General features: G+C 50.4%; 2 protein-coding genes across 2 annotated transcripts; both read right to left on the reverse strand.

Moving 5' to 3' along the window:
• Window positions 1-3,394: 3,394 nt before the first annotated feature.
• On the reverse strand, window positions 3,395-18,776 carry DHX36 (DEAH-box helicase 36). Its single transcript, XM_066325644.1, has 25 exons — window positions 18,552-18,776; window positions 18,272-18,393; window positions 17,028-17,229; window positions 16,339-16,377; window positions 15,035-15,205; window positions 14,116-14,195; window positions 13,179-13,253; window positions 12,887-13,053; window positions 12,248-12,329; window positions 11,649-11,789; window positions 11,048-11,150; window positions 10,682-10,769; window positions 9,789-9,844; window positions 9,617-9,681; window positions 8,971-9,114; window positions 8,370-8,487; window positions 7,630-7,728; window positions 6,910-7,083; window positions 6,531-6,617; window positions 5,827-5,910; window positions 5,627-5,726; window positions 5,448-5,538; window positions 4,959-5,079; window positions 4,263-4,415; window positions 3,395-3,626 (listed from the first exon to the last, which is right to left on the reverse strand). Exons 1-25 carry the CDS (start codon window positions 18,762-18,764, stop codon window positions 3,441-3,443), a joined length of 2,961 nt encoding a protein of 986 aa, XP_066181741.1. The 5' UTR covers window positions 18,765-18,776; the 3' UTR covers window positions 3,395-3,440.
• A 1,794-nt stretch (window positions 18,777-20,570) lies between these two features.
• GPR149 (G protein-coupled receptor 149) lies at window positions 20,571-30,048 on the reverse strand. Its single transcript, XM_066326463.1, has 4 exons — window positions 29,155-30,048; window positions 28,134-28,326; window positions 27,141-27,517; window positions 20,571-21,131 (listed from the first exon to the last, which is right to left on the reverse strand). Exons 1-4 carry the CDS (start codon window positions 30,046-30,048, stop codon window positions 20,571-20,573), a joined length of 2,025 nt encoding a protein of 674 aa, XP_066182560.1.
• Between the last annotated feature and the right edge of the window lie 25,131 nt (window positions 30,049-55,179).

Consider the following 55,179-nt stretch of genomic DNA (forward strand, 5'->3'; position numbering starts at 1 on the left):
TGTTGCCTTCCCCAGCCTCTGCAGAGGGGAGGAATGCTGGGTTTTATCCTGCAAGATGCTGATTTGAGTGGTGAATGAATTGGGTGTTTGTAAAGATGTGTCACTTTAATAATTCAAACTACAAAAATACTTACCTGGACAGTGTGACAGTGGTTACACAGCCTTGCCAATTAATTTATAAGTGGACTGATAAAATAGCAATGAGAGAAACTGTAAATTGAACAAAGACTTATTTAACATAGTAAAAATATTGCTACTGTTTTTAACAAATTTTACTGTATACATGTGGATGTTTAACACATAACTGAATGTATAAATCCAGGCATTAATTTTATTCAGATTTTTTTAATACACTGTATATATTTTTCATACCTAGTTTTTCCAAAAATGCTGTAATGTTTTGTAAAGACATTTTTCCTATTGTTGGACACAGTTCTTCAGGAATTAAAAGACTTCTACGATTTTATAGAACAACAATCAATAAAATGCTTTTAAATCTTTACTATAACAAGTTTTGAATTTTTAAAATGCCATAAAGCTGCCTGTTCATCATGTCATTTTTATCAGAGAAATTGACTCTTCAGTAAACACTGGCATTTTAGATTTTCCTGTTCTGTAAAGATGATGGCACCATCCTGTCTCCTACCTCATCTGTCATAAATCCCTTTTACCTGTTGGACGTGGAGCAATGGCCTGGGACAGCATCTCATTAGTGAGATGATTACTCATTACCATCAGGAGGGAGGTGGGAAAAGGCCTCAGTGTCCTCTGTGTCTTGTGGCTTGGCAGAGTTCAGCTGGACCCCTCAGGGCTGCCCCAGTGTTAAACCCCGCTCCTGAGTGTTCCTCAACACCCTCAGACACCAGCAGAAGTTCCTGGCACCTTTCTGCCTAAAAGAATACATTAGGCTGTGTGTGGAAAAAGCACAGCAATATCACTGTTTACACTTCAGTCACTTCTAACATCTGTGCCCCCTCTGAGCGTTTCCTCTGGCGCTGGCCCCTGTGCCACTGCTGCCCCTGAGCCTCCGCAGTGTGGGGTTTGAGGGCACTCCTTGTTAACCAGAACTGCCATTCCTCCCCAGCCTCTAGCCTTACCATTGCCTTTTGCCCTCCTTTCGTGTTACTCTATTAAAAAATCAGCCAGCAGTCCTTCTAGGTAAGTACCACAAAGATCATGAAAAAGGAGGCTGATGCAGGTACCACGTGCCAGGCTGTATTTTCTTCATTAAATTTCATTCAGCCCGCCCTGTCCTGCCCCTCAGGCCTGCCACCATTTTGTTCCCTCCTGCCCTAGCAACACCCTTTGTTTACAGCACAGAAATTCCCCACTGCTAATTATTTCATTCCCATTTCCACAGTTATCACTCATTTAGTCTCTTTTTCTCTCCCCCTGGAGTCCGGGGCTTACCTCCAGCGACGCTGTGGCTGCAGCCTCCTCGGAGTGGTCACGGCCTGGGCTGAGGGGGACCCCGGCAGGTCCTCAGAGCCGCCTTCTCCCGGGGCCTCGGGGCCCTCACAGCCTGCTTCTCTTGGGTCCTCAGAGCCGCCTTCTCCCGGGGCCTCGGGGCCCTCACAGCCCGGTCCTCTCATGGCCTCGGGGCCCTCACAGCCTGCTTCTCTCGGGTCCTCAGAGCCGCCTTCTCCTGGGGCCTCGGGGCCCTCACAGCCTGCTTCTCTTGGGTCCTCACAGCCGCCTTCTCCCGGGGCCTCGGGGCTCTCAGAGCTCAGTTCTCTCGGTCCCTCGGGGCCCTCACGGCCCGGTTCTCCCGGCCCGGTTCTCTCAGTCCCTCGGGGCCCTCACGGCCCGGTTCTCCCGGCCCGGTTCTCTCAGTCCCTCGGGGCCCTCACGGCCCAGTTCTCTCAGCCCCCTCACGGCCCGGTTCTCTCAGCCCCCTCCCGGCCCGGTTCTCTCAGCCCTCACGGCCCGGTTCTCTCAGCCCCCTCACAGCCCGGTTCTCTCAGCCCCCTCACGGCCCAGTTCTCCCAGCCCTCCCGGCCCAGTTCTCTCAGCCCCCTCACGGCCCGGTTCTCCCAGCCCTCACGGCCCGGTTTTCTCAGCCCTCACGGCCCGGTTCTCTCAGCCCTCACAGCCCAGCTGCCCCCAGGGACGGCTCCGGGCCTGGCTCCTCACTCCCCGCAGCCGCCGGTGTCTCTTTTCCCCTCCCTCACTCAGCCTCCCTCCGGCATTCCCCAGCCCCGGGGATTCTCCTCCTCCTCCTTTCCAACCGCTGAGGGTAAAGCCGTCAGTTGGCGGTGGGGAGGAGGTTAAAGGACCGTTTTGAGCAGCTGGCCCCGGCCATGAGGAGCCTGCCACCCCCAGCCCTCCTTAACCCCATGGGAAGCGCTGTCCGGCCAGTAACTTCAACTTACAAGATTCACCTGAGCTCCTCTGCCTTCTTCAGGATAAAGCACCTAAATCCTTCTGAATGTGATGGTTAAGGTCATTTTTGCAAAGATAAGAATACCAACAAAACACCAAACAAGGGAGAAAAGTTGTATTTCCAGGCTTTTTTCCTCAAGGATAAACCTCAAAATCCTTAACAAACTTGGTTATTCAAATACTCTTCCATAGCTGGATATCATTCAAAACAGAACAACATTCAAAACATTAAGGACAGTTGAAATAAGACTTGCAAAAAAAAAAACAAAAACAAAAACAAACAAACAAAAAAACCCCTCTTAATGGAATAATATAACCCATACATGAACTTCTTTTACAAACCCCTAAAAAACAACTTGAATGCAATGAAACCTTAACCATGACTTTTATTTAACCATGCTTTCTGTAACCTGCAGTTTCAGTTAGTAGTGATGATGGATGAGGACAGAAAGCAAAGGAAGATTAATTGAATGGAATAAAATGCAAAAAAGGAGAAGAATTTCTGAAGATTGTTTCCTCCCACCGTAGAAATTGAACATGTGTTTTCAGGTTGAGTTTAATTAAGCTCTAATTACCTCCTGTGGAAGTACTGGTGAGCACACTGCTGCACAGCTGCAATAACACAGCAAGTATAATTACTCACCACACCCCATTAAAAAAAAAAAAAAGTTTCGGTATTACTAAGCAGTATTTTAGCAGGTGTCTTAAATATCTGTCACCCGATGGGTAAAAATCCCAAATTAAACGACTACAGCAGGACGAGAACCTTACACCATCCAACAAATGCCTTTCTCTCCGTCACAAAGGTACCGCGAGCACAGAACACATGCACGTAGACACGCTGCTGAGAGCTGTGAGTGACTGCCCCTCGGGAGGAGGGAGCAGCAGCTTACCCTCCAGAGCGGTGCCTCCAGCCAAGGAAACGCTGTCCCAGGAGGTGGCTGTCCCAGGAGGGGGCTGTCCCCAGGAGGGGGCTGTCCCCAGGAGGCGGCTGTCCCCAGGAGGCGGCTGTCCCCAGGAGGCGGCTGTCCCCAGGAGGCGGCTGTCCCCAGGGGCCGTCAGCTGTAGCGCTCGCCCTGGAAGCGCGGCGCGAAGTTGCGGACGGCCTCGTTCTCCTGCGTGGTGATCAAGTCTATAATGGCAGTCAGCACGGCCGTGTCCCTGCACTTAGTGTCCTTCCAGTCCACGGGATGAGGGCTCTCGATTTTCTCTTGGAGGAGGTCATCCAGTTCTTGTCGCAGTTTCTGGGAGTTGTAATAAAGGGAAAAAAGGCAAAAGGAAAGAGGTGAGCAGTTAGAGGTACACAGAGCATCAACGGAGACGTTCCAGTGCCCAGGCCCCTCTGTTCTCCTGACCTTCACACCTGCTCTTCTCCCATCAGTTCATTTCCACATTGCTATTTTCAGGATCAAACACTGTCTCTCAGAACCCAGTCTCCTTCATGGGAGATGACCATCTCTGGATGTGATGCTTCTAACAGCCCACCCAGCACTTGCATGACTATTTCAGACTTTAAAAGACTGATTAAAAACAAATTAAAAAAAAAAAAAAAAAAAAAAAAAAAAAAAAAAGAGTGAGGTATGATTTCTGGGATCTGATATTAAACAGCTCTTATGGAACCCATTGCTGTTAACTGAGGAGCCCCACTCTCATGTTTCCATATCCATTGCCTGGACTGACCAAGTCATCCTACAACTCTGTGCAAAATTACATTTCCTTTGTTTATTTGTGTGCTTGACCTGCTGGCTGGGAGTGCATTTCAAACACCATCTCCCTGAGTGATGAATCAGCAGGCACACAGGAATATCAAATCCAGAAGTTCCTAAGCAGAACCAGTGCTACACTGAGCCCTTCCAGGTACATTATTTTGAAACAGTCACCTTGACCAAGTTGGCTATTTTTTCTGGAGACTGGAAAACAATCCACTCATCCACAGCGATGGTGTCCTGGTCGTTGTCCTTCTGAATGGATATATCCCCTCCAAAGAACAGCAGGCAGTATGGAGACACCTCTGTACAGTCATACAGGTAAATCTGCACAACAACAGAATTGTCTGATCACTCTCAAAGCATCTCAAGTGCCAGCAGTAATCCTTAATGAGACTGCTACAGAATTCCACAAGATCCTTGCTCAGTTACTCACAAATTCTGAACCTGCATGAAGCAACAGTTCAAAAAAAGTTACATGAAGTCAGATTGAACAAGGGCAAAAACGGTTCCAAGTCTTTCAGTCTTTCACACATCAAACCAGATACTCCATAACAGTGAAAGGAAAAAAAAATGTCAGCATATTGAGAATGAAAAAAAATTAAACTAAAATAAAAGAATTTACACCTCTATTTCCAGACCTTAAAAAACCCCAAATCCTCCAAAAAACTCCCCAAGAACTAAACCACACAGGTTTATATTGTAATACAATACCCCCAGAATCACAAAGGACATAATCTGATGGTGATACAAGGACAGGAAGACCCCAGAACAAAGGCTGTTCCCATCCCCTCTGAACCCTGGTCCAGCCTCATTCAAAATGGGATAATAAACCAAATAAACCCCTCAAGGACAAATAAACCAACTCACGCTGCTGGTCCTCATCTTCAAATGGTACACGAGCCAGTTATAATGGAACTCTGTTTCCTCCACATTCACTGATTTGGGATGGATATTCACTGATCCATCTGTCTTGGTGCAAACCTTCACCCTTCAAAGGAAAAACAAGAAGAGTCTGACAATCCAAGAAGTGATAAATCAACAGAGCAGGATCCCTGGAGTGTCTCCTCCCAAATAACCAGAAGTGACAGTGTTTGAATAGCTGAACCCTTTTAGAGCAGCGCTACTGAGATGCTGTAACATTATCCATTAAGGTCACAGAAATTATTTCAGGTGTTAGCAGGAATCCAGATGTTAAAAAAATCAACAATCCCACCCTTCTCAGAGGAAGCCATGCACAACCGTGACTCAAACTCCAAAGTGAGATTCATTCATACACTCAAGCCACTGCTTCATCATGCCAAATTCTGCCACGTAGGAAACACCTTGAATACAAACCCCATTAAACCAAACCCTCACATTTTTCTCTTTTTGCTGAAGCTGGGCCGGATCTTTGCCACTTTGGGGTAGAGGCCAGCACAGATGACTGCTTTGAGCAGCTTCTCATTACCTGCAGGAGACAGCACAGTAAGTAAGTGAGGCAGTTCTGCAAGCTGAGACTTCACTGGGAGAAATTCTGCCTTTCCCTCCACGGTTACCTGAGTTGGTGTTAGATTTGGGATCCTTGGGGTTTCTGCTATTCACAAATCCAGCTGCAAGGAGGTGCTCAGCAAACTGCCCTTTCATGTTATGCAGCATCTAGGAAACAATGAAGATTGCCCCGGAATGATGGTGCACCAAAGGCTCCTCCTTTTCCCCACACACAGGCTCCTGCTGGAACCTGGCAGGATGCTGTTACCTGCATGGTGTTTGAGGACAGGAAATATTCCCAGCAATAGTCCTTCTCATTCCTGAAACCAGAGCTCCGAGCATCTTCCCAGCCCTAGAAATGAAACCCAGAGTTCCAAGGTGTTTGTAAGTGAACACACACTACAAACTTCAGGACAGTGAAAACTGGAGGTCAACAAGCAACAGTCACATATTCCCTCCCAGGGAGAAGGTAAATCCTTTGATCTCTGTGTATGTGCACACAACTTCAGAATGTGCTGACTCATAACCTTCCCTTTTCCCTGGCAGGCAGTGACACCTGGCTGTGTTTGCCAGAGCACCCTTCATTGCAAGTTACAGTTCTGGGCAGTAACTGCATTTTCCAAGCCGTTTATTTCCCCCTCTCCTCACTCCAACACAATGTCCAACACTTCTGAAGTTGGCTTCAGCCTCCTGTAGAGGCCAGAAGGACAAGAATGAACAACTTCAGCAAGGTAACTACACTACTATGGTTCCTTTGTCTTTTTCAGACCTGTCCACCAGAAACCAGGTTACTGAGCCTGGAGACAAGACTGTGCAACACCAGAAGGGTGAAAAGCAGTTTGGTTTTATGTTTCTGTAGAAGCCAAACAAGAAAGCCTACAGAGCCTAAACTGATCCCCATTTTCCTTAGGATCACCTGTATTACTGGAAGTAAAATTCTAGAAGAAAAAGGCCACATGAAAACATGCTTACAGTGAAAGCATTCACCACAGTCAGATGGTCACTTTTCGAGTTCTTTGAGAGCTCCTTTCTTCTTGCATCTGCGATTTTCTCTTTGCCCTAAAAATGAGAACCTATTTAACACCCAGACTGACGTGACAGTTCTCTTTTCCAAATTCAGGTACATCTGTACAGCAGTGCTTTGTATGTAACACATGAAAATTATAGTTATTTCCAGCATTCCGCAGGAAAAACGATAATTCATAGTATGCAAAGGCAATCTCACTAATCAAAATGTAACTGCCGTGACATTAATGGAAGTGCTCTTAGACTATGTAACACCTCACTAAGTCCCAGCATCCTCCTGAGATTCCCAAACTGCCACGTGTAATTGCCATCTGTGAGCCTTTACCAGAGGGATGACAAAAGGGTCCTTGAAGCTGAGGCTGGCTGCAATGGTGAGCACGGGGTCCAGGCAGCAGAACAAGGCCCCAAAGAGGATCATCTTGCCGATGTGTGGCTCCACGGGCAGCCGTGCCAGGTGGACACCCAGGGGAGTCAGCTCCTCCTGCCTGTCCAGAGCGTTCTGCCACCACGAGGGCAGACAGGAAAGAACAAACACGTCGTGTCAGATGGGGAGGATTTCCTTGGAAAGCCACTGGTGTTCAGATATCACCCACTAATACCCAAAGCAGATGTTTGTTCATGGCTACAACCCATTTGTACAAATACCACCAGAGCAAGGAGTCAGAACAAAGGTGCCACGAACCTCTCCTTGCCCAGCACCCAAGGGAGCAATGACACACAGGGAGCTTCTCCCACACCTCATTTGTCTCTAACTCCTCTGACCCACCTGCAACAGCAAGGCTGGGAGGCAGCAGGGGGTACAGAGGGAGTGAAATCATCTGCAGGGAACTTAAATGCAGGCCACGTGTCTGTCTGGAGTCCTGTTAGTCCCCCAGAATCCCTGTGCAGGGGCCAGAAGCACCAGGCACTGTGTGAAGTGTCCCTCTGAGCAGTGAGGGTCCCTCTGCACAAAGGGTCAGGGGCTGCAGTGCCCTGAGCTGGGCAGTCACACACACACTGCCACAGCTCTGCACACATCAGTCCTGCACGTGAAGCAACACCTTACCAGCTCCATGAGGTGATTTATGGCCAACATCACAGCGTCACGAGACGGGGGGTCCATCAGTTTGCTCAGAAAATAGGCAATTCCACCCAGCTTCAGGATCTGAAAGAAATACCACAACAAAAGCCTGCAGACACTGGAGAAAGACATTGCCTTCAACTGGGTAGCAGTAATCACACTGTTTGAAATAGTGGGAGTAATTCACAGCTTGAGTTACAATTTCTTTAGTTAAGAACTAAGGACAAAAAAAAAAAAATGTATTAGTGGTGAAATGTGTAGCAGAAGGATCCATTCTTCATTCAGCTCACATACACAAAAGTGGCATTCCTTCTGCTTGCATAAGGAATTCAACGCAAACTGCCAAAAAGGGAAATTCACACCAGTTCTAAAACTACTTTGTAGTAAAATTCTCTTAAGAATCATATAAATTGACTCACTGGCATTCTCACTGAAGCTTCTCTGATGATACGTGGTATTTGGGGGACAGCACAGCCCAAATTTTTGTTAGTGGACTTCACCTTTTACTGATACCAGATAATTCTGTTTCCCCTGGGTTTGATGCACCCAGATACAAGTGTGCATTTACAAAAGCTGCTGCAATTATTGGCTAAATACACTGCATTTCTGTGTAACAGAATTTTGGTTTAACAACCCTAGGCTCAACAGTTGCATTAATTTATTTTCTCAACCACTTATCCCAACGGAGAAGTGTAATAAATACACTTGAGGATTCCTCCATTTACCTTGATTTGTAAGCAGAGCTCTTCCAAGGGTGTCCTGAGGATCTCTGGTAACTGATAATCATCCAGGAGACTGGCACGCAGTCCATTGTACAGATGGTAACAGTGGCCTGGCTGAACTCTGCAGTGATTTAAAGAAACAATTCTTTTGGCTTTGGTCCTTTGTTGTGGGTTTTTTTCCCCCTATGAAACTGTGACATTATGGTTCTGTTTGCTTACAAAGAGCTTCCCAAAACTCCTCAAGGAACTGGAACTGAAGTGTACTCCACTGTAAAAGCCACTTCAGTCTTCTGAAACACAGACCCATCAGCAGGAAAGAGGCATAGGGAACACAGAAATTAATTTTTACGCCACTTCCACTTTACTGTGTCAGCCTCATAAATTAGGTCTGAGAGCAGTGACAAAAATAAAATTAAAATAAATACAGGGCATTCTTCTATAGGAAGGAAACTCGAAGTAAACACAGCACAAGTCAACTCAGTTTCCTAGGAAGACAAGGAAATCATTCCCTGCCCAGGAACAGCAGCCAGCAGTGCCAGCACATGCAAATCATCAAGACCCTTCAGCACATCCCCCAAGTTCCCTGAGCAGGAACTGTTCCTACCTCCCTGCTCGACCCTTCCTCTGCTTGGCATTGGCCTTGCTGACCCACTCTGCTGCCATGGTGCTGATGTTGTTCTGGGTGTCAAAGTGAGTCTCCTTTATCTTCCCCCCATCTATAACAAACACCACGTCATCGATTGTGATGCTGTGGGGGAAAAAAAACAGGGGAAAAAAGCAACTTTTCATCTTTGCAAGTGTGACCTAGGATTGGGTTTGGCCTCTCTTTATTCCCTCCCAAACAGAGCCAATAATTAAAAACAATCTGTCTTTGGAATTTCATTAAGAACTATGTTACTGAACAGTTCAAGAAACAGCTGATTTATTCTCCGTGGTCTGGCAGAAGTCCTCACTTGGTTCTGAAGAGAGGACAAGAAGCTCAAATTATCCTCTACAAGTCATTCTAGCAATTGTTTAGTATTCCTGCAGTTTAATTGTTCAAAACAATGTAGTTGGGTGAATTGTTTAAAACAATGATAGGAAAACTCTGTTTAGTCTATAAATATTTCTAAAGACCAAGTGTTTTAAATGAATGGCACAAACACAGGAACGTATTTTCGGGACCATCAAACAGGTTTATACTTGACATTATCACTTCCAGTTCTTTTGTTAAACTCAGTTTTCCTGGCCTTGGGCAGGCAGGCACTTACCTGGTCTCTGCAATGTTGGTTGCAATCACGATTTTCCTCACTCCTGGCGGGGTCTTCTTGAACACCTGTAATTATCCAGGGCCCATTTATGTCTTTGTCAAAACCAAACATGTGCTTCATGATTTTTTTTTTCTTTGTAGTTGTGAAATATTGCAATAAAAGAGAAGCATACCTGAGTCTGGTTAACAGTAGGCATCAGTGAATGCAAAGGTATGATAATAAACCTATCTGAAAGTTAAAAATCAGTAAAAGATACAGTGTAAGCACAGAAACTTCCAATTTTAATCTATTAAATCTATTAAAATCTATTAAATCAACTATGCAGAACAGAGAAAATAGGCTGCAAGTCAGGCTACTCCTTCTTGCTCTGAGATCACAGATATTTGTATCGTAACAGCAAATTCTAAATTAAAAAGGTATAAAAGCCTTTTTTATGATGCTATAACATGATGAGTTTAAGAAAATATATGAAGTTATGTAAAGCAATTTAGACTTCCTTTTTAAATTCTGAAGTTATTTAATAATTGGTCAAGTTTAATACACAAACTGACACTCAGCCTTTCAATAAAGTGGAATTCTGCATCTATGGAATGTACACAACCACACTGCAAGTCACCATCTGAACAGACAAGAGCCCAGCCAAGACAGGTGAGATGGAAACATGAGAGATGCAAAAGGACAAGTTAAGGTGTGTCAGACAGGCACGGAGTACTAGAGAGTCTGTAAGGAAGCTCCTCAAAGCCACAGGATTTAAGGGAGGAATCAGCAAAGCAGGGGAAGCTGCTCAGGATGAAGGGCACACAGAATGGAGTTTAGCTCTGGGTGGGAGCTCTCCCAGCTACAGGAAAGGACAAGAGGAACAAGATGCAGGTCAGGTCGTTTTCAGATTGTCACTCTCACACAGAACAATGAGTTGTTTGCAGAGGAAAGATACCACAGACACACCAGAAGTGCTGAACACTGCAGAGGAGATGAGGGATAAAATGAACCCAGTGCAATCACAGCAAGCCCGTGCAAAAGGAGCCTGCCCCCAGTGCCACATCTCCCACAGAGTTTGGGTTTTACCTGACTTAAACATGACTTGAGACGTCAAGATCTCATGCAAAGTGCTGATGTTATCCCAGCCCGGCAGAAACACCAGAATTGCACCATCCTACAGGAAAAGGGGTCAGAACACATCACACCCTGCACAGAGAGCCAGCTGCTTGCACACTGACACACGTGAGATCTGAAACCTCACTGACCCACTCTGGAACAGTCTACCAAGGGGGATTTTTCTGTTAAAGAGCCACCTGCATGTATTTATCTGAATGCAGTAATTCAAAGCTGTTCAATTACTTAGAAGAGCAAACAAAAATGTCTCTTCTTTCTGTGTGACCAGCCAAAATCATTTCCAGCTCTGGCACTGCCCCCAGCTCAGCCCCACTGTACCTCCTCCTCCAGCACGATGTGTCTGATCAGTGCTGCCACAAGGTCCAGGTCCACCTTGTCATCATCCATCATCTCCAGGGCATTGATTGTGCTGGCTGAGTACCTGCAGCAGGGAAAGCACAGGCACTGCTCCCTTGGGACATGCACAGCCAGGGCTCTGCTGCTGCTGCCTGGTTCTGAGTGAGCCACCCAGCCAGTTCTTTGAGCAATCCTGCACCTCCAAAGTACTCTCTGCATTTAGTTCAGTGTGATTACTGTCCGTTCAGAACAATTTAAGAATTGTCATGTCATGACTGAACTGTCTTTGAAGCACCTATATGACATCCCTCCTTCTCATCAATGAGCCAGGGACTGACAAATCGTATTCAGGTAATGAACTGAAATTTAACTTGAACAACTCAGAGGCAAAGGGAGCCAATCCTGCTGTCTCTAAAGCACTTCACTGGTTGCCAGCCAACTGTACAGGCAATTCCATCATCATTTTCCACAGCAGCCACCACCCCACTGTTACTGAAGCCCAGCAACGCAACACAGCACTAATTTATAGTTCCACTTCAGAGCTGCCCGAAAACAGAAAGCCAAAGAGAATCTTGTGCCCAACCTGCCCTGCAGCTGCCTTAGGTAGGCTGGCCACTGCTGCCTGTAGATCTCCTCCTTCTTCTCCTTCTCTGGCCTGCTCACGTGGCCCTGCATGAAGCCCTTCCTCCAGTGCACCCGACGGTCCGTCTTTTCTGGGGTGTACCTTTACACAGGAGGAACAAACACAGTTCAGTCTGAAACTGAGGGCAATCAGAGCAGCTGCACAGTTTTCCAAACCATGGACAGTGTGATGTGCTTTAGCTAGACCATGTGTAAGAATCTGCAGTTTCTCTGCTGACAGAAATCTTACAAAGCAGAGACCAACCCCAGTAAGCATGTGAACATATAGGGGGGAAAAAAGGTGAACAGCAAGAAAGACTAGCTTGATTTAGAGGCCTGAAAATTCACCACAGCATCAGAGAAACAGTTCTCCCCCTCAAGCCAACATTCCCAGGTAGCTGTGTGTCATCTGTAATTATTGTACAAGGCCCCTTTAAGAAAGTTTTCTGTGGAAAAATACAGACAATTCTTCTTTATGCCGAGTTAATCTCTGAGCACACATACACTAAGGTAAAGCCCCACAAGTACTCTCCGAAATGATGTTCAGAAAAAAACACTTGCCTCAACTTCTCAATGACATCTTCCAGCAGATATTCCACCACTGGGAAAGTGAAGCCAGGGATGTGAATCATTGGGCAATGGTCTGTGGAGAGAGGCAGAACTCAGTTTTAGAACTACTCAGGAAATACTGCACTGAAAGAATAGAAGCAATGAACATTCCTCAGTATTTCTGCAATCTAGCTGCCATGCCTACAGGACATTTCCAACTGTCAGGGAAGATGTCAAATTCCCCCCAAATAAGGCTGCTGAATAACAAAAGCACAGGCAGGAGCAGGCAGAATTCTGCACCCCAGGATGTTCAACTGGTTCCAGCTACTGGAAAAAGCTGGGAGACTGAACAACTCCAAGTTCAATCTGCTTGCCCACTCACAGCAAGAATGCTAAAACAGGGTAAATATTTACTAGGAAAACGCTCTGTGGATTCTGTTTCAATAACATGTCTGAAAAGCAAAACCAGAAGCAATGTCAGGCTATAATGAGATAAAATTGAGAGAAACTGCATCTCCAGCAGCTGGCAGATATTTGTAAAACTGAAGTAATTTCTTCTTTTGATACAAGTCAATTCTATAATTGGAGGACTGTACTATACTATAGAAGCCGAAATTACTCAAGAGGAACATTTCTAAGCATTTCACCTACCAAAGTACTCAGAAAACTTCTCTGCATTTAAAGTAGCACTCATCAGTATGACTTTCAGATCCAGTCGAACATTCAGAAGATCTTTAATAATGCTCATTAAAACATCTGACTGAAGATTTCTTTCGTGGATTTCATCAAGAACTACATGACTGATGCTGGACAAGTGCCTAAAATAGAAGGGGAAGAAGTCAAACTTTTGTTTTTAGAAAAGATAAAAGCAGAGCCATGACTGTTTGGAACAGCACAGACTCATTCCATAATTGCATTCAGTGTCACACTGAACAGCTCTTACTTATCTGACTGAAGCCACTGCAGGACAATTCCCGTGGTACAGTACAAAATTGAACCTTGTTTCCTTGGCAACCGACTGAAAGACACACAAAAGAACTCCTCAGTTCTCTTCTGTATTTAACAAAAGACTTCAAAACCTTGAACCCCAAGTGCAGGTGCCATTGCAGTCATGATGCAGATGTGCCTCACTCCAGCACAAGGGCAGGAATAGGGAATGAGGCCACTGCAGCAGCAGTTTTGTGGGTGGGGAATGGACCAGGGAGAGGCCCTGACTCCCCAGCACACTGAGGTGCTGATCCCCACCTCCTGCAGCTCTGCAGGCTCAGCACACAGGGCACCCACATGCACAGCACTGGGAGAAGAGAAACAGCACAGAGATTCTGTGAACTCCAGTTAAAATGCTGAAAGGACTGAGCTCTCCTCTCTAACCTTTGCTTCAGCAATAGGGTTCCACTATGTGCTGGTCCCACTTCAGATTTTTAAATTACAGCTGACTACAAACGCAAAAGCTTTTGCTCTGCAAGCTCCTGTCACTGCACCTATTACATGGTCCCAGGGAATTAGTCCATAAATACGTGTAGCAAATACACAGCTTTCCACAGAAATATGGTTTGGAGCATTCTCCCCTTTCCTATCTTCACTTTTCCTTGAAATTCATTGATTAGGGACATCAGTTTTATTTCTGCCCACAGCAGAACCTTTCACAAGGTGAAAACAGGCCTTACTAGACAAAGCCTAACTTGGGCTAGTCATGTCACGTGGGGCACAAAACACAGTAACTGCACTCAAACCTCCTCCTAAAATTCAAAGTCCTCATTCCTTCCTCGCAGGAATTCCTTCAGGGGAAAATATCAGCAGGAAAGCAGTTTTTTCTTTCAGAACTAGTTTCCAACCTGTCTCCCAGGGCCAAGAAGGGGCCCTTGCAGGGAGGTGCTCACCTCTGCAGGCGGATCTGGTAGCCCGTGCTCCTGCCATTGCCACAGCCCTCGGCCCTCTCAGCAGCCACTCTCTCAGCCACCTGCAGGAGAAAGAAAACCAGGCTCATCTGTGACTGAGCTGCCCAGCAGCAGGAACACCTGGAACTGAGACGGTTTGGAAAGGACAAACAAATGCCCTGAAATGCACCTTTTCTCCTCCCCTGAGAGCAGCAACCCAGGGACAAGACTTTAGATGAGCACACCCACTGGGGCATCAGCAGCACATTCCCCTTCCAGCAGGGTGAGCTTTGCCCATTTGACCCTGAACTGTCAAGGACAGAAACTACTGAGCACCAGATTCTTTCCTGCTCATTATTGTCAACACACCTCTAGAGGGGCTGACACAACATTAGTTTTTATCTTAACTGGCGTTTGCACTTGCCCAAATCCATTAAAATCACAGCTATAACCCATGACCAAAGTCAGGGAAGAAGGAGGCTGCAGTGCCAGTACTCCATCGACGGCCAGGCCCTGTGAGTGTCCAGTTAGTGAGGGGAAGGGGAGGGAAGGGGAAAAGGGGGGAAAGAAAAAGGGGGGAAAAGGGGGGGAAAGAAAAAGGGGGGAAAAGGGGGGGAAAAGAAAGGGGGAAAAGGGGGGGACAGAAATAGGGAAAAGGGGGGGAAAGTAAAAGGGGGGAAAAGGGGGGAAAGAAAAAGGGGGGAAAAGGGGGGAAAGAAAAAGGGGGGAAAAGGGGGGAAAGAAAAAGGGGGGAAAAGGGGGGAAAGAAAAAGGGGGGAAAAGGGGGGAAAGAAAAAGGGGGGAAAAGGGGGGAAAGAAAAAGGGGGGAAAAGGGGGGAAAGAAAAGGGGGGAAAGGGGGGAAAGAAAAAGGGGGGAAAAGGGGGGAAAGAAAAAGGGGGGAAAAGGGGGGGAAAGACCCACGGAGATGGCGCTGATCCGGCGCGGCTGGGTGCACACGATGCGGCAGGCCGAGCCCCGGCCGCGCTCGATGTGGTCGTCCAGGATGAACTGTGTCACCTGCGTGGTCTTCCCGCAGCCCGTCTCCCCGCTGATCACCGTCACACGGTTGCTGTTGATCAGCCGCACGAGCTCCTGGCCCAGACAAACACAGAACAATTCGCCGTGCTGTCGCTGCAAACAGACTGTAGAGGGTTTGGAGCTTTCTCTGCTCCTGGGGGATGAACTCTGAGCAGAGGATCAGCAGCTGAACAAATGCTCAGCTGCTCCTTGTAATGCTACAAAAGAAGTTTAGTTTTAAACCTCACAGAAGTCATTTCTGCACATTTGCACTTCCCATGTGTAGGGTTTAAAGCATACCCAACCTCAACAATAGCTTTAAATACTTTAGATCCTGTATGGAAACAACATAAAAGAACTAAAATGAAAGCCTGAAATACATTTTTAACCCTTCTCCTTCCTGCTTGTCTCCTGTTCATCTTTGGAGACTGAACACAAGAGTTTGCCCTGCTGGACTACAAGCCTGCACAAACTAAAGATTTTCAGCACAATATTTTAACATTCCTTGCACCAACAGTTTCCCAGCCTCCTCCTCCCTGCCCCAAGGACTGTTAAGGGGAGTGTGGCTATTTTAAGAAACAAATGCTAACAGAAAGGACACGATGGCAAATAGAGGAACTGTAGGATGGAGCTCACTAATCACCCACTGAGCCTGCAAAGGCAAACACAGGAGAATTCTCCACTTCTGCTGCACACAGGGGATATCAGCCTGAGACCTAACATCCATTAATAACAGCCCCTACTGTCACTGACCTTACCCTGTGACTGGGAAACTAATGGAACTGAGCACCAGCACTGCAGCCATTAAGTCTGTGGTTAAAGCTAAAAAGGCTTAATTGCCATTATATTCAATTCTAACCTGCCTAACTGTTCAACAAAGGGTACAGTCTTATACACAGAAGAAAACATAACAATCTGAGTAACCGGGAGCTTTCTAGAAGTTTAACTGGCATAAAAAGAAGCCCTATTATTAGATGTATGCAGCAGCCAGGTAGTCCCATGATATTCCCAGTTGTATTCCCATGAGAACACCGCACTGAGCCCTGTATAACAATGAGGGAGCCCCAGGCAGTGTCTGGAAAGAAATCACCCCCCAGGGTCAAATTTGGGAGGCTTGTCCCCCTCCTGAGGGCCAGTCACAGGGCACAACTGCTCTCCCCTGTTTTGGAGCTCAGCAGCACCGAGTCTCTCTCTGTAAATTCACTCACCTCTCTCATCCCGTATGAGGGCAGCTTCTCTCGGAATCTCTGGGGAAAAACAAAAAAGGTTTCTCTTTAAACACCTTTTCAGCACTGAAGCAACAGAACAGATTTCACCTCTAATCTGGGCTAAACTGCAAAATAATGCCAAACTGCTCAGCAACACTTGTATAAACACAGGCCCTTGTGAAATAACTTTAATTCCATGTGCGGTTTCAGTTTCGCTCAATTAGAAAAATGCTGTCAGCCCAACAATTGGGTACATGGCAAGGCAGGTGTTTACAGTGCAAGAGCAGGGCCTGGTATGGAAGAGAGAACTCGTGTTCAATTTTCTCTATGTGGCTGTTCAAAACAAAACCTGCTTTCAAGAGGCCATCCCTTCAGAGCCCAGTGCTGTGCTTTCAGCTTCAGACATTACCGCAGGGACACAGCCCATAAAAAAGAAACAGTAACACACCCAATGAAATAACGTGTCAGCTTCAAATTTCAGATTCCAACTGGTTCTGAAATTTGTAATTTCCCAATTTTAATCACTGTTCTATCAATAGGTATGAATTTTATGAATTCTAAAGGTAATTTTTAGCAAAAGCAAAATCATGACAACTTTCTAGTAAGTTGCAAGATATTACATTTTCAGGTTAGCTTAATTTAAAAAAAAATCCAGTGAAAGGTTTTCAACTCAACACAGGGAAAAGTACCTGCATTTCAATATATCTGGGATCAGATTTCTTCTTCATTAACTCTTCTTTAAGCTGCTCATCTAAATTAGCATCCTGCTCAGGTTTTTCACAGAGATATTCCACATCCAAATCCAGGGATGTTTTTTCCCAGGTTGGTCTCTTCCTCACAGGAGCTTTTTCAGCATCTGGTTTCACTTTGGCAGGCTGTTCTGGAGCAGGGCTGGAAGCACACAACGAGAATTTCAGATTCCCCCAGCTGTGCCTGGCCACATGCAGAGCGCAGGTAATTACACACAGCAGTTAATGAACCAACAGCCCATGGGAATAGAGACTATGGAATGGTCTGGGCTGGAAGAGACCCTAAAGTGCCCAGCAGTGTGCAGGGACAGCTCCCAGTGCCCCAGGGTGGCCCAAGTGTCCAGCCCGGGCACTGCCAGGGATCCAGGGGCAGCCACAGCTGCTCTGGCTCTGTTTTTTTTGGAACTCCTCACACATTTCCAAGCGATTTTGGGGTGAATTTTTGGGCAGTTTTGGGGCAATTTGGAGAGATTCAAACCAGAATTTTTTAGTCAAACTCCTCACATATTTCCAAGCGATTTTGGGGTGATCTTTTGGGCAGTTTTGGGGCAATTTGGGGAGAGGCACTAAACCACACAAAGCCTCAAACTACCCACCACCAAAACCCCGACATCAGGATCTGAATAGTAACACGGTCTTTTGTGCCAAACGAAGCTACAAAGCAACAAAACATCAACAGAGAATTACCGATCCACTGCCCTGTAAGTGGATCCCTCAGCAAAATGGAGCCCCAACGCCCCCATTTCAGCACACTACTCTATTCCAGTTATTCCCGAACATCCTTAACGAGTCCGGAGCAGACCTTGCTTCAGACACCGAGCAAATGTTCCAAGACTGCACAATCACTGAACACAGAGGCCACAAGCCACCTCTGGAAGAGTAATTCCAGAGGCCAAGGGAGCTGAAAAATCCCATCTATCTACCGTAGTAGATCTCGAGATAAGTTATAAGTGTTATGAGTTTAAGCAGAAATTTAACATGCCAAACTCAGCAATAATGAAAGAGTTTTACAGCAATGGCTACAACCATTTCAGTGTGACAATCCGTGTGGGGAAACCGGAGGATAATTGTTGAGCCGACACATTCAACAAAGGTAAATAACTTCTGACACACCTTCCTGCCAGCTCATGGAAAGTCTGCGCAATTGAAAACAAATAAAAAACCTGGTAATTATATCTCTTTACCCTTCTTCATCCCCGGACCACCAGGACATGGCTTCTTGCTCTTTGTCGTTTTTAGTCTGGACAGAATTGAGCAGCCGCACGATTTGCTCTTCCCTGCGCTCGTCCATGCGCACAACAGCTCTCTAGGGCAGAAAGCAGAGCCCGTCAGCGCGGAGCCCGACCCACACACAGCCACCTCGGCAAGCCCCACACGGCGCCCCGCGCCCGGGGCCCCTCGGCACGGCCACAGCCGGGCACGGCCCCGGGCCCCGGCCCCGGAACACGGCCCCGCGCCGCTCACCTGCTGCCGGTCGGCGTCCCGGTTCTTCTGGCCCTGCCTGCGGGCGTACCACAGCCCGATCTCGCGGCCCTTCAGGTGGCTGGGGTGCCGTCCCCGCCCGCCGGGCCCGCCCGCCGACGAGCAGGCGCCGGAGGCCGAGCCGCCATCGCCGCCATCGCCGCCGCGGTCCCGGCCGCGCCCGCGGCCCCGGTCTCGGGGCTGCTCGTAGCTCATGGCGGCGGGCGGCGGCGCCGGTACAGCCCGGCCCGGCGCGGCTCAATCGGCCCGGCGCGGCCGCGCCTCATCCGCCGGCAGCGCCCGCCTCATCCGCCGGCAGCGCCCGCCTCATCCGCCTCATCCGCCCGCAGCGCCCGCCTCATCCGCCCGCAGCGCCCGCCTCATCCGCCCGCAGCGCCCGCCTCATCCGCCCGCCTCATCCGCCCGCAGCGCCCGCCTCATCCGCCTCATCCGCCCGCCTCATCCGCCCGCAGCGCCCGCCTCATCCGCCCGCCTCATCCGCCCGCCTCATCCGCCTCATCCGCCCGCCTCATCCGCCGCCTCATCCGCCTCATCCGCCCGCCTCATCCGCCCGCCTCATCCGCCTCATCCGCCCGCCTCATCCGCCTCATCCGCCCGCCTCATCCGCCGGCAGCGCCCGCCCTTCCGCCCGCCTCATCCGCCCGCAGCGCCCGCCTCATCCGCCCGCCTCATCCGCCCGCCTCATCCGCCCGCAGCGCCCGCCTCATCCGCCGCCTCATCCGCCTCATCCGCCCGCAGCGCCCGCCTCATCCGCCCGCAGCGCCCGCCTCATCCGCCCGCCTTTCCGTCCGCCTCATCCGCCCGCCTCATCCGCCCGCCCGCGGCGTGCCGGCACAGCCGGGCTGGGCCCAGCGCCGGCAAGGACCGCTGGGGCCCGGGTTCGAGTCCCCACACCGACCGGGGCCCGGGTTCGAGTCCCCACACTGCCCAGGGCCGCGGGTTCGAGTCCCCACACCGACCGGGGCCCGGGTTCGAGTCCCCACACTGCCCAGGGCCGCGGGTTCGAGTTCCCACACCGCCGGGGCCCGGGTTCGAGTCCCCACACTGCCCAGGGCCGCGGGTTCGAGTTCCCACACCGCCGGGGCCCGGGTTCGAGTCCTCACCCTGACTCGGCCTCCGGGCCCCGGGTTCGAGTCCTCACACCGACCGGCCTCAGGGCCTGGGGTTCGAGTCCCCACACCGACCGGACTGTGGGCCCAGGTTCGAGTCCTCACACCGCCCGGGGCCCGGGTTCGAGTCCTCACACCGACCGGCCTCTGGGCCCAGGTTCGAGTCCCCACACTGACCGGTCTCTAGCTCCGGGTTCGAGTCCCCACACCGACCTGTCCGGAGAGTTCGAGTCCTCACACCGACCGGCCTCAGGGGCCCGGGTTCGAGTCCCCACACCGACCGGGGCCGCGGGTTCGAGTCTTCACACCGACCGAACTGTGGGCCCGGGTTCGAGTCCCCGAGCGGTCGGTGTTTTGCAGAACTTGGACATTCTATCGTTTTCGTAATGCTTGATCTGCGTATGCTTTCAGGCCTAATCAACAACAAAATATTTAATCCGTAAAAAAAAAAAAAAAAGAGCAGCCAGTGAGCTTGAAGTGATGTCCAGGTGTTACGGAAGTGTTTCTAGTATTATGTGGATTTAGAGGTTGCCAGGACTGGCAGTGAACCAAACGTGCAGTGCCCTCCCGCCTGCGGAGCTGCTCCCTCTCCTCAGTTCTGCAGGCACATCACCCCGTGCCAACCAGCACCGGAGCTGCCCTGGGACACTTCATTTGATTCCCTTTAGACACGCGCGTTCCTCGAATAGATAGGTGTATAAATAAATAACTTAAAATCCACTATGGAAAGCCGTAAAGCACTTGAGTGTTTGTTATCCCCTTGATACAGCATTAACAGTTTGGTTGAACAGGGCACCCAAAGGAAACTGGTGTGACAGGAGAAAAGCAGCTGGTACTCGCTCGGGTAAGGCGGGCCGAGGGCAGCACGGTCTGTCCTGGACACTGAGCGCCTCTAGCCGCTGCTGCCCTGCTCCTCCCGCTCTCTGTAGGCTTGGTTCAGCAGCTGGATCTCCTCCTGGTGCCCAGCCCTGGCCGGGCGCTGCTGTTGGCTGTTCCGCCGGTGAGCCTCCACCGTGTCGGGGATGGAGATGCTCACGTCTCCGCCGTGCGAGGGGATGAGCAGCGAGTAGGAGGCGCTTTCCCCCAGCTCGCAGCACACGAACCTGTTCTCCTTGCGGGAGAAGCGCAGGGACGGGGAGCGTGCCTGCGCCGAGGACTGGCTGATGCTGCTGATGATGGACACGGTGTCCAGCGCCTCCTCGGCGGCGCAGATCTCCAGCACCTCCAAGTGAATCTTCACGCTGGTGTCACCAAACGCGTCCCGAGGCTGGCCCGGGCCAGGCTCGTGCCCCACGCTTTTGGAGCGGTACACCTCGATTTTCTTGGCGGCGGGGGTTATTTTGTGGCCCTCGGAGCTCACCTCGTAGGTGGACAAGGAGAGCGTTTTTCCGGAGGGCGCCTGCAGGGACACGGTGCCCTGGAAGGCGCACAGGGGCACGGCCAGGGCCGCTCGCTGCAGGGAACAACACAGCGTGTTAGTGCTGGGCACTGCCAAAAAACCCTCCCCAACCCGCCGGGAGTGCTCTGACAGCTCCTCTGGCTGCTCCTCGCACAACTTCAGACACTCGGTGGTCACGGCTTGAAAGGGCGGCAAGAAGGGTTTGTGTGTGTGAAGTGTATGAAGTCCCAAGTGACTGCAACTCACTGTGAGATCTATAGAATATGAAAAATGGAGTTTAAATAAAAGCTGGTTCCTTCAGAGCAAGATTATGTCCTGTTTAATCAAACTCGTTGATTTGTCAGGCTGAACGTGAGGCACCTGGAGGGAGAATAAGCCATCTCCACCTGCTGGAATGAACGCTGCAGGTCTGGAGAATGAGACATTTCCCAGTCACTTAGTGCCTCTTCCTGAAAGTCTTCTCAAGTTTTCCCTTGAGAAATCACTATTTACTGTTAAAGTGAAAAAGATCCATCAAGTCTCCTATGTCACTGCCCAGTCACTAACCGGGGAGACACTGAATGCTGTCATTTCCCACTGGAGCAGTTCCAGTGGAAATGTTCAATTCCAGACACTTCTACCTGTTTCTAAAGTACAGAATCCATTTGTCCCTGCAAATGACAATGCAGTGCTCTGGGGAGCACTGTGGATACAAATGCTGGGACTAAACTCATGGTTGTGAGGCCCAAGGGAGGGATAAATGCATTTACCCTGGGTTTAGGTACAGCCAGGTCACACTGATTATTACTGGAATTACTTTCAGTATAAATTATTATTAATGAGAACAGAAAATTACCTTTATCTTGTCCTTGATACCATTACTAAATACCCATTTTTGCTTCTCATGACACAGCCATGGCAATAAATAGGAATCCACCAGCAAACCAGACACTACTGGTACATCCTGTGAAGTATTTTGCCTCCCATTCCCACAAAAAAAAGGGGTTCCCTGCATTTCAGCTCTTTGCCTTCAGCTCCTGGCCTTTCCCTCTCTAAGTTCCACTGTTTGTGGAGAGCATTCCCCACCTCAGGGCATCCCACAGTGCCTGGAGGATGTTCTGCCTCTTGGAATCTGGGACAGGGATTTCACCACAGAGCTCCATGTACCAGCAAAGATAAAAAATCCCAGTGAAATAAATCACAAATTCCTTACCCTGTGCTGATGCATTCTGAGCAGAGAAACCTCTGCAGAATGGATCAGGCAAACCCCCTCATTATTTAATTCGACATCCACCTTCCAGGGCTCACAGAAGACAGGAAGCAGCTGTGGTTGCCACGAGGCAGAACCTTCCCCACCATCCCTGTGGGTCAGGACCGGGTTCCCTGTCCTGTTCCCTCTGCCCGAGCAGGGTCTGGGCAGCATCCACCAGGGAGGATGTTGTCCATAGGGATGTAGGGGTCCCACAGCAGCTGGAACAGGCTCTGACAGACAGATTTCTGCTTGGAATTGGTCAGAGCAGTGGCTGGGGGCTGAGTGGGACACTGGGACACATCCCAGCTGGTTCTGCAGTGTCTGGTGACAGTCTCAAACACAAGGCACTCTGTAGACTGTTCCTCACAACTGCTGGTTCCACTGAGACAGTCCAGCAGTGTGCCAGCAGTGTCCCAGTGAATCCCAGAGGGATGGAGTCTGCTTCTCCTCCTGCTGGGACAGGGCACAGTGTGCCAGCAGTGTCCCAGTGAATCCCAGAGGGACAGACTCTGCTCCTCCTGCTGGGACAGGGCACAGTGTGCCAGCAGTGTCCCAGTGAATCCCAGAGGGATGGACTCTGCTCCTGCTGCTGGGACAGGGCACAGTGTGCCAGCAGTGTCCCAGTGAATCCCAGAGGGACAGACTCTGCTCCTCCTGCTGGGACAGGGCACAGTGTGCCAGCAGTGTCCCAGTGAATCCCAGAGGGATGGACTCTGCTCCTGCTGCTGGGACAGGGCACAGTGTGCCAGCAGTGTCCCAGTGAATCCCAGAGGGACAGACTCTGCTCCTCCTGCTGGGACAGGGCACAGTGTGCCAGCAGTGTCCCAGTGAATCCCAGAGGGACAGACTCTGCTCCTCCTGCTGGGACAGGGCACAGTGTGCCAGCAGTGTCCCAGTGAATCCCAGAGGGATGGACTCTGCTCCTGCTGCTGGGACAGGGCACAGTGTGCCAGCAGTGTCCCAGTGAATCCCAGAGGGACAGACTCTGCTCCTCCTGCTGGGACAGGGCACAGTGTGCCAGCAGTGTCCCAGTGAATCCCAGAGGGACAGACTCTGCTCCTCCTGCTGGGACAGGGCACAGTGTGCCAGCAGTGTCCCAGTGAATCCCAGAGGGACAGACTCTGCTCCTGCTGCTGGGACAGGGCACAGTGTGCCAGCAGTGTCCCAGTGAATCCCAGAGGGACAGACTCTGCTCCTCCTGCTGGGACAGGGCACAGTGTGCCAGCAGTGTCCCAGTGAATCCCAGAGGGATGGACTCTGCTCCTCCTGCTGGGACAGGGCACAGTGTGCCAGCAGTGTCCCAGTGAATCCCAGAGGGATGGACTCTGCTCCTCCTGCTGGGACAGGGCACAGTGTGCCAGCAGTGTCCCAGTGAATCCCAGAGGGATGGACTCTGCTCCTGCTGCTGGGACAGGGCACAGTGTGCCAGCAGTGTCCCAGTGAATCCCAGAGGGATGGACTCTGCTCCTCCTGCTGGGACAGGGCACAGTGTGCCAGCAGTGTCCCAGTGAATCCCAGAGGGATGGACTCTGCTCCTCCTGCTGGGACAGGCCACAGTGTGCCAGGAGTGTCCCAGTGAATCCCAGAGGGATGGAGTCTGCTTCTCCTCCTGCTGGGACAGTCCAGCAGTGTGCCAGCAGTGTCCCAGTGAATCCCAGAGGGATGGACTCTGCTCTCCTCCTGCTGGGACAGGTCAGCAGTGTGCCAGCAGTGTGCCAGCAGTGTCCCAGTGGATCCCAGAGGGATGGACTCTGCTCCTCCTCCTGCTGGGACAGTCTCTGCACAGGGGCAGCACCGAGAGCACACACAGCTTGTGCCATGTCTGTGTTGCCCCCACTGGGCCCTTCCCAAACAGAAAACCAGCAATCTAAAACAGCTCTGAGGAGTTTGCATTCTTAATTACTTTGGTCAAACACAGCTTGAGATGAAAAGTGCTATTTTTAGAATATTTCCAGTAAGGATCCCAGCTTTTTTCTTTCCAGAGACAGTGAGTTTTCTGTTTGTTTTAAAATAGAGGCTTAGTCTTCTACTTCCCTAGATATGCAAATTATCTGCAGTGAAATTAATTACTGCGATGATCTGCCTTTTCTGAGGCTGACTGCAGTACATGCAGAGCCAAGGGGATGGCAGGAAGAGACAAGCTCAGCTCAGATGGCCTGAGCCCAGCCCTTGCCAGTGCAGACAGACCTGGATTTGTATCAGTCGGTACCAGGAGGTGCAACAGAGCATCCAAGGGGAGGACACCCTGGAGGGAAGGGCTGTAGGAGCTGGATACAGCTCCTGGGCAAATGTTTCTACCCTCAGTGTTGCTCTGCAGTTCCAGAGAGAGCCAAGGGCAGCAGAGCTGCAGCAGGGAGCCAGCAAGCATCACACAGATGCACATGCCTGTGGGAGCAAAGCGAGGAGAGGAAGATGAAACGTTACATCGATTTTCCAGCCACTCTTTGGAAATCGGGAAGCAGCTCCATCCACCTGGGCAGAGAGAGCCCCGGTGGGAAGAGCTCAGCACATCAGCAGGGGAGCAGTGGTGCAGGTTCCCACAGCCAGTGGGAGCAGTGAGAACCTCCAAGGCCATCCCTAACTCAGCTTCTGTGCTGGGCTGGTGCTTCAGGGAATGTTCACAGCTTCCCTGCAGCCAGTGAGATGCTGAGTGTTTCTCCCGTTAAAATAGTGCTGCCTCAGTGAGGTCACTTGCACAGCCTCCCCCTCTCTCTCCTTGCAGGGCACACAAATAGGTCCTGTGCAGAGTCTCTTCAAAGAGCTTCCTTGAGGCAACCCACAGATGGGGCAGAAAAAAATAATCAGCAAGCCTGGAACAAACTGCCAGCCTCGGAGATTTCTGTTGCCTGAGGGCACTGAAGCATAGACAAAATAAGACAGGATATATTTACACTCAGTCTCTTTAGGAAGGGAGATATACGGGTATTTTGTGAGATGTTAAAGGTATTTTTCAAAAATGCAGCCGAGCAGGAGTTGGCAGTGACAAGTACAATTTTCTCTCTCCCTCTCCATTACAGCCATCCTGTCATGTGTTCAATAAACCCTGGCGCCTCATTCTCTCACGCCACTTTTATTCCAGAGAAAACACTTTGATGGAGCAACTCTACTCACAGAGCAGGCAGTGAAGAGACCAGCAGCTCCACAGTCCTTACTGCCACCCCAAGGAAGTGCCACTCTGCAAGCCCACAGCTTCCAGAGGAAACCAAAGGCGTCCTGAGCCCTGTCTGGCACCCTGCTCTTCACACAGCTCAGTCAAACCCACTGATCCCACAGTGATCAGGGCTGCTCTCCCTCCTACTGCCAGTTCCTACAGCTTCTCCTCCTGAAGAGAAATCAGCAGCACTCCAGTAAGGGCCCCTGTACCTGTGGGCTCTCAGAGGAACCCCAGTATTTCCTGCAGAAGGATGTGGCCAATCAATGCCAGGGGGAGTCTTCTCTTTAACACACGTGGGAGATGCAGAGGGATGAGAACAGAGTGACTTCTCTTGGACTTTGGGACTTCAGACAGGATGAATACAGGAGATGGTTTTCAGCTTATTAATGTGTGGCCCCAAACTGATCTTTCATCCAACATAAACCTGAGCAATGCACTGATGTTACTTTAGCAAAGCTTGCCGAGGTTTCACACTCTGCCCTTTCCCAGCTGCAAAGCAAATGTCAGCAAATGTCTGCTGAATGTCAGAACAGGCAGAGCTGGGACTCCAAAGCCTGGACCTTGTACCCCACAGGAGCTTTGGTGCCTGGCTCTGGGTTATACCTGGGAAGGTGTCACAAGTGGATGAGTTCTGATCCTTTGCAATGCAAGAAGGGCAGAATATGTCCAAAAGTGTCATCCCAGGCCCCAGGGCACATAAAACACCCCAGGCAGTCCCTGCCAGCTCTCACAAAGAGCTGCTCATACCTGCAGTCCTGGGGCTGCAGCCGAACTGGCACCAGGGGACATGGGGGAAGGATTTTTTGTTTTTAAACATCATCTGGAAACTCCTGCAAGGAGAGCCACAGTTATGAACCTGATACAGTGGTTTTATTAACCCAGCTGTATGTGGCACACGAGGCCTTGGCAAGAACTGGCAGATGAAAACCAGGCTGACTCATCACTTCCTCTTGCCCCTAAATGCAGGAATTCATCTCTGCACACTGCAACAGAGTGAGCATTGGTTTTTTATGAAAGGGATGATCAGTCATATTTGAAATATCAGCCAAATTGCTACTGTGACTCAGATGATAAACTTGTGTTTATCAGCTGGAGAGAGATTCCCGTATTTTAATACAAAATGCATGTTTTCCATCTCCTGTGTGTGTGCAAAGGCTGAGCACAAGCTGATCTGGCTCTGAAGTCACCCTGCTTGGAGCAGAGGGTTGGATTAGGTGACTTCCAGAGATCCCTTCCAACCTGAAGCCTTGCTGAGCTCCTGTCTCACAGACTTCATGGAGACTCTTACCCCACTCCCAGCCACTGGAATGCCCAAGGGCCACTGAATTCCACAGTGGCATTCCCTGGAAAATGTCATCTTTTGGAGAGAAACTTCCTAGTCATTAAAATAAAGTAACTTAATTCATACTTACTTCTTACCATATACAAATCATGCAGGTGTGCACATAAGGACACCCAGTGATTAGGAAGACAAGTGAGAAATCATTGCAGGGTCAGCCCCTGCAAACAGTAACCAGTCTGTGGTTACTGAACTTTATACAATGCTGTGTGTGAGTTTTACTGAAAAACAGGACTGATAGAAGTCTCAATGTCACTAAAAACCATTCCTATTTCATAAACCATTCCTATTCCATAAGAAAACTGTTCTTATCATGAGAAGAATCAACTCCTCCTTTACCTGCCGAGGGTTCCTCTCGGATTTGCTCCGGCACCACTCCCAGTCTGACAGCTCTGGCGTGCGGCTCTCCTGGTGGAACAGCCTCCACTCTGGTCCCCCAGAGAAGGCCTGTGTGTCACACCCTGTGCCCTGTGGCCCAGCGGCAGGGGGCCCTGTGGCAGTGTCCCCAGGGGTGTCCCAGCAGCCGTGTCCCGGTGCCGCGGGCAGCGCCCCGGTGGCAGTGCCCCTGGCAGGCTCCTGGCAGTCAGGGCTCAGCAGGCTGTGGTGGGAAGTGGACTGACCATCGCTGCTGGGCTGGGGAGGGTTCTCCCTGGGTATCCTGAACATTCCGCAGCCTCGCTGGAAGGACAGGCTGAACTCCAAACCGCCACGCTTGGCTGAGCAGGAAGGAAAGAAACTGTGTTAGGAGCTGAGACCAAAAACAAAAATGAGACTACAAACGCAATGCAAATGATGTGCTAAAACGTGGAATAAGTTATCCAGCTCCTGTTGGAAATAGGCAAAAAAATTATTTTTTTATCATAAAAAAAAATGAATTGTTGAGAAGAAAGACTTCTGAGAAGGAACTGCCTTCTAGATGAACTGCAGTGGTTCTCTCTGGGAAAGTGGCTGAAAGGGCAGCACAGGCCATTCTGCACCTGGATAATGTGTTTAAAGCAACTGAAAGCCATGCACTGAGGATGGCTTTTCTCTAAGATTCAGCAGTTCTTTCTCCCAGAACAAGCAGGGAATGGCAGGATTCATCCACTGATGGTAGAGGATTTTCACTCCAGAGAATGGGAAATAACTCCCACATCTCAGAAATATTTAGCCTTTAACATTTGCAGTTGAGACCAGATGATCCCTGTGAGTCCCTTCCACCTGACCCACTCTGTTCCTCCAGCTATTTTTGCATAAAGCCCAAGATAAAACAGAGCTCTAGAAGATGCCAAGAAGGTGACCAGGGAAGGTCTGGCAACTTCTGCTGCACCAAGGCAACCCTTCCACCCTTACCTTTGGCATCTTGTGAAGACACTGCATAGGAGCTCCTCCTGCAATTGATGATGCAGCCGCAGGGCAGGTGGAGCCAGTGCTGGGACAGGACAAACAGCGGGGTGACAGTGGCAGCCAGCAGGGTCAGCAGGAAGCTCAGGGTCTCAAACGAAGGGCTCTGCAGCCCAGTGATGTACTGGACAGCCAGCTGTGTCTGAAAGGCAGAGCATTTTGAAATTGAAATCACTCTGGGCACATGAGATGCTTCCAGGAACAAAGAGAACATGTCACTATAAATATGCCACCACTGCAAGACACGGATTGTCATTAGTGTTTGCTGAGGACAACAGTTGTGCCTCTGACAGACAGCAGAGGAAACATGCTGACTGCTCTCCTCTCATGCTACATTTCTCAGAAAAGCCCTCACTGAGGCTAAATATAGACACTGAGCAGCACTGAACAGCTCCCAGTGCCAGCCAGTCCCGTGTGGAACCAGCCTCACACACCCGAGGGCAGGGGTAAGTGCTCCAGTTCCCACAGATCCCTTTCCCAGGTTCCTGGTCCCAAACACACACACACACACACACACAGAGCACTCCCTCCTTTCCCAGCTCTACAGTGTTTACAAAGGTACAACCAAACTGCATTTTTCTGCCAAACTCCTGTTTTTTAACCCAAAAGATGTGTCTCAGAGGACAGGACAGAGGGGCCCTTAGCTCAGTTCCCAGCCCCAGAATGCTGAGCACACCCTGTCCCACAGCTGGCAGTCCCAAAGGGGGACCTCACTGCCCCAGGTATCCACGTGGCATGAATGATGTGATGAGAGTGTCAGAGAGATGAACCAGGCTCTGCCACAGCCACTGGGCGCCAGTTAAACTCCTGCAGTGCCACAGACCCGCTGGAGAGGCCTTCTGCTGGCACACCTACACACCGAGGAACAACTGCAGTGGCCACTGTCCATCTGCCTCAATCCACGGCCCACGGGTGACACCCCACTGAAATGTGAGCGAGCATGGGAAAGCGAAGCCAGCGGAGAATTTACCATCATTGGGAGCCAGAGGAGGCCTTTGCTCAGCGCCAGGATCAGCGAGAAGCGTTTCTGGGCCAAGCCCACCGTGCAGCTCCTGCTCCTCTCGGCCGGGCCCCTGCCCAATCCCCCATGGGTGTCCTGATCAGGCTCCGGGGCGGCGGGCAGCAGCAGCAGCGGTGGCCGAGGGACAGCGAGCTGCCGGCTGCGGGCTGCGGGGCCCCGCAGGTGCTCGGGGCGCGGCTCACCTGAGCACAGCAGCCGCGGCGACAGGCGCACGGCCAGCGCCGCCAGCAGGGAGAAGCACAGCCAGTACACAGCCGACAGCAGCACGATGTAGGAGCCGCCGGCGAAGCAGCCCCAGGGCGTGGGCGCGTACCTGCCCCAGCCGCAGAGGGGCAAAAGGCACAGCAGCAGGCTGACGGTCCACACGGCCGGGACTGCCCACAGCCAGCTCGCACGGCGCCGGGAGGAGCTGCGCCTCGGAGCCCCGGCCGTGCCGAGGGCGTAGAAGTTGTAAGAAACTATAAGAGACCCTTTCAGGTTGCTAGAAACGCCCTGGAATAAATAGATAAACGCTGAGGTGGTGCACAGAGGTTGGGGGAGGACTTCGCCGGACCACTGCGTGAACATGAAAATAATCACTGGCACGATGCTGATCAGATCGTCTGCTGCCAAAGAGGTCACGATCGTGGAAAGCGTGGTTTTGTTCTGCAGTTTCAGCAGGGAAACTAGTGAATAAATGCTGCCCAGAAGGGCTGGGAGTGCAATGGCAAAAGTCAAGCAGAACAGAAAGGCGTTCCAAGTTCTCTGCTCACTGGGTTTGTCCATGAGGCTGTGATTCTCAGTGAAGAAGCTCGTCCCATTGAGTGACAAATTACCAGGAGTTACCGACATTGTCCTGGGCATTTTTTTTTCCTTTGCCTTCTCACTGATTCTGCAAGTTTTCACCAGCTGAAACCAGAACTGTCAGCTCCACATCCCAAGTTTCTTTGTTTTCCTAGACTCTCTTTTGTGGCATCTGATGAAGAAATATTCAGGTGGCAGCACCCCTAATGACCAGAACTCACGCTCTCAAAAAGCCAGGCAACAATGAAGTAGCCAAAGTGCTGGAAAAAAAAAAATGGAATTCTTCAGACCGGTTCCCGTGCAGGCAGACGGTGACCCGGGGGTGCCGAGGTGTCCCCAGGCCGTTCCCCTGAGGCGGGCAGTGCCCCGCTCGGGGGCTGCGCTCGGCTCGCAGGAGGCTGCAGCAGGGAGGAGCCGGGGCAGACGGACACGGAGGGAGGATGCTGCCAGCCCCGGCTCGCTCCCCGCTGCACGGGCAGCCCGCGGCAGGGTCCCCGCCAAGCCACACCTCCGAGCCGGCCCCGGAATCCAATGCAAACACCGCGAGCTGATGTCAGCCGAGGATGTCATTCCCCGAGCCCCGAGCTGCTCCTGGGCTCGCACACGGGCTGCGGGGCTCGCATTGCCTGGGCTCGGGGGCTGCAGGACGGGCTGTGTCCCCAGACTGCCAGTGCCACGGGCTCAGTGTCCCCAGACTGCCAGTGCCACGGGCTCAGTGTCCCCAGACTGTCAGTCCCACGGGCTGTGTCCCCAGCACTGCCACGGGCACACGGGCTCTGTGTCCCCAGCACCGCCAGTCCCCTGGGCTCAGTGTCCCCAGACTGCCAGTCCCCTGGGCTCAGTGTCCCCAGCACCGCCAGTGCCACGGCCTCAGTGTCCCCAGCACCGCCAGTCCCCTAGGCTCAGTGTCCCCAGCACCGCCAGTGCCACGGGCTCAGTGTCCCCAGCACTGCCAGTCCCCTGGGCTCAGTGTCCCCAGCACTGCCAGTCCCCTGGGCTCAGTGTCCCCAGACTGTCAGTCCCCTGGGCTCAGTGTCCCCAGCACCGCCAGTGCCACAGGCTCAGTGTCCCCAGCACTGCCAGTCCCCTGGGCTGTGTGTCCCCAGCACTGCCAGTCCCACAGGCTCAGTGTCCCCAGCACCGCCAGTCCCCTGGGCTGTGTGTCCCCAGCACCGCCAGTCCCCTGGGCTCTGTGTCCCCAGCACCGCCAGTCCCCTGGGCTCTCTTTGCCTCCTGTTTGTGTTTGGAAGGAAATGTCCATCAGTGTTCTTGGGAAAAAAGTCACTTTTTATTGCCTTGCCCATTCAAGGCAGGTGACTTACCCTGCCCAAGATAAAACAGAGACACACAGTGTCTCCTCACACAGTGTATTTATGATCTGCACTGCACCTTGCCACTCTTTGTGGCAGCTTTTATCATAACTACAATACGGTGGTGATTTCCTCCAGTTATCACTGCCCCCAGTCCCGAATTTTCTAAGGAAACAGGGCTGGAACGAGTAACACAGATGTGCCCAAAAGGCCCAGGTAATGACGGTGCAGAGGCCTGGGGACAGGAGGAGGGGGACACCCACTGGAGTGGGTGTCCTTGGCAGGCAGGGAGCTGGAGATGGCTCAGTGCCTGTTCCTCCCTCCCCTGCCATCAGCCCTGCATGCTGGGACGTCCCAGCACCACAACTGTCCTTCACTGCACACGGATTTATTCCTTATCCCGCTGGGAATTCTCCTCGCTCAGGAATGGCCCCAAGGAGAAGATCCATTGAGATGAGACCTCCCCTCTGGCCTCACTTCACACAGAGCCCAGCAGGCTGCGAGTGGAACTCTTGGAGCAGCAGCAGTGAGTGATTCTGGGTTTGCTGTGTGGCTGTAGGACAGTAGGACACCTGTAACCCCGTGTGTCAGTGAGGTGACACCCACACCGAGCAAACCCAGCCACGCCACACTGCTCAGGAACCACTCCTGCTTTGGAATGTCTGTGGCATGTTGGAGAAAAAGCCAAAGTTGTGCTGTCTGGAACACCACAGCACTGTGGGAAACTGCACAGGGGGGTAAAACGTAGAATCCAAACTGCTGAAGAAACTGTTAGCCCTTTCTGAAGGGAGGGAATAGAAAAAGAAGATGGCAGATGCTTGGAGTGACCCAGCTGTGACCTCATCTGGAAGTAGCAGAAAATCAGCTGTGTAGATGGAACTTTCTCCAATAAGGATAAAATTAATGGCTGCAAGAATCCTGTGTAAAACTGCACGTTTCCCTGCCTGCAGTGTATTCCCAAGAGCTCAGCTGTGGGTGGTCTCAGCCCTTCACTGCTCCATCTCTACTTCCCCATCACCTTCTCTCCCACTCGGCTCCAGGGAAGGCAGAGGGAGCAGACTGGGAAATTCAGCCCCAGGAGCTGGGATCAAATCGAGTTTTAATGACAGGTTGGAAGCTCTGGAACCAAATTCTGCCTCTAGAGGACCAGGAACTTGTGTAAGACCAGGGCTGGTTAGCACTGCTGTTACCTACACCCTGCACTGCTGGAGAGGCTCCAGGGCTGCCTGCAGCTGTAATTCCTGGGAATCTGTGCCTTGGAAGAGCCCTGGCAGGGTCAGTCTCCATCTGCAGGGTGCAGAGCCCACGCCCCTGAGGAAGGGATGCTCAGGGGATGAGGCAAAGCTCTGCCCTGGGGCTGTACCCTGGTTAGGAGGTTTCAGACTGGGAACGTGGAATATTGAAAGATCCATCCAGAAAGGAAGTGCAGAGCTACGCCACGGACATCAAGCGCTTATTAATGATTCCAGTCAAGAGAAAGAACTCATGAATATTTTAATGAGACTGTGAGGGAAAACCTCCCAAACACCATAAAATCACACTTAGCAAACAGCCTTTCAAGTGCAGGGACAGTTGCAGCCTCTGCTCTGCGGTTCCTGGGAGTCAGACTGTGACAGAGGCTGCAGAAGCCAGGCTCAGTGCCACCACAGGCTGGCCACAGTGTGTCAGCAGGGTACCAGGGACTATGGAAAGCCTTGCCACAAACATCTTTCTTCTTCTGCCTGCGTGGAAACCATGGCTCACTGCCTCAGAGATGAAGGTTTCAGAGAAAGATAAAAGAAGTAATTAACGCTTGAGAAGAAGCCCAAGTGTTTTCAGACACTGAATCTTTTCAATTCATGTGTTTATCTCGTTCCCCGGGGCTGATGACAAACTGGACTTTGTGTTCACAGGACAGTGGAGGCTCCATCAGTGTCACTGCTGGTAAAACAGCCATCAGTGGGGACCTCTGGGCACACCCAGCTCCTCCAAGGGACCCCAGGCCCCTCATGGGAGCATTATTTGGGCACAAAGAGGGGCCCAAGGGCTTCTGCCCTGCAGATTGCAGAGGCAGGGAGCAGCAGCTGTCCTGGGAGCAGACTGGGCTGTGCTCCTCACCACACCATGTGTGGGTTTTTTTATCCAACATTTATTTTATCCAACATTTTCATTTTATTTTATCCAGCATTTCCCACCTACATTAACAGGCATGGTTCCCATGATCCTGGTTCCTGCAGACAGAAACTGGATTGTGCTGGGAGAGCTGAGGATCAGCAGCCCCTCACACAGCCTTTGCTCTGCAGAACAGGTTCTTATGAAAGATGTATCTGCTGAGAGGTGATTAGGATGCAATTCCTCATTTTGATGAAAATGCTGCTTCCTTTATGTTTACTGAGCTCCACAAAACAGCCTGATTTGTATGCTTACATAGAATTTTTTGTGGGCTTTTTTTACAAACTAAATTTAACTTCACTGCTATGTGTGCAAAAGTGAATGCAAATATGCAACCTTCTTTAGTTTACCGTTGTTAACCTCAGAGATAAACTGTTAAACCCAAGCCCAAAATGATGGCTTTATTTTTGGGCTGGGGTGCTGGCATTATTTTTAATCACCTGGAACTCTTTTTGCCCAGGATTACATGCCCAGATGCTGCCAGATGCATTGGAAAAGTAGGTTACTGCTGGACCCTGAGCCTAAGTTAGATAACCCCATTTTCAGCATCCCATCAAAAGCCTTTACTACTGGAACTCCTGAAGTTGTTAGGATCTGCAAAAAATTTCATAGTCTAGAGAAAATTGAAAGTCATTTGGAGTAAGTTGCATTAGATGGCAAAATGGGCCTTTTTTTCCTCACAAATGGCAGGAAACAAGCCTTAGGGGACAGAAAAGAGATTTATTTCATAGGAAAAGGTGCAGTAATTTTGTTTTCCTGGCCATTTTACCAGTGCTTTTATTGCAGATTTTGTATTATTCACTCCTGTGCCGGCCCATTCCACCAGGGCCTGACAACATCCAGTAGCACAGTGTTCTGAAATTGAGCCGGCTCCTGAATCAGATTCTGTTATTATTTTAATGTCTCATATATCACTGTCTCTGAAAGACCTGCCAGAAACCTTTTCACAGTGAAGATATCCCTGGTCTTTGAGCCCCTCAGAGTGTCCCAGCTGCTGTCCTGTTTTGAGGCAGTGAAGTTCCCATTTCTTTGACAATGGCCAGCCTCCCTTCAGTCCTCAATTTCACCTAAAACGGAACAAAGATCTTAAGGCAATGTTCTGGTATCACTCACTGGCTATCTCTAACCTTCAGCAACAGGCACTGGGAGAACTGGGAGCTGCTCAAGTTTGGCACAGCTCCTTGTTCAATGAGAACACGTCTCTTAAACCCCCCAAATCTCTTCCAACAGAAGGTGTTGCTGAATTCTTCCTACCAGAAAACGTCTGCCGGTGCCAGGATCTCTCCACTCCATTTTGCCTGCTGATAAGAGAATCCATGGGAGTAACTGTGATTTCGTTCACCACTCTTCAGTGAAATACTAATGAGCTTTTTTTATTCTCCTCTGCTTCTCAGAACTGTTCCACCCTTTATCTCCTGCCAGATTTGAATGAGGATGACAGCAAAGGTCACCATGACAATGGTAACTGTGAACTGCTTAAGCACAGGATGGATTGAGCACTGAGCATTGCCAAGGCCACTTACAGATGTAGTAGGAATCCTAAATGCCTACTTATGTTCCATTGAAAAGATTTCAATCACACAGCAAATCATGATCAGAGCGGCACCTCCCTGTGGGGTACCTCGGGCACTTAATGCAAGCGCAGCACTGCAGCCGCTGCAGACAATATTGGTCTCCATAAATGTTAGCGAGACGTTTAAGAGAAAAGACACTGAAGTGGAAAAAGGAAACAAAATGACTAAGCCAAATTCCAGCGGAAATTATATCACAATCCAGAAAAAACTGGAGTCAGCCGCTTCCCAAAGGCACAGCAAATGGCACACGTTGTCCCAACACAACTGCGAGCTGCAGAACAAGTCGCAGGTGGAAGAACAGAGGGAACACGTGCAGGGCAAAGGAGCAGCCCCTTGTGTGGCTGCCCAGGGCTGACAGAACCCTGGGCTGCAGGCAGAGCACGGCTCCCTCCCGTGGGGTCAGCGGCCGCAGATGTGTCAGTGTGACACGCAGATGTGTCCGTGTGACATCCCCGGGCTGGGCAATGCCCCGTGCCCCGAGGGCTGCACTCCGGGACCTGCACACACCGAGGGAGTGCTGCACTGCCCTGTCCCCACCACCCTGCTCCCTGCACCTCCCTGCCCGGCTGAACCCACGCCAGGAAAATTCCATTCTCCGAAATGAGCTACGAAAAACGGCAAGAAAGATCCTTCACTCATGTACTGTGTTCTCCGGAGAAAACCCACCGTGCCTATATAAACTGCGCTCTCCAAGCTCAAGAATAAAATGACTGTCCTTCCATCACGGATAGGAAACAGTGAAGTCATTCCCGTGGACATTTCCTTCTTTCCTCGCTGCTCACATGCTGGACGGGAGCAGGCAAGGGAGAGTCTCCGTGCATCACCACAACGCCCCGAGGAGGGCTTGGATTAGGGTAGGGACAATAGAGGGGGAGATTTTTACTTCTTCTTGCCTTCCTGCTGTCATTTTCCCCCCGAGGATGGTTTTTCCTGCTCTGTTCCCAGCTGAGATGCTCAGGGTGAGGCCAGCCAGCGGCACACGGGCACAGGGCACTGCCACCAGGGGACAGACACTGGAATCCCCCGCAACGGGAGACTGCCATCAGAAATCAGCATTTCCACCGCAGGCCGCTGGAGGAGAGGTTTTAAAGACCTTCTGTCACCTCTGGCAGTCACACCCTCCTGCTGAATGCAGAGAGACCTCAGGGCACCTTCCCGAGCAGAACCTTTCCCTGGCAGTCCCTAACAGCAGAAAGAAACACCCGTGCTTGTCTCCTGTACCAAAACCCGTTCAGAAAGCCCCAGGGCCCACTGCGGCTCAAAGTGGTGCTCAGAACAAGCTGACTGCTCTAAATGGGACATTGTAGAACATAATGAACTTTCATTATTCATTCTCGCTCTGAAGTCTGCCTGAACATCTGCGCTTGTTGGGATTTCAAGTGGGATTGTTCAGACAAAATTACAGAAGAATTTGCAGTGTGTGAGAGGAGGTTCTGGTATGATCAAAGGAAGAAAATCAAAGCTTTACAGCGTCTCACGTGGCAACACTGAAGAATCTGAACTTTCATTCTGCTCATACGCACCTCGTTTGTTGCTTTTGTGACTGTTCAGGAATGCCCAGTTCACGGCTCCTCGTTTTCACCCGTGTAAAACTTCCCTGAGTTCAGACAGCGAGGCTGACTCCTGTGTTCAGGACAGCCCCGCACTCCTCAGCGAAGGTTAAAACAGAACACTTAAAGAAAACATGAATCCCCATCACATCCAGTGACCTCTGCCAGAAGCTGGGATCAGTGAGGGCCGGGGAGACAGGACTGTGCTGCACTTCTGCCTTGTTCGCTCCTGATGGATCGACTTGAGCAGCCTTTGTTCTATTTTTACCTCCTCAAACATAGGATAATGTCCCTAAAAGCAGACTGAGAACATCAAAACAACTCCTGCAGCCAAAGTTCAGCCCCTGGAATCAAGGAACCCAATCTCTGACAAAGCTCCCAAGACATGCAGCAATGCCAGAAATCCCAGACCTGTGTCTTGCTCTGCTACAGCCAGGAGCAGTCACTCCAAAACCTGCATCCTGTCAGGAGATATCACGCTGCTAAAAGATTCCAGGAAAGTGGAGCAAACATTCCTGCAGCCAAGGAAAGGTTTCCTCTCAGGAAAACAGTTGGAGATAGTCTTGAACTAATTATAACAGAATTTCGAAGAGGCCATGAGATTTTCTAAAATAGGGAAATCCTTACTACTTAACTGAATTTATTTAGGAAATAATAAATAAACCACCCAAAATTAAGGACAAAGCAAGTTGTAATTGGGGATAGAGAAGGATTTTCCCTTATGAAATTGCAGCCTGAACCCCTGTGGAGCTCCTTAGTGCATGAGGAGCACAGTTCCCAGGCTCCGGCACTGTGGAGTTAGTTCTCTCTTCCAGCAGAGGGAGAAGGCACACAGGAGAATGGACTTTCAGGAAAGTGGAGCAGATGTGACAAAACCCACCACAAACCGTTTTCCCTTTTGTTTGGATTCCTGTCCCGGTTTCGTGGCTCATGAGCATCAGGTAATTGCAACATCTGTCCTTGTCTTTATGCACTGCCAGGACTCCTGGCACAGAATAGGGACCCCTTTTCCAATTTGCATTTCTGGTTTGTTTTTTTTTTTTTTCATCTCCCTTAATGACCTCTAAACTTCTACTGGTGCTACAACTCATCCACTCTGTGTGTCTCTGTTCTTGCTCAGCTGCTTTGAGCAGAAAGCCTGGCACCAGGAATGTGCAAGATAACTGCATGCACAAAGAAAAATAAATATATATGAGTCACAAAACCCACAGCTCCTGCTCACGTGCCTGCACCAATAAGCCAAGTTCTGCCTTAAATCACCCCTTCAAAGGGGTGGAGAAATGACAGCTAAGGTTGGGACACACCACCACTGGAGACGATGGAGTTCACAACCACTTTCATGATGAAGTGGTAAAACACGGATGTTCCCTGAAGGAGCTTCACTGTGAAGGCCTGCAGGTTCGGGATGGCTGGAAAAGGACAAGGAGGAGTTGAGCTGAAAGAGCTGCTCCGATCAGCTCTTCCCACACACACAGATTCAGGGCCATGGCTAACATGACTGTCACCTGGAAGGGTGGGAGCTGTTTGGGAAAGCACACACCCGCGTTCAGCAGTGAGAGGAGGCGCAGGGGGTGGCCGGACAGGGACAAAGGCAGGCAGTGGTGGCAGCAGAGCCCCAGGCTGCACTCCCCGGCTCAGGCAGTAACTCAGTCACGACCACACACTGACGGGCACCGGGATGTCTCCTCCTGGTGCTGCACGGATCTCATCGCAGGAACAACTCAGGCGCGCTCCTGTGCAGACTGAGCTGCAATCACTGCTGATTACCGGCCTATTAAACTCCGTGGAATTACTTAAGTGCTTCCTCTGGAATTAGTGCAGTTATCAGCATGGCTAATGGCAAGTGGTTTCAGTCGTTTTACCACACACTTCTCATGTTCAGCTTTATATAATGAAATAAGAATGACATTTTGACACAGTGTGAAGTGGAATACCTTCTTCCTCGGTGTTTGCTCAGTTCAAGTATTTCCTCTGTGGATTTTCTGGAGCGGGTGTTTGATCATGATTTCCCTGCACATTTCCCTGCTCTTTAGCAGTGAATCAGCAGCTGGAATGCCACGGAAGGGGAGCAGCAATCACAGCAAAGACTAATGGTGCTTTAAAGGACTGTTAATAAATACACACAGTGGGAAAAACCTGCTTTGAGCTAAACAAACTGCACTAAGGACAGACCAGCTCCTGCGGGTTTTAGGCACCCATTTTTTTCCAGATATGCCACCAGTGTCCAAAACAGGACCCAGAGAAAGGGCCTAGAAGAAGCACACGGGGGTTTCTCATAAAATCATTTTTATCCGTACATGTAAATTTAACATTCCATGTAGTTAATATTCTTTCTATAACAATTAAGTTCATACAACGACTGAGAGCAAGAATCCACAAGCAAATAGGAAAAAGAAGGTTTGATAACACCAAAGCAGAAGCCTACATATTCCTTACAAGTGCATTGATGTGAGCTTGAAATATAAAGGGAGAAATTTACTGTGCAAATTATTTTTGATACCTCAGGGAGGTGAAATTAATGCCCCTAAATAAGCATTAAAGGGAATTTTAAGAAGAACTAGGTTCAACTAGGTTCTTTCCCTTTGCATAAGGGGAAAATAACTTTAGAAGTAAGAACTTTGTTCTGTCCATTATTATTATTAATATTAATATTAATATTAATATTAATATTAATAATCACATCTCGATTCTTTATAGACTTTTAAATCAGAATCACAACATGATTTGTGTTGGAAGGGATCTTAAAGCTCACCCAGTGCCACCCCTGCCACACCGGGCACACGGGGCACACCGGGCACACCGGGCACACGGGGCACACAGAGCACACTGGGCACACCGGGCACACCGGGCACACGGGGCACACAGAGCACACAGAGCACACCGGGCACACGGGCACACCGGGCACACGGGGCACACAGAGCACACTGGGCACACCGGGCACACCGGGCACACCGGGCACGCAGAGCACACAGAGCACACCGGGCACACGGGCACACAGAGCACACAGAGCACACAGAGCACACAGAGCACACAGAGCACACAGAGCACACCGGGCACACAGAGCACACAGAGCACACAGAGCACACCGGGCACACGGGGCACACCGGGCACACCGGGCACACAGAGCACACGGGGCACACAGAGCACACAGAGCACACAGAGCACACAGGGCACACCGGGCACACAGAGCACACAGAGCACACCGGGCACACGGGGCACACGGGCACACCGGGCACACAGAGCACACAGAGCACACCGGGCACACGGGGCACACGGGGCCCTGTCCCTGGCACACCGGGCACACGGGGCACATAGAGCACACCGGGCACACCGAGCCCTGTCCCTGGCACACGGGGCACACCGGGCACACCGGGCACACGGGCACACAGAGCACACAGAGCACACCGGGCACACGGGCACACCGGGCACACGGGCACACAGAGCACACAGAGCACACAGAGCACACCGGGCACACGGGGCACACAGAGCACACCGGGCACACAGAGCACACCGGGCACACCGGGCACACCGGGCACACGGGGCACACCGGGCACACGGGCACACAGAGCACACCGGGCACACAGAGCACACCGGGCACACGGGCACACGGGGCACACCGGGCCCTGTCCCTGGCACACCGGGCACACGGGCACACGGCCATCCGGCGCCGGCAGCACTACCGCCCGCGCTGTTTCCCGCAGCAGAGGGAGCTGCGGTCCCGCCGTTCCAGCGCGGCTCCGGCGCAGTCCCAGCCCGCAGCCGGGGGACATCCCGCACAGCCGCACGGTGACCGGGCCCAGCACAGCCCTGGGAGCGCAGAGAGGCTCCGCGCTGCTCAGAGCCGAGGTTTGATCTCCGTCCCGTGGCCCCTGGCCAGGTGAGGCCGGCAGCGAGCCGGGGCACCCTCGGGGCAGGGCTGTGCCCGGGGACACCGCTCTGGAGAAACCTCCTCAGCCCTGACTGCCGAGCACCTACAGTGACACCTTCCGAACTCTTCTGGCTTTCTGCGGCTGACCCTTTGGGCACGGATTTCTGCCTCCCCTCTCCCCCAGAGGGCTGCTGCAGCTCAGCCCGCAGGGGACAGTGACGGGACAGTGCCACCGGCCACCAGCACACACGGACACACACAGAGCTGGAATTCAGCAGGGCTGCGGCTGCTTTACTGAAGTTGCTTCAAAGCGTGTGCCTCCTTTACCCCGTGAGTTACTGCTGTGATCTCCACACACGCGGCTGAGTGGCAAAGGAAAGAATTGGTACTCCTCTTTGTGAACCTGGCTCCAGCTGCTGTCCTCTGGGTCACTTTGGGGCTTTGCCACCATCACAATTTGCACAATCCTGCACACTTGGTGTCTTCCCTGATGACGCTCAGGCAGCGCCTGAACTTTACCCCAAATCTTCTGTAACTGAATATTCGAAGTAACAAAAATCAAACTTATTCAAGATTGGTAGAGGGTGAACAAACGATCTAATTCCTCAGAGCCTCATTATACAAAGTTATGTAAAGGGAAAATCCCTAAGAATGGAATGGGAAGATTAAGGACTACACACAGATGCTGAAGAGCCTAATCAAAGTCTTTTTTTTTTTATGTTCTTATAGGAAGGATGAGTAACTGGAAGATACAGTGCCTATACCTTCCCTTTCGGTTCCTTTATCAGTAAAAATGTGACACTCAGCTTGTTTTGTGCATCCACGGATAAGGAGATCACGGGCTGAGGTTCCAGCTCACCCCTGGGAACTGAGGAAGGGTTGAGTTCCTTCCCATCCCCTGTGCATCAGGGGTGACTCTGGGACACACCCGCTGTGCCCCATTTACCTGGGCTGCAGGTTCTGTTGGTGATGGGTCTCGTGATGTTTTCCCTGCCTTGTTTCTGCAGCAGAGCCAGTGGGATGGGCTGTGGGAGGGGGTGACACTGCTGGGAACCTGCTCACTCAGTGGTACTTTGAGCTGCAGCACCTGAGATGGAGCACGGACCTCTGCTTTCACCAGTGACCCACCTTCTGTCTCCCCAGCCCTCCACACAGACCAATGCTTCAGGGATCTCTGGAGTTAAAACATTTTATCTCAGTTCTGCTGCTGCCTGTGAATTGGCCCGAGTGGGTTTGCAGGGCTGGGAGAGCAAAGTTTGGCTGGAGGAGTGCTTCCTTTTGTTCCACTGTGGCATTCCTACTGATCCCCCACAGCAAGAGCAAAACAAAACCATTTTGTGAAGTCGATTCTTTAAAACTCCTCTCAGCCAAGTCCGAGATGCCTGCATTGTGCAGGGTCTGGAGGCACTTGGGGGAGTTTCGCCATACAAACCAGTGTTTGTTTTAAATGCTCTCCCCGTTGTGTCAGGAGAACAATGTCCTGAAGGATCTCTCTTCTCTCCCCATGGCCCAGGGCTCTGACCAGGGGCAGCAGCTTCTCCTGGCAGGTCCAAGAGCCCGGGGATGGATGGACACCCAAATCCAGGGGTCCCAGAGATGCCTCTGAGCCCTCTCGTGTCTTCCTAAGCACAACTGCCAGCAGCTCTTCCCTCCTCCTGGGAACCCAGGACAGAGGGGGTTTGTGGCAAAATCACATGTGATCAAGAACTGAAATGAACCTGGAGTGTAGAAGAGACTTCTTTAAAATCTCCATTTCTTGTGTACTTTTTGTTTGTTCACATCATAGTTTTATACTGAATGGGAAGGACTCAGCAGAAGCAGTAACAGACAAAGAGCTTCATAAGAAAGATAAAAGCCTCTTTTTAAAATACCTCTGCCCTCTGGGGAGCTGGAGTACCTGCCACTGGAATTCAGTCAGCATTTTTCTTGTCTAATCTCCACGTGATGAGCTTCATGACTCAGTGTGTTTATTATTTTTAAAGGGAATATTTACACTCTCTCACCTACTTTTAGACCACTGTGTTACCTTCTTTACATTATATTACAGAAACAAGCAATCATTTCTAATAAAACATTGGAAATTTCTCTATGTTCTTCAACCTGGTCCTAAAAGAATGCTAAAGCACTGACAAGGGCTTGAAGAGATTTAAATGGATGGTAAAAGATTCAAAAACTCTGCATCTTTGATCTCTAATGATATTCTAAGCTGTGTTATTAAATTGAGTCTAACTTAAATGTCAAATATATGAAACGCCCTAATTGGATCAAGGTTAATGTATAGATTAAAGCATCTCCTAGAACTTCTCTTTTAAACTGTGCATTCTGTGCTAAGTAATCAAAGTTCACCCAAACTCTGAGGCTATAGGCAATCCCTCCTCATTTGCAGTAACCACCACCCAGTGAAGTTCTCTGAATTCTTTGTAGAGCATCAGTGGTCCACGGGCACTTCCAGGGGGTCTGTGGAGTTGTTCTTGTCAAGTATTTCCCAGTTTTCAGCAGTGTTTGCTGTAAAAAGGCAATCCCTGAGAGCCTCCAGGAATTTTGGGGAGCATTTAAAACCTCCCTACTTGTCTGCTGCAAGTCCTTCTCTCTTGTGTGTTTCTCACGTGGGGATTTATTCACAGTAAAGTTTGCTGTTTCAGGAGAAGCAGCAGAGCACAGAACGGGATCCCCCTGTGCAGATGGGAGCAGCTGGAGCTGACCCCAGCACAGGAGACTCGGTAAAGCTGCTGAGCATAAATCCTGCAGGCAGAAATAAAGAGCAGAGGCAGAATCTGGGGGAGAGGAGTGCACACCCCTCATTCCAGGCTTATTTAACTCCTTCTCACTGAGGACATGGCCCAGTGCAACTCAGTATTACACTGCCCCCAGAAAGGGGAAATGATAAAGAGCAGGAAAGTGACACTTAAGGAGAAAATGATGTCTCAAAGGCCTTTCCCACTGCTGTCACAACAGGAGGGGCTGCAGGAGGTTAGGTCAGCATGATCAGACACTGGAAGGAGCTTTCCCAGAAGGACAGTCTTGGAAAAAACCAACTCAGGCAAATTTCCATGTGGAAATCAATTGAGACACAAATGCTCTGGCTGGAGAGCATCATCCAGCTCCCTGCATTCATTCCCACAGCCCTCCTGGGTACCTGCAGGAGGCCCTAAAGGCCAGCTGACACAATTGTCATCCCTCTCTTCCACAGATGTTGGCTGCACCAACCAGAAAGTAACACTTAGTTCTCTTTCTGACCCCTCCAAAGCCAGATTCTACCTGTCTTTCATCTGAGTCTCAAGCCCTGGTGTGTGAGGAATAAAAGTAATGTGAGCTAATGGTCAGTATTCCCTGAAATCCCTTTGCACTGTTCCAGTGTCTCAGAAGTTCCAGGGACTTGTGCAGCTCGGCTCAGACAGAACAGATCTTTATCTGTGGTGCATGCACACCACAGGAATTTTTATGACAGATTATCTCTCATTTTTCTCACAGAATTCCATGAGAATCTGACTGAATCAGATACGAACAAGGGCTGAATCAAAACCCCAAGACCTGGTTCACTGGACACTTAAGATGCAGAAGTAGCACCCCAGAGTTCATTTCCAGAGTGAACAAATCAGTTTTCGGTGAAAGCTCGCAGGACTGACTCCCTGGAGTAGGTTTTCTCACCCTCCTGCTGTTTCTAGAACTCTGTCTTTCCAGCCTGTCTGTAACACAGCTCATCTGGAAAACTGTCTTCAGGTTCTGAACAGAATTTACTCTGTTTGCCCCTTCTCTGTAAGTGTATGGACACACCAGCTGGGATATTACAAGTTCAAATAGCAACCTCTGCGTACAGCAACGTTATTGAAGATCTGTGGTTCTGTATCTTTATCATCCCTGGCTACCAGAACTGAGAGGCATTAATTCATTCCTGGCTGTAAGGAAGAGAAAGCTCTGTAATCCTTTCGGTATCATTTAACAATCCATCATTTCTTTAGCACTGCCCCAGTGCTGTTGCCAACTAACACTTCTAAGAGGGAATATTGCCATTTGGAAGAGCTGGATGTGCATTTCTGTACATGTGATAGGGAAGACAAGATTGTGAGGGATCTCCTTTCTTCTCCCCATGACCACCTTGGCCACCTGAGTTTGTTCTCCACTGGGAACGAGAACAGTGCTAGTCAGCCTTCCCCATTTGAGCTGTCCTTTGACAAACACTGGAAAATTGCTGGTGACAATCGTGTTATTTCCTGCTCTCTCAGATTCTGACCAGCTTCACATGGGGCAGACACGAGACTCGGTGCCCTCAGCTCAGGAGAAGACACTCCAGCTGCAGCCTGACCCATCCGTGTGTGGCACTGCCTTGGATTAAACTTGCCATGCAGCAAAGCAATTCTCCCTCAGAGATTCCTTCCAGACTGTGCACGGTTTGCAGCCAGGATGACCTGACTTTACTTCGAGTGTTCTGGCTGGTGACAGTGAGCCAGGAGCGGCTGTCCCTGGGCAGAGCTGCCACTGTGACACTGCAGTGTGGACCTGGCACGGGCACAGCACCCCTGGGTGCCCACAGCCCCCGTGTCACAGCACAGCCTGCTCAAGGCTTCACTCACACCTTAAACAAGGCAATTTCAGCTCGTTCTGATCTTCACCTGTTCGAGGAGGTGCTGAGTACCAGCTGAGTAAAGACTGAAGGGCTCTCAGCAGAGATCCCACCCAGACTGACGCTTCCAGCTGAGGCATGTGCACGGAACTGGGAGGGAAACACCAAAGCTGTTCAGTTCCAGTCTCCGGGGCTGGGAAATCAACCTTTCTTTAGCATCAGCTTCTCTCCACTGTTTTCTAGAAGGAGGGAGAAGGAAAAAAAGCATGGAGAAGCTTGGGAATAATAAATTTCCAGTGAGCCCTGCTTAGGCAAGTGCTTCTCCACCACCTCTTCTTTTAAATATTTCTGATAATGGGATGCAGATACTTACACCTGTGAATTACAGGGGTAATTTGCACCCACTTAGAGCTCCGTTTGGGGAGGTATAAATACCCCAGTAACAGGAATCCAGTCCATTCCTTATTACCGTTATTAGAAATGGAAGTAGAAATTATTTTAGCTTCACTAATAACAGGAAAATCAGGCAGAAATGTGCCTTTGCACATTCCGTGACAATCTCGTCTGCCACTAAATGTGTGAACATTGTTCCTCCAAAAGTTCTCTTTGCTCTTTCATCTCCCTGCCCCCTTCAGCCACCCCTTCACAAGGATGCAGTGACACTGGAAAAAGCAAAGCGTCCCAGGATTGTTCCAAGACATCTCAATACTCAAGGTCACTGAACAGTTTCAGGTGTGTGCTCGGTGACAGGGGCTGCACCCCTGCAGTCCCCCAGGGATGTCAGGGACATTCTGCAATCCCCATCCCCAGGGATGTCAGGGACATTCTGCATCCTGATCCCCAGGGATGTCAGGGACATTCTGCAATCCTCATCCCCAGGGATGTCAGGGACATTCTGCAGTCCCCCAGGGATGTCAGGGACATTCTGTATCCCGATCCCCAGGGATGTCAGGGACATTCTGCAGTCCCCATCCCCACGGATGTCAGGGACATTCTGCATCCTGATCCCCAGGGATGTCAGGGACATTCTGCAATCCTCATCCCCAGGGATGTCAGGGACATTCTGTATCCCGATCCCCAGGGATGTCAGGGACATTCTGCAGTCCCCATCCCCACGGATGTCAGGGACATTCTGCATCCTGATCCCCAGGGATGTCAGGGACATTCTGCAATCCTCATCCCCAGGGATGTCAGGGACATTCTGTATCCCGATCCCCAGGGATGTCAGGGACATTCTGCAATCCCCAGGGATGTCAGGGACATTCTGTATCCCGATCCCCAGGGATGTCAGGGACATTGTGCATGTTCCCCTGCCCAGTGAGCCTGGCTGCACACTGGCCCACAGACATGGAATTTAGGGATCCAGGGATAAAGCATTCAAAGGAAAGGGACCAAAAAACAGACTCCAGCACAAAAAGGCCCTTGTGTCCATCCCACCTGGAGACATTCTTTGTGTAAATCCTTTCTGATATAGATGCTGCATAAACAGACACCATTTAAACCCTGTAAGTGAGCAAGCTCAAACTTTTCATAAAGAGCTGCCTAGAGAACAAAAGATATTTTTTTTTTTCTGGGGATTCTTCCACATACGCTGGAACAACACTGAGATATTTTGGGAATACTGCTGCCCTGTAAAATTGACTCTAGATTCTCCGTGACAGGTAATTGTTGCAGGTAACAGAGCAGATGACCTGAGATTGTCCAAACAGATTCAAGTGAGCAGGAAAATGAAGGGGTTTGAAGGCAAGCCATTTGGCTCATTCTTCCCTGCAGTTACAGCTGTCATATTCCACATGACAGCTACAACTTCAATTTCTTTCAGCTTGATTTGATCCTTATGTGACAGTCCATCAAATACAGGAGTCAATCCCACAACTCTATCCTAACTTTCCCTAAAATTCACAGAAAACAGACTGCTTCTAATTCTTTTAAAAGAAATGGCCTTGAATTAAAACTCTCCCCAGCCTCTGATAATTACTTTCAGTGAGAGTGCAGCACCTCCCTAAGCAAACGTGCAGCTGAAAACACGACAGTGCAAGAGCAAGGGCTGCACAGACCCCACCAGTGGCTCAGGGAACCCTTCAGGGCAGGGCTGGAGCAAAGTCTGAGCTGCAGGAGGGTGCAGGCAGTGGTTATCCCAGCCCTGGGCCGCTTGGCAGGGCAGTTCTGCCCCCCTGAGCCCCCCAGCAGGCCTGGCAGGGCTGGAGTCCCGTGAGGAGCAGCCACCAGTGTCACATCCAGTGGGGAAACTCTCTGCTGAGCCCTCACAAGGGACACCCTTCACCTTCCCAGTGCTGGGAACACATCTCTGTTGTGTACAGGATTGGTTGGGTGGTTCCATCCCAATCTCCCTGCAGAAAATGGGCAAGGAGTGCAGAGAGGGAGAGGCCACACAACTTCCAGCCCGATCCTGCTGTCACCAGCACCTCTGCCACGTGTCCCCACGTCCAGCACAGGTACCTGGGTCAAATACAGACTCACAGGACGAGGAAAACCAAGGAAACCTCTTCCTTAGCACTGCTCCTCAGGAGCCTCCACCCCGATGACCCATGGGTTTAGTGTGGGGCAGCTCACACAAGCTGAGAAGCCCAGAGCTGAATCCTGGGAAGAGCCCCAGGCTCAGCTGGCTCCTCGTGGGCAGCACCTGAACCTCCCCACACAGAGCTATTCCAGACACCCCGAGGAATTTCCTCAGCTGAGCTCCCACCAGGATCAGGCTGCTCCCTCCTGTGGGGCACAGGTTGTGAATAAACCCTTCAGTCCTGGCACAGGAGCAGTGCCCCACATCCTCAGCCCTCCCATCAGCTGCTGCCCCGGGCTCCCACAGACCCAGCCCTTCTCCTGGCATTTCTGCCTTCACTTGTTTACATCTCACCTTCCAAAATTAATCACCAATCAAGCAAACCCATTCACATTCCTGGACCCTGCCAAGTGTGAAGGAAAGGCACTAAAGGAATCAAACTGAGTTTTATCCCAGTGCAAACAAGTGGAAATTAAGAATTTGGATTATTGAAAAGCAGATGGGACAGTGAGGCGTTACATGACCACTGCTACACTGCCTGATTCATCAAAAGGAAAATACTATTTCATCAAAATCCATTCTTCATAGTAATGAATATATGACATAACTAAGGCCCATTAAACCAAACTGTTCTCTTAAAATATCCCATTGCAGTGATAGAGACTAGTGTAAATACAGTCTCTTACTGCAGGATAAAAAAAATACACCTGATTTTAATTTTTTCCTTTGTTCAGGGGTACATCAAATGCATCAACTTCATCAGCCACAATTCTATATGGTGGAAGTTGGAAGCGTTATGCAAATGAGGATTAATTTTGCTGGCAATAGCAGAGGATCCCCATTGCAGTGCCAGGGTGCCACTGGCCGGCCAGAGGAGTGCTGAGACAGCCCCAGTCACACAGGGCATGATACAACAGGGAAATGAAACATCCAGAGCTTCCTCTCCCAGCCTGGCTGTGGCTCCCCGTTCACTCAGCAGCAGTGATCTCCCAGGATTCTCCTAGAGAAGGAAATGGGTTAAACTGATGAGGTATTTTTAATGTGTGTTGACAAAGGTCCAGAGTGAATGTACAGTTACATTAGTTAAATTGGGACTGCTCTGCTCAGCCCCAGTAGGAATGTCTGCCTCTTGCATTATTTAAAGCTTCTGGGGGTTTTTTTAACATTTCATTATGTAGAAAGAAGAAATACATCAGATGCAAATCCACTGGGAAAATATCCCTGCATTTTCTGTAAAATCACATGGAAGAAGCCATGGAAATTTGTTTCATTTTCACACTATCTTCACACTTAATTTGTACACAGTCCTTTTCCTTCTCTTTCCCTAATTCCACGGTAGGGTGCAAAGAAAGAGGAAGGGAAAAGCACATTTTTGTACTCAGCTTGAACAGAATACCCCTGATGGTGAGGATAAGGATCGCTGGCACCATTTCAGTCCCCTGGTCTCGGTCCCCAGTGACAAGCAGAGAACAGCCTTGAAGGAAAGCTCCAGCTGAGATCCTCCTCAGTGATAAACTGCCCGTTGTCACCAAGAGGACAACATCACCTGGCTTCTGTAGCTGGAACAGGAAGGTAATAAAGCAATGCCCATCGGGTCTCTGAGTCAGTAACCTGAGGTCCTTTGGGTGCCACCACGATGTTTCCCTAGGCGAGGGAACACCACACAAACCCAAACTCTCCCCTGCACTGTCATTCCTGGAGTCCTTCCACAGGGAATTCTTTCCTTTCCCTCTCCTCTGAGGGCAGAATTCAGAGCTGAGTGATTTGATCAGCCTGTGATTGCTTTAGTACATGTCAGCAATCTGTGTTCACTCCCACTCAGACCTGCTCAGTGCTGGCTAAAGCTGCACGGGGTGCCCTCTTTCCCCCTCAATTCGAAAATATTCAGGTGTCATTTCTGGTGAACAACAGCACTGTGGGGACTTTTTAGGGACACCCCAATCCATATGGCAGCTGGGCTGAAAATGATGTGTAGGTGCAAGTTCCCTGGTGAAAGAATGCATCAGTCTTGTGTTACAAACAGCCCAAACATAAACAGATTTTACTGTTATTGTTTTAGATAAAATCTTTCACCCCTTCCAAGGTTTTATATCATTTCACACTTATAGGAAAAAATCCCAAAAGCTTTTCAAATGGGATTCAGCCACAGCTGCTCTATCATAAATCTAGAGAATTAAAACGTGCAGTGAGACAGTTTGGCTAAACAACATCTTAATTTCCTTCACGTGAAGCAGCTTGTATAAACAGGAACAGCAGCAGGGATGGGAACTTGCTCAGCACATGGAAATGGAGAGAAAGGGAGAGCAAAGCAGGAGGAAAAGCAGCAGCAGAGGAGAATGAAGGAGAACACGGGGGGCCAAGGAGAACGAACAAAGACTTTGGAGTCAGAGCACGGGAGGGAAGGAGAGAGGGAGGGAAGGGAACATTCACCTCAGCCATACGTGGTGAGATCACCAGTTCTGATTATGAAAATGCCCCTGGAGCCACTGGAGATCCCACTGGCAGTGGGAAGACAGAGCAGCAAAACCTGGCATCACCTGTGGGACTCTGGGGAGAATTTAGATTTTGCAATCTGAGAACAAATTTAGAAATTGCTTTGCAGTCTTCCCAAATCAATCCCTCCGTGATTTAAACATTTCTCTCCCTGAATGCGGATGGAACTCCCCCATTTCTGACTCGATCCATGCAGCCACGCTGCCAGCCCAGGGTGGGTGCAGGGTGTAAGGGACTGCTCAGGGCATTGCACACTTCAGCAGCCACACCAATGAGCTTTCCACGAACAGCAAATCAGGATTAATCCCAACCCCAAGTACACCCAGCTAAGCTGGCTGCTCCCCGCTCTTATACAAAGACTGAGGACCAGAAGAAAGAGAAAGAATCAAGAATCCTACAGGTCTCACTTCTCACTCAATTCATCAGAGCCATATAACAACGACACCGTGGTTCATTACAGGGAACAAAGAGGTTATTCCTGATGGAAAACACGTTTTCTCGTGATACCAGCAAGCAGATGGCAGCTAAACGATGAGCTGTCGAAGAAAAGTGGGAAGAGTTTCCCTGCTCCAGCTAACAGGGACATTCGGTTTGTACTGCCAGGGTGTTTAATCCTACCCCTGTCCCCCAGGGCTGGGAGGGAGCAGCTCTCCTCTCAGCTGGAGCTCATCCCTAAAGGCACAGTTCTTTGCGACCCTCCAGGAGGCTGGAGCTGCTCCACAGCACCCAGCCTGGGAGGCCTTGGGACACAGGGCTCTGCAGCTGCACTCCCTCCTCCAAGGGACAGATTCTTGGAGCTTTCAAAGAGTCCGTTTTATTTTAGCATCTGCATGAAGTTCTTCCCTGTCAGATCAAAAGCAGTGATTGTATCAGCCTGTGCAGGTACAATTCCAGGATTGTTCCTGCTCTCCATTTCAGATCTGGCATTTATATCCCAGCACTGCCATAAGCGGTGCATGTGGCTGGAAGCTGAGGAGTCAACTGTGTGTTTTCCTTGTCCACAATGTCTCAAAGGCTCGGGAACAGAATGTCTCCCTCCTGCTGAAACACACTCCACTCATTAGCTCCACTTTATGGGCCTCTACCTTCTCTGTCAGTTCATAAAAGTGCCTGCCAAGCTCTGCTTTTGGGATGGGGCTGGAGCAGCCCCCGGGGATGGCCAGGGGCTGAGGCACAGCAGAGTGCTGGCAGTAAACTGGGAATCCACAGCCCACACAGGAGCCACCCTTGTCTGCCAGCACTGGGAACGGCTTGGGGGCATTACAGAGCGAGTGTGGCCACAGCACCACCTCTCTGTGCCTGTGCCGTCAGGAATAACGGGCTCTGCAGGTTTGCACTAACCCCTTCCCTCTCCAAACCCCTGCTATTCCACAGCCAAGCCCACCAGAGTCATTTCCAGGCTGGTGAAGGGCAGCAGGAAAGGAGACCCCGAGTGTGAGCTTTGGTTCAGCGGCAGGCTGAGCAGAAAGGAGTGCGAGCTGCAGAATGCTGCAGTGTGCTGTGACACTGGGCAGGAGCTGCAATAGCAGCACCAGTGACAGAGCTGAGAGCACAAATGGCCTAACCTTGACCCCAGGATTACTGCGCAGGACCCCCAGGGTTCGTGTGGCCCAGCCAGGATGTGTCTCTGCCTTTTCTCCCAGGTGAGGCACTCACCTGGCTGCAGGTCGGGTCCCTCTTTCTCCCGGAGCTCTCTCTCACCTGGCTGAGGTGTCAGCACTGCAGCTGCAGCTCTCCCAGGGTCTGTGCCTGCCTTCCCTGCTGTACCCACTGCTGCCCTGAGCGCGGAGCAGGGTGTCCATCCTCACACCCCACTGCTCTGTGTGCTCAGGGAGCTGGGGGCAGCTCCCCACGCTCCGGACACCGGCTGCCACACACTCTGCCCGTGTTCTAGGACACGCCACGAAACCACAAGCACCTCTGCTGGTTCTGAGACCCACTGCCCTCCAGCACGGGTGTGGGAAGCCCTGGGAGCCCGCAGGGAATGAGAATGTCTGGTTCCATTCCCAGGGAAGCTGCCTCAGGAGCCCCAGCCCTGCCTGACCCCTCTGGTCTGCCCTCGCTGCCCTTTTCTCTCTGGCTGTTCTTGGAAGGGCTGCAGCCGCCCTGGTGAGATTCCTGGCAGCCTGAGCTCAGCCTGGCCATTAAGGGACTTGTGGAACCAAGTCTCTATTGCACCTTTGGGCTTTGCTACTGTCCCAGAGCATAAATACAGCCTCATGCCTGACTTTTCCCACTGTCTCCGCTACTTCCCCACAGCAACCACGAGCTGCAGAGCCAATCCCCGAGAAAGGCTGCTTTAAGATAAAACAAAATAAAAGACTCCCTCCTTTTAAAACAGAAGCACGAGGCCCCAAGCAAAAACATGCACACAGTTAAATTGATTTGTGCATGGAAATGTGGTGAGCACATGAAAATGCAGCATATTTCTGTGCTGCCTTGGGCTTTTGACTTTATGGAAATTCACTCCAGTATATTAAACCCTGTTTGTCCTTTGAAAAGCAAACCCCCATTATTAACTAAAATGCCCAAATTGAATAAATATGATTGTCACATTCCAGCTGGATTGCCTATTAAAAAAAAATCCCCAAACTAACAGTTCATATCCATTTTATAACTGTCTTTTCTGCAGAAAAAAGGAAAAGGACAATGGCAGAGTCTCTTACGTTGACATACACATTAATCAGCACGTCACCAAGCAAAGTTCAAGATCCAGACAGGATTCTGCTTTCCAGACCCGACCAAGCATGAAATAGTGACCCATATTGAGTGAGAAAATCTCACTCCTGGGCTGAATTAAATTCAAAATGCCCATTAGTAGGTTGGTTCTTAAAATAAACAAAGTCCATTTTCTGTCGGAAGAAGATATTTCCAAATGAAAATCTGGGAAAGTCTCTTTCCTCAGGGGTCAGTTCCTGTAATTTCCCAGAGTTGTGCCTCAGGGCTGTGTTTTGTGGGCACATTGGTTCTACCAGACCAACAATTGCTGTTTCAAAAAAGAGTCATAAAGCTTTCAAAACTGAAGGAGTGTGGGGACTAAGACAGACAAAATCCTGCATCCCACAGGGTTTAGAAGCACTCGATCATGGTTCATTCTCCCACCCCTTCTGACTCCAAAGGAGTTTTATCACTGACTCACGACCATAAACCCTGGAAGGTTCACTCACAGAACCTCTCAGTCCACTGCTCACTTTAGTTATGAAGGATTTCTCGAAACACACACTCCTGTAGAAATGTTGATTCTATTTTATACCTCATCCACCTGACCAGTTTCTTTTCAATTTCCATATATAATCAGGTGTAAGGAAACAGCTGTTTTGCCAATTCAGGCAGTGGTATGACAGAATGTGACCCATCACATCCCTGCTGAGAGGCCTGTAGCACTGATGTGTGTCCTTGTGTAAGGACACTGCAAGGCCCAAACCCTTTTCCTGCTATGATGGTGTTTACTGGCACCACCCCACAAAGAACAGATGAATCCCAAGATCATCAGAATTAACTCCTGAATTTAAGACAGTGATGAGATTCAAATCAAACACTGTTAAACATAAATCAGAGCAGAGTGAAATAGGAATATTGAGTTAGCAGCAAGATTCTAGGGGTTGTTTAATACACTCAGTGACAGTTGTAAGTTGTGATAAAATATTTAAGTGAAACATATTTCTGTCAGCTGGACACAGTAAAAAGTTGTCAATGTTTTGTTCGAAAAGGATGAGGTTTGTGTTTGGTGAGAGCTCAAGGAAATGAACACTTGCATGTCAGAGCTGTGAACACGTCCATCCAAACTTTGCCACCAGCACCCACCCCAAGCCCACCAGGACAGGTGTTGATCCATCCCAAGCCCACCAGGACAGATGTTGATCCATCCCAGGCCCATCAGGACAGATGTTGATCCATCCCAGGCCCACCAGGACAGGTGTTGATCCACCCCAAGCCCACCAGGACAGGTGTTGATCCATCCCAAGCCCACCAGGACAGATGTTGATCCATCCCAGGCCCATCAGGACAGGTGTTGATCCACCCCAAGCCCACCAGGACAGGTGTTGATCCACCCCAAGCCCATCAGGTGTTCAGAGGTTCTGCCCCACTGGGCCTTTGCTGGCCACTGCAGCTCAGAACAAGACATCCCAGGCACAGATTTCCTTCCAGCTGGGAACATTTCCCAGTCTGTCCCAGCTCGGGCAGGACAGAACAGCTGTGTGGTCCCCAGATGGCCTCCAGTGACACTCCTGTGTGTTCAGTGTCAGGTGGTGAAGCCAAGCCAGCTGCCATGGAGCTCACCCTCCCCACGGGGAAGAAGACTGACAGAGACTTAGGGTTCAAATACTAAAAGCACGAATTAGAGCTGATGTTTCAGTGCCGATTCGATGCAGATGCTGGCAGTGGGAAGTGCTCAGGAGAGCCAGCAGGGAGACTCGGGGTGCTCCTGAGGAGAGCAGCCAAAGGCAGCAGCAGGGCTGGGTGGACCCAGCAGCACCCCCTCAGCCAGGGGGCACTGAGGGCTCTGAGAGCTCTGGGTGTGCAGGGGCACAGAGCAGAGGTGCCCTGTGTCCCTGTGTCCCTGTGTCCCTGTGTCCCTGGGCACCAGCTGCTCGCTGCTGCACAGGGAGGGAATAAGGTTTCCTTATTGCTCAACAAAAGCTGCTCTGTTGGGGTTTGTGGTGCTCCTGCTGCCAAACACCTGCATTTATTCAGACACAAGTGCAAAAGAATCATAGTTTGTGTTTCTGTTGTCAGACACCAGCACCACCAAGGCATCCAGTGCAGACTGCCTGGAAACTCTGCCCCGAGGCTGTGTTTTGGTGTCTTCACACCCTGCACTCCAAGAGTGAGCAAGTGACATCAACAGCAGCCCCTTGAGCTCAGTGTTGGGCAATTCTGTATCAGCAAATGTACTGCAGAATGTTTGGGGGATAATCAGACCCTTTATTCGGTTCTGCTTTTTCTTTTGTATTTTTAATCTCAGTTCTGACTTACTTCCTTTTATCTGTATAGTGAGATTTTCCCTTGGTTCTATCTGAAGTGGTGCATTTTATTTATTTAATTTATTATTATTGCAGATAACATAATCAATATGTGTATTTTAAGGAGGACAACTTCATCTGACTTGCTCTGTTTAGGCTGAAGTTATCCTGTCAGCTGAGAAAGTACCAGGAGACTTTT

The sequence above is a fragment of the Sylvia atricapilla genome, chromosome 10 (genome assembly GCF_009819655.1).
Source record: "Sylvia atricapilla isolate bSylAtr1 chromosome 10, bSylAtr1.pri, whole genome shotgun sequence".
NCBI lineage: Eukaryota > Metazoa > Chordata > Aves > Passeriformes > Sylviidae > Sylvia > Sylvia atricapilla.

What these genes read in the sequence shown, in the direction of transcription:
- DHX36 (XM_066325644.1), bottom strand. Translation starts at nt 18,764, where the DNA reads ATGAGCTACGAGCAGCCCCGAGACCGGGGCCGCGGGCGCGGCCGGGAC. An exon ending in CCTCATACGGGATGAGAGAG is followed by an intron (nt 15,206 to 16,338) that starts GTGAGTGAATTT and finishes TGTCTGGGCCAG; the next exon opens with GAGCTCGTGCGGCTGATCAA. An exon ending in ACATCGTGCTGGAGGAGGAG is followed by an intron (nt 10,770 to 11,047) that starts GTACAGTGGGGC and finishes CTTTTCCTGTAG; the next exon opens with GATGGTGCAATTCTGGTGTT.
- GPR149 (XM_066326463.1), bottom strand. Translation starts at nt 30,048, where the DNA reads ATGCCCAGGACAATGTCGGTAACTCCTGGTAATTTGTCACTCAATGGG. An exon ending in TCCTCTGGCTCCCAATGATG is followed by an intron (nt 28,327 to 29,154) that starts GTAAATTCTCCG and finishes TCTGCCTTTCAG; the next exon opens with ACACAGCTGGCTGTCCAGTA. An exon ending in CCGAGAGGAACCCTCGGCAG is followed by an intron (nt 21,132 to 27,140) that starts GTAAAGGAGGAG and finishes TGTTCCCTGCAG; the next exon opens with CGAGCGGCCCTGGCCGTGCC.